This window comes from Propithecus coquereli, unplaced genomic scaffold, assembly GCF_000956105.1.
Source record: "Propithecus coquereli isolate 6110/MARCELLA unplaced genomic scaffold, Pcoq_1.0 Scaffold153, whole genome shotgun sequence".
Lineage (NCBI taxonomy): Eukaryota > Metazoa > Chordata > Mammalia > Primates > Indriidae > Propithecus > Propithecus coquereli.
In genome coordinates this window covers 6640680-6708590 of record NW_012139747.1, presented here as the reverse complement: position 1 = coordinate 6708590, position 67911 = coordinate 6640680, and the positions used below count along the sequence as shown (strand labels likewise).

General features: G+C 53.3%; 3 protein-coding genes and 1 long non-coding RNA gene across 6 annotated transcripts in view; 2 read left to right on the top strand and 2 right to left on the bottom strand.

The window, feature by feature from the left end:
* The window catches only part of MMP9 (matrix metallopeptidase 9), a 6817-nt gene extending 808 nt beyond the window's left edge, over positions 1–6009 (bottom strand). The window contains exons 1-12 of the mRNA XM_012640464.1: positions 5743–6009; positions 4996–5228; positions 4491–4639; positions 4082–4210; positions 3816–3989; positions 3413–3586; positions 2850–3026; positions 2574–2729; positions 1892–2177; positions 1636–1775; positions 1162–1312; positions 966–1069 (exon numbers count right to left, since the gene is read on the bottom strand). Coding sequence (XP_012495918.1) covers positions 966–1069; positions 1162–1312; positions 1636–1775; positions 1892–2177; positions 2574–2729; positions 2850–3026; positions 3413–3586; positions 3816–3989; positions 4082–4210; positions 4491–4639; positions 4996–5228; positions 5743–5880 — 2011 coding nt within the window. The 5' untranslated portion in view covers positions 5881–6009. The remainder of the gene's footprint in view (positions 1–965; positions 1070–1161; positions 1313–1635; positions 1776–1891; positions 2178–2573; positions 2730–2849; positions 3027–3412; positions 3587–3815; positions 3990–4081; positions 4211–4490; positions 4640–4995; positions 5229–5742) is intronic.
* Positions 6010–30044: 24035 nt separating this feature from the next.
* ZNF335 (zinc finger protein 335) lies at positions 30045–48206 on the top strand. Of its 2 annotated transcripts, none has more exons than XM_012640460.1 (28): positions 30045–30117; positions 30750–31000; positions 32269–32509; positions 33360–33437; positions 33696–34001; positions 34105–34245; positions 35030–35176; positions 36470–36722; positions 36817–36994; positions 37916–38028; positions 38951–38969; positions 39095–39211; positions 39294–39370; positions 39448–39608; positions 40745–40977; positions 41981–42074; positions 42196–42290; positions 43556–43815; positions 44829–44940; positions 45029–45403; positions 46280–46422; positions 46502–46656; positions 46759–46862; positions 46957–47034; positions 47288–47371; positions 47462–47527; positions 47610–47691; positions 47775–48206. In XM_012640460.1, exons 2-28 carry the CDS (start codon positions 30800–30802, stop codon positions 47900–47902), a joined length of 4041 nt encoding a protein of 1346 aa, XP_012495914.1. In that variant the 5' UTR covers positions 30045–30117; positions 30750–30799; the 3' UTR covers positions 47903–48206. The 2 variants fall into 2 exon arrangements, with proteins under 2 accessions (XP_012495914.1, XP_012495913.1); XM_012640459.1 differs by having other exon boundaries at positions 30046–30117; positions 42163–42290; positions 47775–48190.
* Positions 48207–49048: 842 nt separating this feature from the next.
* On the bottom strand, positions 49049–60943 carry PCIF1 (PDX1 C-terminal inhibiting factor 1). Of its 2 annotated transcripts, none has more exons than XM_012640463.1 (17): positions 60750–60943; positions 58690–58862; positions 57173–57315; positions 56958–57082; positions 55680–55817; positions 55351–55481; positions 55075–55229; positions 53744–53891; positions 53567–53650; positions 53190–53289; positions 51926–52088; positions 51014–51186; positions 50791–50877; positions 50520–50704; positions 49728–49821; positions 49452–49627; positions 49049–49352 (listed from the first exon to the last, which is right to left on the bottom strand). In XM_012640463.1, the coding sequence occupies exons 3-17, from the start codon at positions 57294–57296 to the stop codon at positions 49121–49123; spliced, it is 2115 nt and encodes a 704-aa protein (XP_012495917.1). In that variant the 5' UTR covers positions 57297–57315; positions 58690–58862; positions 60750–60943; the 3' UTR covers positions 49049–49120. The 2 variants fall into 2 exon arrangements, with proteins under 2 accessions (XP_012495917.1, XP_012495916.1); XM_012640462.1 differs by having other exon boundaries at positions 58567–58862; positions 60750–60876.
* Positions 49483–51928, top strand: LOC105807165. The gene is made up of 3 exons (XR_001137313.1): positions 49483–49544; positions 50243–50370; positions 51869–51928. It is a non-coding gene; the product is annotated as an uncharacterized LOC105807165 (long non-coding RNA).
* Positions 60944–67911: the final 6968 nt, after the last annotated feature.

Here is a 67911-nt window from a genome sequence, read left to right as displayed (position 1 = left end):
CAAGTGAGTGAATAGATAATGAAGGTCAGAGAAAGCCTCTCTGGAAGGGTGGCATTAAACTGAGACCTGAAGGATGAGAGGAAGGCAGCCCAGTGACAATCTGGGGGGAAAGCCTTCCAGACAGAGGGAACAACTGGCGCAAAAGCCCTAAGCCAGGAATGACCTTGATCTGTTCAAAGAGCAGCCAGTGTGGGTGGAGCAGAGTAAATGACAGGAGTAGCACAGGAGATGAGAACATGAAGGGGGGCCAGGGGCAGATAATATTAGTTTCCTTGACCTTGGAACAGGTCTAGGGTCGCTTCCAAGACCATTACCCTCCACTCCTACCCTCTCCCTAATCCCAGGGAATACATTAAATGTATAGAGCAACCATTATGGTTTGGACTGGGGTGTTTGCAAAGGAGATGGCAAAAAAAATGACAGATTCGAAAAAGATTTTGTTGATAGAGTTAACAGACCTCGTCAGCTGGTTGGATGTGAGTGGTGAGAAAGACAAAGCAAGTATACTTCCAGCTATCATCCCCATTTTACACATGGGGAAACTGAGGCTTCAAGAGAAGCAGTGACTTGCCCAAAGACACACAACTAGGAATTGTCTTATCTCTCCCTGTATCCCCAGTGGCAGCACCGTGCCTGGCACATTATGACTAGTGTGCACTTGATGACTAGTGTCTGATAAAGGAATGAGCCTCCGTGCAAACCACCTGTGTCCTGTACTGGAGGGGAAAGAGCTTCCAGCCTCGGAGGCAGGAAATCTGGTTCCTAGTCCTGGCTGCGCCCTTGACTCCCTGTATGACCTAGAAAAGGTCTCTACATCTACAGCGATCGTATCCGTGCTGGGGCATTGCCTCATTTTTCAAGGGCTCTTTCCTTCTCGCTCAGAATTTGACCAATCGCTAGCGCAGGGGAACCTAGCATGGTGTCTCATGAAGGGACCCTCCCCTGCCCACGTCCTCAGCCCTCACCTTGGTACTGGAAGATGTCGTGCGTATTCAAAGGCACCCCGGGGAACATCTGGTCCACCAGCGTGACGCTCCTGCTATCCACCGTCTGCGTCTTTACGTCGAACCTGCAGGAAGGAAGCGAGGAGACAGGTGCTGGGCCTGCGGGCGGGTGGACGGCGCCCGGGCTCCCCCTGCCGGCGGCCGCGGTGGCTCTCACCTCCAGAAGTGCTGCCCGCTGAACAGGAGCACCTTACCCCCGCCGCGCGGGAGGGCCCCGGTGACGTGGGTCACCTCCGAGCCCAGGCCCAGCTTGTCCAGACGCCTCGGGCCCAGCACCGACGCGCCTGTGTACACCCACACTTGGCGCCCTGTGCAGGGGAGAAGGGTCACGTCGGTCTGGGGGAGTGGAGGTGGCACACATTCTCCTTGAATGTGAGGAGGAAGATCCCAGCGAGGCCTTTCCTGGACCAGAGTGCCCGCAGTCTCTGTGCCCAAGGGGCAGAGCCGCTGCGGATGGTTGTGCAAGGGCGTGGCGAGGCGGGGAACTGGAATTCAGCCCCCAATAAAATTGCTAAATTGCATCCGCCAGGGGGCGCCTTTTTCTAATACGCACACGATGGTTTCTAAGTTTTCGTTGGTCTCAACTGGTGGGGACTGAGGGGAAGGCGGAGGGAGACAGGAGTAAACTCACCGGAGAAGAAGAAAATCTTCTTGCTGAGCGGCTCCTCGAAGGCAGAGTCCAGCTTGGCGGGCAGCGCGGGCCACGTGTCGGCAATAAGGAAGGGCCCCTGCAGCCGGCGCCCCCTGCTCTCAGAGAATCGCCAGTACCTCCTGAGGATGGGAGAAGGAAAGACCCGGCGCTGAACTTGAACCGACGGCCAGTGGGCGGGGAGGGACAGGCAGCCCCTCCTCCAAGCGCCCCCATCCACACATCCTTGCCCCCTCACCCATCCTTGAAGAAATGCAGCCGGTTCCCTATTTCCGCGATGGCGTCGAAGATGTTCACGTTGCAGGCATCGTCTGCGGGATCCAAAGACACAGTAGGGGCCGCAGTAGGGCCTGCAGTGGGGGGACCCGTGGGGCCAGCGGAGGGGGGGCCTGTGGGGCCGGATGTGGGGCGCTCTGAGGGGGGGGCGGTGGGGGGTCCGGTGGGGCAGACCGTCGCGGGGGCTGTGGGCTGCGGTTCAGATGTGGTGGTGGCTGGAGGCTGTGGGTCAGGTTCAGGGCGAGGACCTAAAGAGACACAGGATGAGACATTCCCTGTGCCCGCATATCTCTGTGCCGGTAGAACATGCGCTCCCCAAAGCCTGTCGGTGAGCCCCCCTTTAGCACACTCTCTCTTCCTCACTGCAGATGGCGGAGCTTGCTTCCCCAACCACAGGCAGGCCGCTTGTGACTCGAAGTGGCTGGCCTGGCTTTTGAACCCATGTCTGCGTCTCTACAGGCTGGGTTCTTTGTCACCATCTCTAAGCACTGACCAGGCAGCGCGATCGGACGGGGCTCCACGTCCAGACAGACGCTGCGGTCCCAACTCTGTGGCAATCCCCGAACCCCCGCCCCCCTTCTCCGGTACTACGACAGAGCCACGCCCTTCCCTGTCCTCCTTCCGTCCTTGCCCCAGCGCCGCACCATAGAGATGCTGGATGCCTCTCACGTCGTCCGCGTGCAGCGGGGGCTTCTCGGTGAAGCGGTACATGGGGTACATGAGCGCCTCTGGCACTGACGTGTGATCTAAGCCCAGCGCGTGGCCGAACTCGTGCGCCGCCACGAGGAACAGGCTGTATCCTGCAGGGAAAAGGAAGCCCGAGACGTGAGCGCCAGGTCGAGCCACCAGCCATGGCCTCCCCACCACCACCACTGCCGGGGCCGCAGCCCCCAGGCCCGGAGCCTCGGAACACGGCCCACCTTGGTCTGGGCAGAAGCCCCACTTCTTGTCGCTGTCAAAGTTCGAGGTGGTGGCGCACCAGAGGCGCCCATCGCTGCGGCCCTCGCTGGTACAGGTCGAGTACTGCTTGCCCAGGAAGACGAAGGGAAAGACGCACAGCTCCCCGGCCGCGTTGCCCCCGATCACGGTGGAGTCGGCTGAGGAGACCCAGGGCCTTGGCTGAGCCGGGTGTGTGGGTCGCATGAGGAGCCAAGGTGGGCCAAACTAGGAACTGGAGAATCTTTGTGGCCTATTTTAGATGCCTAGGGGGCGCTGTGGAGCACGGCGGAGACGAGGCCAGACTAGTGGGCGGGGCCTGGGACACCAGACCAAGGAAGAGGCAGCGGGCTGAGCATCCTTGGTGGATGGAGTGGGGGCAATCGGAAGTCGGGGGTGGGGGGGTGTGGAGGAGGTGGGCGGAGTCACGGCCATCCTAAGGACCAATGACAGTGGAGAGTCAAACTGATGGGCGGAAGAGCCACGTTTCGGGGACCAATGCGGGATGAGAGGGCGGGGCTTAATCTGGTAGGCGGGGCGCAGATACCTCGGGTCGGGCAGAAGCCGTAGAGCTTGTCCCGGTCGTAGTTGCCGGTGGTGGCGCACCATCGGTAGCCGTCGGAGCGACCGTCCGCGGTGCAGGCAGAGTAGGATTTGCCCTCGAAGATAAACGGAAACTGGCAGGGTTTCCCATCCGCATTGCCATCCTGGGTGTAGAGTCCTGGGAAGACCCACGTTATTACCCCCAGTGCGACCCCTCCTTTAACTCACGGACTGTCTGCAATTCATCCCTCCTCTCCTCACTTCAAGGAAGGGAAAACTGGGCCCAGAGTGAGGGAGAGTGAATTTCAGGCCACACAACTCTAGTGGCACCGCTGGGATTAGAACCCAGGGTTTTGAACCATCAAGGGGGGGGCGCCTCCCACCCCTTGCCGCGCCCCCACACTCACTCTCGCTGGGGCAGAAGCCGAACTTGCGGTCGGTGTCATAGTCAGCAGTGGTACTGCACCAGGGCGTGTCATCCGAGCGGCCGTCAGTGGTGCAGGCGGAGTAGGAGCGGCCCTCGAAGGTGAAGGGGAAGTGGCAGGGGGCGCCATCTGCGTTTCCATAGTAGGTCGGAACCACTACGGGAGGAGGGGGAACAGGGTCAGGGCAGCTAGTGATGGGTGTAAGAAGGGAGGGGAATTGGGGGACCCGGGTCGGCTCAGGATCTCACCAACGCCCTTGCCCAGCGACCACAGCTCAGCATCGTCGAAGTGGGCGTCTCCCTGAATGCCTGGGCCAGGAGGAAAGGCGTGTGCCAGGAGCCCGTCCTTCCCGTCGAAGGGATACCCGTCTCCGTGCTCTGAAGAAGCAGGTGAAAAGGGAGTTAGCCGAGTACTGTTGCGCAGATTGTGCGCTGCTCAAGGGCGCCAACTCAGCGCGCACTGAAATCCCGCCTGCGCGAAGCTCTCCAATCCTTGCGCCCTGGCGCCGTGCCCGACCGGCAGGAGCGGGTAGCTTATGGCTAGCGGCGGCCAGGGCTGCCGGAGCAGGCAAGAAAAAGCCTCCTCCACACTCTCCGTGGTCCTTCCTCCCTCCCCTGACCCAGGACTCCTGGCTTTCCCCTTCGCGCGCGTTCTCACCGTCGACACCAAACTGGATGACGATGTCCGCGTTGCGGCTGTACACGCGAGTGAAGGTGAGCGGTGTTACCGCGCTCCACACCGCGAAGGCGCGGGCAAAGGCGTCGTCGATCACGCTTCGCGGCAAGTCTTCCGAGTAGTTTTGGATCCTGTAGGGGAAAAGAGGAAGGAAAGAGGTCAGAAGCGAGGGGTCGGAGCGGGGCAGCAGGGACACCCCAAGTCTCAGAAACTTCAGCGTACACGATGCTCCCTGCGGTCCACGCTTCCATCTATAAAGCGCTTTCGGGCGCAGTTTTTCTGTTTGGACCTTCTCAACGGCCCTGGCAGGAGGACTTGGATTCTGAAGCCCATTTCCCCGAAGGGCAAAGGGAGGCTCAAGGGTGGAGCCACTACCCCCGGATTCCACATGAAGGAGTGAAACCTGGGGACCTGTTTACTGGCGTGAGCACCAGGACCAGCCTCCTCGCCCCGCCTCGCCGCCCCCACGGGCCGGCAGCCAGCTCACCAGTATGTGATGTCGTGGTGGTGCCACTTGAGGTCGCCCTCGAAGGTTTGGAATCTGCCCACGTCTGGGACTCCGCAGCGCGGGGTACGCATGGCCTCCAGGGTGGTGCTGTCCAGCTCACCGGTTTCAGGCAGGGACAGGTGCTTCTGGAGCAGCAGCAGCGAGGACCTCAAGGACAGCGTTTCCCCGCGCATCTCAGCCACACGAGTGTAACCATAACGGTACAAGTATTCCTGTGGATGGAGGGGCAGAGACATCCTAGAACCCTGACCCCCTTTCTCTGTCCTACTGGGCCAGGACTTCACCTCTCCAGGCGTTCAGGGACTAGCAACAAAGCATTAAACCCAGAACACCGGTGCTGTCTGCCCACCCAAGGATCTCCCTTCCCTTAGACACCCTCAGCTCCTTCCCATCCTTGGACACCTCTGGCCCTACCTTACAGCTCCCCAGGGTTTACCCCCTGTTCACCCTCAGCCCATGCCCACCCCAGGACTCTCCGATGCCTCTCCCACTCATGCCATTTCCCATTTCCCACCTGGGAACCCCCCATTGCCCATTCCTGGCCGTCACTACCCAGTGCCTCCACAGGACCCCAGTGCCTAACCCTGGACACCTCTGGTCTCCAGATATGCCCATCACTGCCAACTCATCCCTAAAGCATCTCCTCTGAGGCCCCATGCCCTCTCTGGGACACTGAATACCTTCTCAGCCAGCCCTGCCCAACTGTAGACTGGGGAGTTTTCCTACCTCTGCCAGCTGCCTGTCAGCGAGATTGCTTCTCAGGTCGCTGGGGAAGACCACAACGGTGGGCTGGCGTTGTCGGGGGGCCGCGGAGCAGCAGCCCAGCACCAGGAGTGCCAGGACCAGGGGCTGCCAGGGACTCATGGTGAGGGTAGCAGTGTCTGGCTACAGCTGCCCTTGTGGGGGCTTTAAGGAGGCGCTAGTAACTGTGACCCCACCCCTCCCTGCCAGGCGGGTGCTGACTCAGGGGATGGCGTGTGCGTGTGTGTGTGTGTGTGTGTGTGTGTGTGTGTTGGGCAGCTCCAGCATGAGAAGGCAAAGAAAGGGCTTACACCACCTTCTCCTCTCCCCACCGCCCCAGTCTCCACTGCCAAGTCAGGCAGGACCCCAGACCCGCAGGAAACCGCAGGCCCTCAAGGGAGGGGTTGGGTTTTGCAAACTGCAGAGCTTGTGGGAACTGTATGAAAGGGAGGGAGAGGGTGAGCGGGAGGACTCCCCCAGCCCTCAATCCCAAAGCCCCAAGTGGTCAGCCAAGGGAAAGGGGTGGAAGACCCCCTGAGACCTCTTTCTGAATCTAGCAACCCCTCCCCACCCCCACACTGCAGGCTCTGTCCTCTTTTCCCCTCCCCCAGCACCTTCCTTGACTCAGCTTCCTCTCCCTGCTCCATCTGGGGGCGGAAGGAGTGGGCTCTGCTAGGCAGGAATTGGGGAATTCCACCAGGGCCACCCCCTGTCTTGGACAGGCTGAATCTTCAGGGTAGTAATGGGGAGAGTCTGTGGCATCTGGGAACCAGCAGACATGGCTTTACCCTCTTCCTTCAGGCCCTCGGCAAATGTCCTACCACTCTGAATTTGTTTCCTCAGCTGTGAAAAAGGGCCCTTTGCCCCTAAATTGATAAGAGGATAAAATGAGATCAAACACATGAAATACTTAGTATCATGGATGATGTCAGTCCTCAATGGACGGCAGTGATTGCTTTTAATTATTGAGCGTAAGATCATGATTCCAAGTTGGAATCAGGAGACCAGGGTCTTGGGCTCCAAGCCTCAGTGTAACCTGGAGTAAATGCCTTCCCCTTTCTGGGCGTTGGATTCTTCAACTGCACATTGGGGTGGGGTGAGGGGGAAAGGATCTCTGGGAGCCCTCTCAGTTCTCCAGCCCTGCTCCATGCAGCGAAAGCCACTGCAGCCCCAGTCATCACACTTAAGCCCTAATTCGCATCCTCCCTCCTTCCCTTCTTCCCAGCCGGCCAGTGTGGGGCAGGGTCTGTATTTACCTTCTTCAAAGCCTTATTTGGGAAAATCAGTGATAACAATTCAACAAGCTGTATTTATTTTATTTTTTGTTTATATTTATTTATTTAGAGGGTCTCACTCTGTCACCCAGGCTGGAGTACAATGGCATGATGATAGCTCACTGCAGTCCTGAACTTCTGGACTCAAGCATCCTCCCATCTCAGCCTCCCATGTAGCTGGGATTACAAGCATGCACCACCACACCTGGCTAATTTTTTTTATTTTTTGTAGAGAGAAGGTCTCACTGTGTTGCCCAGGCTGGTCTCGAACCCCTGGCCTTAAATGATCCTCTTGCCTTGGCCTCCCAAAGTGCTGAGATTACAGGTGTGAGCCACCATGCCTGGCCCAACAAGCTATATTTAAAGAGCCTACTATGTACCAGACACTTTATGTGCTTATCTAATAAATAAGTCTGTGAGACGGAGACAACTGACTTCCTTTACAGAAAAAGTGAAGCTCTAAAGTTCACTAGTTACTGAACATCTGCTTTGGATTCATGCAGTCCTGGATTTCAGTCCCCGCTCTGCCATTTCCCAGCTATGTGACCTTGGGGTAGGTGGATGAGATGGGGCGGTGTGAGGGTTGGGGGGACTTGAAACCTTCTCTAATTTGCTGCTACCTACTGAAGAGAAGAGAGGAGGCCCAGGCCTTTGGGGAATCAGAGGCTCGGACAAGGGACCCAGGAGAGAACTGTATTCTAGACTTGGGAGTGTGGGTCATAGAGCACTGTGATTTTAAAGAGGGAAACAGAGGAAGAGATGCTCCAATCTAGGGGAGACATGGGCTTTACGGGAATCCATGAACTACCCCCAACTTGCCATCGATGATACCAAATATGTCATATCTATGTATATACATCACAAACTTGGAACTTTGGATGTTTGGGGCCATATAATTCTTTGTTTTGAGGGGCTGTCCTCTGTATTGTGCAAGCCCCATCCCTGACCTCTACCCACCAGATGCCAGGAGCACCTCCCCCTGCTGGTTGTGACAACCAGAAATGTTACCAGACATTGCCAAATGTACCCTGGGGGAGTGGGAGGGGCAGACTCCCCCCCAGTTGAGAATCACTGGTATATGTTGACTTTTCTATGTAAAGGATCCAAAGCTTTTATCAGGTATTCAAACCATTGATGATGATCTTCAAACCTTTAAAAAACCATTTTCTCAACAAATATCTGTTGAGTTTTTATGGGCCGGGCATTGTGCTAAGAACTGGGAGTACAGTAGAGACCAAGAGAGCCTGCATCCCAGTCTTTATGGAACTGACAGTCCAACAGGGGAGAGACAGGATGAGTAATTAATTACTAGAGAGACAAGCATCGCTAAAGGGAGGTCTACTTACCTATTCCCATTACCCCTACCATGCAGATGAGGAAACTGAGGCCCAGAGTGCTCACAGAACAAGCCAGGGACAGAGTGGGGGGCAATAAGGAGTGGTGGCTATGAGCCTACACTCTAGAGCCAGACTGCCTAAGTTCAAATCTCAACTCTGCCACTGACTTGCTGTGTGACCTGAGCAATTGACATATCAGTGCCCTGGTTTACCCATCTGTAAAATGGAGGTGATCATAGTGCTTCCTTAAGGGGGTGTTGTAAGAGTTAACAGATATACAGTGCTGGCACAAGATAACAAGTGCTTGCTGCTGCTCTAATTATGACCACCTTCAGGACAGCCAGCTGTTTTTCCCAGCTGGGGAGCAGGGAGAGAGCGCCCAGCCAGGAACCCCAGAGCCTGATTCCTGGAGTCAATCCAAGCAAGAATGCTCATTTTCTTACCCCTCCCAACTTCCTCCTTTACCCCCCTTGCTCCCCACCCCCCAACAAGGGGAACTTGGGAGAGCTTGGCTTTCAACACGGCAATGGCAGGAAGTGGTTCTGGTTACCACATCCCCTTCCCCACTTCCCCCAGCCCCTCCTTCCAATACCACACAGAGTTTAGCCAAGGCCCTGGGAGAGGAGGATATAACCACAGGTGGGCTCCCCCCAACCCTGACCAGATTCATAGCTTGGACTCTAAGCCCCTCACTGCAGTCGTGTAGCGGTTCTATCAGGATGGGGAGGGGGCTGACGCTGGAGCCCTGAGTCACCAGCTGGATGACACAGCCCTGCAGGCCGCTATTATTAATAGTAACTCCAGGCCCCCAGACTGGGGTCAGCCTCACAAGATGAGGAATCTCTCCCTCTATTTGGATGGGGGAACTCCAAGCCTGTTCCTCCCAAACCGGCCGGCCGGAGAGGGGAGGGCCGCAGGCCAGAGAAGCCCTGGCAGGATGTGGAGGAGACACTTGAGTCTGGGATGAAGCAGAAAGGTGTGTGTACTGCAAGACTTGGCCCCGGGCGAGAACATCACTCAAGTACCCACCTCCCACCCACAAAACACACCAACCATCCCTAGCCCCAGGGTGGTGGCAATTCCCATGCTGACTCTTAAGAGTCCCTGTTAATACTAAGTCATTCATCCCACTTACCTGTATTGAGCACCTTTGGTAGGGAAGTCATAGAGCATAAACTTTAGAATCAGACCTCCTGGGTTCAAATTCCGGTTCCTACCACTTAGTGGCTGTGTGACTTTAGGCAGATCATTTTGCCTCTTTCTGCTTCCATTTCCTCATCTATAAGGAGAGAAAAGAACAGTCCTCACTTCAAAAGGTTGTAGTGGGGGTGAAATGAGATTATGCATTGCAAGTTCTTAGCACAGTGCCTGGCACATAGTAGGTACACAGAAAAACACCACCTAGCTATTGTGATTCTGTTACTCCAGGGCTCTCACCTTCCCTTTGCAACTTAGCATTCATGATCCCATTTTACTGGTGAGGAAACTGAGGCTCAGGGGCTTGCCCAAGTCCACACACGTACCGAGGCAGACTGGGGACTCAACCCAGATGTGACACCAGCACCCTGATTTTTCTACCACGGGTTCTGCATGTGTCCCCAGCCACCTAGGTCTGTGAAGATTCTAGTCAACGCATGTGGGGGGCACTAGACTTCATCCAGTGCGGTCATGCGCAGTCACATCTGATCTGCACCGTATGGGGGATCCTCTTAACATCCTATCTGAATCGGAGCTTTCAGAACCCCTTGGTATTCATGGGAGGCAGAAGTCGTGAACCATTTTCAAGGTGATGGCCCAGAGAAGTGCTTTAAGTTGTTCACTGTCACACAGCTAGTGAGTGACAGAGCTCCAGCCTGGACCTTCTGACTCCAAATCCCGTGCTAAGATCAGATCACCGGCTGTGGCAAGAAGGAAGTCAGTGGGGACGAGGTCTAGGGGCAGGGAGGGGTGGCTGCCTAGGAGCCCAGCTGGAGGGGTTAAGCCTGGGACCCAACAGAGGGAGCAGCTGTGAGGTATTTGGCTGGGCTTTGTAGAAAAAAAAGTGGGGGGCGGCGTAAAAAAGGAAAATAAAAGTGAAGTAGCTGGAAGGGGCAGAGAACAGTCAAGTTGAATTTTATTTAAGTTGGGAGATTCCTGTCTACAAGAAGGGCCAGTACTGTGGAAGCAGAGATGCAGGAATAGAGAGGGAGAGGGCGGGTCTGGGACCAGTGCCTGTGGCATTGGACTGCCCACTAGCAGGTAAGAATACGCTTAGGGTCCCAGCAAAGCAGGTGCAGTCCCAAAATACACATTTAAAAGATTGTTTTGGCCGGGCGCGGTGGCTCACACCTGCAATCCTAGCTCTCTGGGAGGCCGAGGCGGGTGGATCGATCAAGGTCAGGAGTTCAAGACCAGCCTGAGCAAGAGTGAGACCCCGTCTCTACTAAAAAATAGAAAGAAATGATCTGGACAACTAAGCATATATAGAAAAAATTAGCCGGGCATGGTGGCGCATGCCTGTAGTCCCAGCTACTCGGGAGGCTGAGGTAGAAGGATTGCTTGAGCCCAGGAGTTTGAGGTTGCTGTGAGCTAGGCTGACGCCACGGCACTCACTCCAGCCCGGGCAACAAAGCGAGACTCTGTCTCAAAAAAAAAAAAAGATTGTTTTGATGTTTGAAAGAAAATCCTCAAAATAGCCAGCATGGGAAAAACCCGTTCTCTGTTGGACTTCCTTATACAGTCACGTCAGGGTTTAGTGTTGTTGTTTTACTTTGGATGACAGATGGGGAAGGCCACCATATTTTCAGTGATCACAACCCCTAAAGGTCTGGATCTGGTCCTGTGCACAATGAGGAGGGGCGGGGGAGAGACCTTAATCCTCACATTCCGTGGTGGCTCAGAGGGGAGAGTACACATAGCACACAGGGCAGCCGGCGACATATTTTGATGCTTTTCCAAGCCCAGGTTGAGCCCCTACTCTTGGCCTGGCATGCTTTCTCATACGTCTTCCAGTTCAGCAGCTCTCAAAGTGAAGTCCCAAGACCAGAGCAACTGTAGCCCCTGGGAACTTGTTAGAAACCTGAATCCTGTCTACGTCCATACCACCCTGAACGCACCTGATCTCATCTGATCTCAGAAGCTAAGCAGGCTCAGGCCTGGTTAGTACTTGGATGGGAGAAACCTGAATCCTCTCACCTGCTCCCCACCCCAGCACTACTGAATCAGCAACTCTAGGGAGGGGCCCGGCAATCTTTGTCTTAACAAGCCAGCCAAGTGATTCTGAGGCTTACTCAAGTCTGACACTTCTGCCTTAGTGCAGCTTCACCCTACACCGAGCGGGAGGGCGTTGGACCCCATTTCCAGATGCGGAAACTGAGGCTCAGAGAAATGAAGCCACTTGTCCGAAGTCACACTGTGAGTACCAAAATCAGGCCTTTCTGACTACAAAGCTGATGCTCCTCACCACAGTAGTATGGCTGGGGGTGATGTTCAAATATTTAACAACTGGGACCTCAGGAGACCTCACAAATCAGAACTGATTTGGTCCAGGGGTCTTGGGGGGTAGGAGGGGGCAAGTGGTGCTGGGACACTAGGGTGCTTCTAAAGTTCAAAGCAGCACCTGTTAGAAATGGATAGGGAACTACCGCAATATTTTTACAACTGACCCTGCTGTATCAGTGCATGGCCGCTGCTCATCAATCCTGACTATAGTCCCCTTCCTGGAAGGAGAGTCTCCCGAAGCTTGCATGGGGTGGTGGGCCTGGAGCTAAATATAGCCCCAAAGAGAGCCTGGGTGTAGCAAGTGTCCTCCCAGAATACTTGTTTAGCAAGGCTTCTCAAACTTGGCTGCACATTGAAATCACCTGGAATGTTTTTTGACTACTGATGCCTGAGTTTCACCCTCTCTCTCCCTTTAGATTCTGACTTAATTGGTCTAGGCGGGTGCAGCCTGAGCGCTGGGGTTTTTTTTTGAAAGCCCCAGCGACTCCAATATGTAGCCAGGGCTAATAAGACTGCTGAACAGGGCCCACTGGAACATGTAGGAGACTCCAGATTAAGAACCCCTGGTTTGCATCAGTGTTTGCCCAGGCTGGGGACTTTTTAAAAAATAAAGATTCTCAAGAGATTCTGATGCAGTAATCAGTGGGGTCTGGAAGTGGCTGTTAGCAAGCTCCCTCCGTTTAGAAATCACTGATGGGGACAGCCCCTGCTGGCTGTGTTGACTGAGAGAAGTTCAGAGATTCCACCCCCTCTCCCCCACCCGCCCCCAACATAGTTGAAGCAATTGAGAACACTTTGCCAGGAAGTATCCAGAACCAATTTCCGCAGCTCTTCCTTCCCCTGTGCTGCAGAGACATTGCTTCAAAGAACAGGCTCTGAAAGAGAGCCCGAGACACCCTCCCCGGAGAGCCATTTCCGACGACTGCGCCGCTGCAGAGCCCCAGGGCTGCAGGCTGGGCTGGGCCTGCTCTGATTGCCTGTTCTTCCCATTAATCCTGCGACACCCTCATTTAGATGCGATCTGCATACATTTGCATATTGAGTTCCTGTGTCCCCCTCCCTTTCCCTCACCCCTGTGGCATGTTAGGGGAAAATAAAACTAATGTATTCACAAAGCCTGCTGAGATGTGTTCGAACCTGAACTTCACGCAGCGCTGGGGCTTTGATACACCTGGAGCCGGGGGCGCTGGGATGAAGGGAAAATGGCACAGGTTCCCAGGATGCAGCGGGGATGCGCTAGAAGCCTCCTAGGGCCTGGAAGCAGCAGTTCCAGCCCAACTCCTGATGAGAGGCAATACCGGAAAAGATGGGGAGTATCTGTAGAGGGGTGGGTGAGATTCCTCCGCAGCCTCAGAGGGGCCTGGCTTGGAGACCACCCATAAGTATCTCCCAGCTCCGGTGGGGGCTCCACGGAGAGGCTGCCCAGGAGACAGCTGGTGCAATGGGAGGGGCTGGATGCTGGAATCTGACAGACCTGGATTTGAACTGTGTGACTTGGGTAAATGACTTTCCCTCCCTGAACCTCAGTTTCCTCATCTTTATAATGGGGGTAAAAAGCTCATTACATGTTGACAGGAGTCATGTCTTTAACCAGGAATGGAATATATTTCCCAGGTCCCTTCTGAGGCTGGGAAGGAATCTGCTAATGGGTGAGTCATTCGGGGGCCAGAGGGGTTTCCAGAAATCTATACCTGCTTGACAAATGGCCTCAAAACTTAATGGTTCTAGGCCGGGCGCGGTGGCTCACGCCTGTAATCCTAGCTCTCTGGGAGGCCGAGGCGGGCGGATTGTTTGAGCTCAGGAGTTCGAAACCAGCCTGAGCAAGAGCGAGACCCCGTCTCTACTAAAAATAGAAAGAAATTAATTGGACAACTAAAAATATACAGAAAAAATTAGCCGGGCATGGTGGCGCATGCCTGTAGTCCCAGCTACTCGGGAGGCTGAGGCAGAAGGATCGCTTGAGCCCAGGAGTTTGAGGTTGCTGTGAGCTAGGATGACGCCACAGCACTCTAGCCGGGGCAACAGAGTGAGACTCTGTCTCAAAAAAAAAAAAAAAAACTTAATGGTTCTAAAACAACAATTTCTTGTGACTGTATCTCACCATTCTGCGGGTCAGGAATGTGGACAGAACACAGCAGGACTGCTCCTCTCTGCTGCATGAGGCTTGGGGCAGAGTCAGCTGGTGGCAGAGGGTAGACTGGAGAGTCCAAGATGGTTTCACTCACAGTGCTGGGTATATTAATTATAGTTTTTAATTTTCTGTATTTTCTGATGCTTTGACATCTTGGGGCTTTGCAGACCCGGGGAGGGACTGTCCCTCCCCGTATTATTACTTCAGTCCTAGAGATAGCAAACAACCTGCCTGTGAGCACCCCCTTGATAGGCAAACCGATCCTGAGTCCGTGACCACCATCGTCCACCTCCTTGTATCAGCTCCTATGGGCAGGACACTGTCTCTGTGTCCTAAGTCATCCCACCCAGGTACTGGACAGCTAGGGACCACCCCTATGGCCCAGAACCCAATGAAATTGATCGAACCAATGCTAACCCTTTGCAGCTTGTCTGCCCTATCTTGCCTTTTCCTTTCTGCCAAAACCACAGCAAAGGCCGTGGCCCAGGCTTTGCCCTCCCTGCCTCTGCCTCCTGACTGAGCTTCCCCATGTGGCCCTGCGTGGCATGGCACGCCACCTCCTCCTGGGAACTGTGAGTAACCAACTGTGTTTTCAATGATAGTCATCTCCTGACCTGTTGGCCTTCCCATGCCTGAATAAAAGCAAAATCCCCCGTACATTCTAAAACACTGGGGTCTTGGCAGGGGCGGCTGGAAGACTGGGCTGTACTGGGCCCTTCTCCCTTTTCCAAGTAACCTCAGGGCCTCTCCATGTGATCTCTCTCATCGGTCTTGTTACAAAGTGGCTCTGGGCTCCCAGAGACCAAGGCAGAAGCTGCCAGTTCTCTTAAAGTCTGGGCCCGGAGCTGGCATGGTGTCACTTCCGCTGTATCCTATGCGCCAAAGCAGTCACAGCCCGGCCTCTGTTCAAGGGAAGAGAAATAGAGCCCAATTCTCCACGGAAGGAGTATCGTGGAGCATGTAGCCACCTTTAATCTTCCAGGGAAGGAGAGGCACCTCCCACTGGAAACCTCCCCCGGGTGGCTAGGATGCAGACAAGTGACTAGGCTTGGGCCAGAGGATGCTCCCTCAGGGCTTCGATTCTCAGGAGACTGCTGCATTGACTCATGAGCTGGAGGTGGCATTGGGAGCCCCACACTCCTGAGAGTCCTCACAGGCAGCCCCTGCAGCACGTTCCTGCCAACCAGTGTCCCTTGGCCCCAGCTCACTTTCCAAATCTGGCTTGGAGCCTTCACATCGCTGCTGTGAGCCTCCAGAAACCTTTGCAATGCAGTCCTTTCAGCTCGAGTTAGGCCGAGCCAGCTTTGATTGTTTAAAACCAAGGGCCCTGATTGACACAGGGCCATTCTCTTCCTTCTCAACCCCCGGGCGCCTGGTTTTGATCCCAAGCACCACCAGCCTTATTTCCTAAAGCCTGCTGGGTAGCACCTCCCGAGGGCCCAGTGTCACTTCCCATGTGACATGGTCCAAACCCCCTTCTCCCAGCCCTGCTCCTCCCTCTGCCGTCCCCCCTACCCCGTTTCTATTCTTGGCACCTCCTCTTCCCAGGCCTTCCCACTTTCCAAATCATCTGTAAGTAATCCTATAGTCCCCTCCCATGCCATCCAAATAATTGACAACCTGGATAATCCTCTTACATCCATCCCTTCTGTGTTTATTAGTTTGCTCCGGCTGCCATAACAAAGTACCACAGAGTGGGTGCCTTAAACAACAGCAGTGTATTTTCTTACAGTTCTGGAGGCTAGAAGGTTTTGACAGGGTTAGTTTCTTCTAAAATCTCCCTCCTTGGTTTGTAGACGGCCATCTCCTCCCTGCCTCTTCACGTGGTCTTCCCTCTGTGCGTCTGTGTCCTAATTTCCTCTTCTTAAGGACACTAGTCATATTGGATTAGGGCCCACTCTAGTGACCTCCTTTTAACTTGATTACCTCTTTAAAAACCCTATCTCCAAATACAGTCACATTCTGAAGTGCTGGGAGTTAGGACTTCGACATGTGAATAGGACAGGTGGGGACACAGTTCAGCCCAGGACACCCTCCACCCTCTGCATTCTCACTGCCCCAGCCTGAGCTTCAGCCCTGGCACCTCTTGTCTGTTCCCGCAACAGCCCAGCGCCCCCCAGCACCCAGGAACCCATGCTCCCGGGTTCCTCTCCTGATCAGCTCTCCCTGACTGTGCTCAGAAAGCTTCTACAGCTCCCTAGTGCCTCCGGAATAAATCTGGACTCCTTAGCCTGGCATCCAAGGCCCTTCAGAAGCTGACCCCAACCTGCTTTTGCAATCATCATTGCAATTAGGGCCAGGAAAAAGGGTGATGTTGTCTAGCCTCTTGCTGTTCAAAGAGCAAATCACCTGCAGCACTGGCACCACCTGGGAGCTTGTTAGAAATGCAGAATCTCAGGCCAGACCTGCTGAATCAGAATCTGCATCACCTGCCCCAGATGATCCATCCACACGCACACTGAAGGCTGAAAGTTTGCAGACACCGCTGGTACCCAGAGTTGGACTCACAAGAGCAAGATTCACCTATTGGACCAGAAACTTGACTTGGCCCAGATGGAACCATCTCATTCATGGGAGTCTGGATTCATGGCAGATGACAATTCTGAACAGACAAATGAACTTGGCTGTTAAGAATACCCAAAAAGACTAAAAATTCCCAACTCACAGGTATAAGCAAATGAAAAGACCGCCCAAGATGGCTCCGGGAGGGGTTCTCTTTTCTCATTTCCATTGGGCAAACATGGATTGAGCCCTGGCTGAGTGCCCAGCTGGGCGTTGGGTGTGTGGAATGAAAGGCCATGTGAGCTTTGCCCTGTAGGAGCCCACAAACCAGGAAGGGCGACTACAAGGAGACGAGTCGAGTAACTGGGGTGGGCACCAAGGGCTCCCAGCCACCCACACTCAACCCTCCATTCCCTGAGCCTCGGTTCTTGGAACACGCCCAGAGCTCTGGCCTCTGAGCTTTGCATTCTCCACGCCCCTGCTTCAAACCCTTCCCACACCTCCCCTCCCCAACCTCCCCCTGCGCCTGGCTAAATCTTATTCATCTCTTAGATTTCAGCTGAGATGTCATTTCTTCCAGGAAAATGCTGCTGACCACCCCAACCTGGGAAGGGGGCCTCTTCCGTGCTCCCATGACCACTCTCAACCCACCACTTCCCTTATTGAGGCATTTTTCATAATTCAGGGTGGATTTCCTGTTTATTTGTCTATCTCTCCCTACAGCCTGAGAACACGGCGAGGGCAGGACCCTTATCTGCTGTGTTCACTGTATCCTCAGGTATTTCTTAAATATAGAAACATAATAGTAATACTAGTTAGCTTTCTTTGCACTCATACTATGTGCCAGGCATTGTCCTAAGTATTTATATGTAATAATTAATTTAATCCTCACAGCTACCCAGTCAGGTGGGTGCTGTAAATTTCCCCCTTTTCCAGATGTAGCAATACAGGCACAGAGAGGTTAAGGAACTTGCCCAAGGTCACACAGCTAGTTAGTGGCAGAGTAGTGATCCAAACCCAGGCACTCTGGCTCCAGCGTGCATAATGGCAGAGAGGGTGATTAATTCCGTGAGGGAGAGGTCAGAGGTCAGGGAAGGCTTTAACATGAACAAGAGCTGAGCCTGATTTGAAGCATGAATAGGAGTCTGCCGAGTGGAAAGGGAGGAGCAGAGTTTTGCAGATTTAGCAACCTCCACTCTGGGCCCCACCTGTCAGTGCAATAGCATTTTCTTGAAGGGCAAACGGAAGGCAACTGATAGTGCCCCAGACACTAACAGAGGGGGCTTGGACAGGGCAAATGCGGGGGTCCAGTTTCAGCCTGAGTCACCCACTGGTGGGGCGCGGCAGGTTACACACATCCTGCAAGGGGTGAGAAGTATACTGTCCTTCCCTCTTGCCCCAAGGTCAGGCTCGCTCCTGAAGCACCACTCCTTGCCCCAGCAAACACACCTTCAGGCAGGTGTGGGCTCAGAGCAGACCTGGAGCCTGTGAGGCAAGTGCGGGTCCTCTCTTCCCTACAAAGCTCCCAGAACCCCACTCAGACTGTCCTTAGCCAGACCCTACAGACTCTGGGAGTCTCTTCTGCCTCAGGGATCCTCCAACTTCTAATGCCCCAGAACCCCTTTAAGAAACTGGATCTGGGCCAGGCACTGTGGGAGGCCAAGGCAGGAGGATTGCTTGAGGCCAGGAGTTCAAGAGCAGCCTGGGCAACATAGTGAGACCCCTGTCTCTGCAAAAAAAAAAAAAAAAAAAAAATTAGCTGAGCATGGTGGCATGCTCCTGCAGTCCTAGCTACTCCGGAAGCTTAGGCAGGAGGATCCTGTGAGCCCAGGAGTTTGAGGTTACGGTGAGCTATGATAGGGCCGCTGCACTCCAGCCTTGGCAATGGAGGGAGACCTAAGGCTTGAAAAAAAAAAAAAAAGAAAAGAAAAGAAACTGGATCTCAAGGGAACCTGAGTACAGAAGACTGATTCACAGGAGGTGCAGTTCTGTTCCCCATCTCCACTGCCCCCATCCCTGACGGGCCCTAGAGGCCTGATCTAGCCCAGCCACCTCATTTTACCACTGGGAAAACGAAGCTCAGAGAAGAAAAAGGACTTGCCAAGAACACAGAGCAAGCCAGGGCAAGACTTTCTGAATCAGACCAGTACTTTCCCCACTAAACAGCACCATCTCTCCTGTCCTCCCCATCAATAAACAGTCCCCTCTGTCCTTCCTCTCAAATGCAACTGGAAAGATTCTCCCCCTAATTCATTCACTCACGTAGCAAACCTTTCCTAGGATCCTTCTGAGTGTCAGGCGCTGAGCCGGGCCCCCAAACTCGACAGGTGGCAAACTGATGTGTAAGACAAACATATCTGCAGACATTGACAATCCGCTCTGACAAAGTCTGGCTTGTTCATCACCATATTCCTGGGCCTAGTACATAGCAGATGCTCAATAAATACGTGTGAGCACTGAGGGAGTAATAAGGTAGGGAAGGTGGACAGAAAAGGTGGAGGGGCGATGATAACTCTAGAGCCCCTCCCTGTCCCTCCAGCACTCAGCATCCCCTCAGGTAGGCAGCTGAGGGCTCAGGAAAAGAGATCTCAGACTCAGGCTCTGCCAGAGCTCCCAGCCTTGTCCTCTGATCCATCCGGACCTAGGCTGTCCCACTCAGTGGCCATGAGACACAAGTGGCTATTTCAATTTAAATTAATTAAAATTAAAATTAAAAATTCAGTTCCGGCTGGGCGCGGTGGCTCACGCCTATAATCCTAGCACTCTGGGAGGCCGAGGCGGGTGGATCACTCAAGGTCAGGAATTCGAGACCAGCCTGAGCAAGAGCGAGACCCCGTCTCTACTAAAAATAGAAAAATTATCTGGACAACTAAAAATATATAGAGAGAGAAAAAATTAGCCGGGCATGGTGGCGCATGCCTATAGTCCCAGCTACCTGGGAGACTGAGGCAATAGGATCGCTTGAGCCCAGGAGCTTGAGGTTGCTGTGAGCTAGGCTGACGCCATGGCACTCTAGCCAGGGCAACAGAGCCAGACTCTGTCTCAAAAAAAAAGAAAAAATTCAGTTCCCCAGTCTCACTTGCCACATTTCAAGTGCTCAGAAGCCACATGTAGCTAGCGGTGACCCTACTGAACGGCATAGGTTATGAAATATTTGCATCGTTGCAGAAAGGTCTTTTGAACGGTGCTGCTAGTCTAGAACAGCAACTCCCAGATCTTGAGCTTCATGAACCAGTATATTTTCAAAAGTATTTGGGAATTGATATAAGGTTGCCAACACTTCACTTTGCCAGGAAATTTTAAGAGGTGTAATAATGACCAAAAGAAAGAAAACATTAACACTAAAAGTATTATAAAATTTTTAATTGGGCCCTAGGTTTTTTAAAAAAATTAGCCCACATTAAGGGATGTTAGTAGAACAATTGGAGAAATTTGAATATAGGTTGTATATTGGATAATTGCACTGTGGTTCTGTAGGAGACTACCCTTATTCTTTGGCATTTTAAGGGTGCAGTGTGAGGATGTCTGCAACTAACTTCCTTGTGGTTCAGAAAAAATATATATATAAACATAAAGAGAAGAAATAAATATGGCAATATGTTAACAACTGGTAAATCAAGGTGAAGGTTATAACAGTGCTCATTGTACAATTCCTACAACTTCTCTGAAGGTTTGAGAATTTTTCAAAACAAAAAGTTGGAAGAAAAATAAGAAGTCAAGATAGGGATCGCTCCACTTCCGGGAAGAGCATGAGGGAGTCTTTGGGGACGTGTGATCAGTTAGTGAAAATTCATCAAACTGTACACTTATGGTTTGTGCACATTTCTCTATGCCTGTTATGCTCTTTTAAAAATGTATTTAAAATAAATAAACTATTACAGAATGACCACCTAGTATCAACATTATCTTAGTTAAAAATCTTAAAATAATAAGTATAGTAAGTATCTAATCACAAAAGATGGGCCCTTAAAGTGAAATTTAACTTTATGATACTCTTTTCCTTCATTGCTAAGAATCCATAAAAATATCTCATCGTAGATAAGCACCATCTGCAGACTGGCTGCATCAGAATCACCTGGGAGCTTTAAAAAATACAGAATCCCAGACAGATCACCAGGACAGAATAGGGAGTCCAGAAATAGACCCAAGTCCATGTGGGAACGTAGTGAATGCTAAAGGTGGCGTTTCAAATCAGTAGGGGGAGGACAGATTATTCAATATAGTGTTGGTTCCGCTGGCTAGCCACTTGGAAAAAAATAAAGCTGTATCTCTGCCTCATTCCAATCACCAAAATAAATTCCAGATGGATGAATTAAGGGGGAAAAAAAAAACCACTCTGAAACGACTACAAAAGAATATGAGATGCTTTCCTTTTATAATCTTGGGGTAGGAACTGCCTTTAACCAACATTTATTGTATACTTACTCTCTACCTAACTTTGTGCTGGGGGCTACAGATGGGGTCAAATGGAGATCCCTGCCCTCCAGAAACTCACATTCTAGTGAGGGTGATCTCCAACCGTGGTTGCCAGGTTCTAAGATTTCTCTGACTATTCATAATAACTTGAAAATTCTTTTTAGAGAAGGGGTCCTCTCACCTCAGCCTTCCGACTAGCTGGGACTACAAGTGCACATCCTTTGCTTTTTAATAATCTTAGAGTGAGGAAAGCATTCCTAGGCACAATACAACATCTCAAAGCCTTTATGAAAAATATCAATAAGTTTGACTATATAAAAACAAGTGACAAAAAATCAAAATAAAACAAATGGCCCTGGTGGGAGGGGGAAATAGAAATAGGTTACTTAATAGATATGAGGTTTTCTTTTGGGGTGATAAAAATATTTTTTTATATGCTTTTCTTTTGTGATTTACAGGTCACTGATGTGCAAGATAAAAATATTTTGGAACTAGATAGAGGTTGTGGTTGCACATCATTATGAACATACTAAATACCACTGAATTGTAAACTTTAAAACGGTTAATTTTATGTTATGTGAATTTTAATTTAAAAATATATGAAGCCAGGTGCAGTGGCTCATGCCTGTAATCCCAACACTTTGGGAGGCGAGATAAGAGGATCACTTGAGCCCAAGAGAGCAAGACGAGCCTGGGCAACATAGCAAGGCCCGTTCTGTATAAAAAATTTAAAAATTAGCCAGGCATGGTGGCATGCACCTGTAGTCCTAGCTATTCAGGAGGCTGAGGCAGGAGGATGGCGTGAGCTATGATAGCACCACTGCACTCCAGCATGGGTGGTAGAGCAAGACCCCATCTCTAAAAAGAAAAAAAGAAAAGGAAGAGAAAAATGAGATGTATCTATATGTAACATATGAAAAACTATCCAAGACACAAGACAAGAAAAATTAAATGGGGGGAGGGTGAAGCAATGTCCATCACAGTTATATGATCCAATGTGGGCATATTCTTAAAACATTTCCGGAGGGTACACAAGGAGCCAATAACCATAGTTACCGCCTTTAAGGAGCGGCACTGAGGTCGAGGGACAGGAAGAGAGATTTATACCTGGATTTTACACCTTTTCATACTTCTTGAATTTTTTAGCCATGAAGTATATTAATTTTCATTACTTTTTAAGATTAATTTTTAAACTATGAAATAGAATAGCTTAGGCATAGGAAAAGTGTAGATAATGATGAAGCACACCCGGGTTCCCACCACCTAGAGTCAGTTGATATGGCAGACACAATTTGAAAAATCCTGTGCACTATTCTATGACCCCACTTCCCTCTTCCCTCCCTAGAAGCGACACCATTCCGAATTTTATGTTCTCAGGCATGCATATTTTTATTTTCATGCATTTAAAAAAGTTCTTATTACTTCTGTTTATATCGATAAACAATATACTGTTTTGCATGTTTTACCCTTTACATAAAAAGAGTTAATCTACGCAATGTAGCTCTTAGACTGCGGCAAGTTCTGCCTTGGACCCTGGAGTAGAGTCCACGGGTCCCCCTGACAGTGGACCATCTACCTACATATGCACCTCCATTTGCATTCTTGCCTTGGATTCCCCCTTCACACGCGATAAATTCCGTGCATTTGGCAACTTACTTTTCCACGCAACATTACATTTTTAAACGTTATCTATAACTCCAGTTTGTCGATTTTCAATCCCATTTATTTCCTTCAAGTTTTAAAAGTGTCAGATCCCTGGCCTGCATCCAGAAGATTCTGGTGGGGGGAGGGGGTAGATGGGGCTTCAGCATCTTTCTCTTTTGGAACATCTGCGTGAGGCAGTCCGGCAGCTCGGCTGGGAAACACGGGGAGGTAAACCCCTCTTGGCGTGCCCCCGGCTCTGCACAGGCTAACACTGCCACCCTGCTGCCCCTCCGCGAGGTCCCCAAGGTCCGCCGGGATGGACATCTGCTCAGGTCTGCGGCCCGGCTTTCCTGGTCCAGGTCTGGGAGACGTGGCGGAGGCGGCGGGCGCCCCCTGCTGGAAGCGAACGCGAGCTGAGCAGACCGGCTCCCTCCATCCCGTTTCTCTCCACAGCCCCCCTCCACCCGCCCGCTCCTCAGCCCGCCTTCGCCCCACCTTTAGGGCTCACTTAAGGCCTACTCCACTTGGACACGAATAATTGCCATCTCTTCTGGCTCCAAAACTCGTTCACACGTAACGTAGCCATTCTAACGGCCCCTATTTCTGGAGGCTTTATTAGGGATGAAGGAGTGGCTGAGTCTGCAGGGCTCAAATCCTGGTCTGTCCACACCGATCGCTGTGTGACCTCTGGCAAGTCATTGGACCTCTGAATAACTCAGTTCCTCATGAATGAAAGGGGGACGGTAATATCACCTCCCTCATAGGATGGCTCTGGAGATTAGAGGCAAAGTGTGAGCTGTTTAAAGCGGTGCCCAGCATGCAGCACGCATTAGCGACCATTAGCTGCCAGACCTAGGGCTAGTAATTTCAATGATAGAGCACTCACTTGTGCCAGATGCTGTTCTACATTTTTTCTGTTGATTGTATCATTTAATATCACAACTCCATGAGGGGAGCGTGCTTATATTCACTCCCACTTTGCAGGGGAGGAAACTGAGGCACAGAAAAAGAACTCATGGTAGTGGAGCAAGATTTGAACTCAAGAAAACCTCCTCTAGAGCCCATACTTTCATCACGACATCTTCACAGTGATCTGGTGAGACAGGTACTATCCCCATTATATAGATGGGGAAACTGAGGCTCGGAGAGGTGAAGTGACTTGCCTCAGATCATACGACTAATCAGTATTGGAGCCATGGCCTGGACGTGACCCAGTCCTGTCTCCCTGCATTGTCTCCTATGATACCATGACAACTCCACAGGCGTGGTGACCCTGCGTGACAAGTGAGGATGCTGAACTGAGGTGGCTGAGTGACTTGCTCAAGGTCACAGAACAAGTAAGTAGGGAGCTTTTTCTGTTGGAGGTGGGGCCCGAGGACATTCTGTTTGGGGCTCAGCACCTCCTCAGTGCCCTGCTGCAGCCCCCGGCCATCTCTTGTCTTCGTGATCACAACTCGTCTTCCCAGGCATCTGAGTTCAGCGCCCCTTGCTTCCAGGCCAGCCCCAGCACAGCTGTCAAAGTCATGGACTCAAGGTGTCACTCAGCCTGGGCCTGACCTAGGCGTTTGCTCCTGGGCCTCTTGCATGGCTTGGGGCTCAGCTTCCATTGCTCTGACCTCGGGAGACAGCTGGTACAGTGGAAGGAATGGAGGGCTGGAGCCACACAGTCCAGAGTTCAAATCCAGCCGTGCTCCTTCATTTCTGCACAACCTTGGGCGAATTTCCTCACCCCCACCCCCAGAACGCCCATTTCATCACCTCTGAAATGGGAGTAATGAGCCATGCTTTGCAGGCTGTTGTGAGAATAAAATGAAATAAAGTGTGTAGGACTGGGTACACAACAGGCGCTCAATAAATGTTAGATCCCTTTGCTAGTCCTTTGCTTCAGACCCTTGTCTCCTGCTGTGCACACCCCCTCGCCACAGGCCCAGAGGTCCCCATTTTCACTTCAAAGATGCTCCCTGGGCCTGTGTAGGCTGTCTCAGCACCAGGGATGGGCTGGTGTTACAGGCTGTACATCCTCTGTGGTGCCTGGGGCAGAGGGGAAGGTCACAGAAGCACTGGACTCATGGGCAGAACAATGTTCTCAAACATAACTCAGTCTTTGTTCAATGGCCCAACAAAGATTGATTGAGCAGCTATTATGTGCCTGTGACTATGCTTGGTAATGCAGCTACAGTAGTGAACAAGAGAGATCTCTATCACTGAGCGCTTACGTATTTAATGTTCAGCCACATATCATGATACAAGGTGCATTGATGGAGTACTCGCACTGTTTCCTGCACAGTTTCATTTAATCCTCACGGATACCACATGAAGTATTACATCATCCCTAATTTATAGGCGAGGAAACAGAGGAGTAGAGAATTAAGTAACTCAGAGTGGAGCTGGGGGTTGACTGCAGACAGTCTGATTCCAGAGCCTATGAGCTTATCTGCGCCGCCACACATTCTCCCTTTTGCTCCTCGAGGTTCCCCGTGAGTGCTATTATCTTCCCAGAAACCGAGACTCACAGGGAATGAGGCCCAAGTTCATACAGCACGTGAAGGTAGGTGCTGGGATATGTCAACCTTCAGTTGGTCTGACTCTAGAGTTCTTTGCCCCATGTTATCCTGCTCAGAGCTGACTCATTCAAAGACCATTTTCTGCCCAGGAGAGAAACAAATCAGACTCAGGTCTGGCTCTGGGAGGCACAGGCCACTGAGGCGGCTGGGGAGTACCGGGCAGCACCACACTGCGGTGCACGTTCTGACAGCGGCAGGTAGGGCATGCGAGAGGAGCTCAGCGGGGGGAGACAGCAATTCTCCTGGGAAGGAGGCTTCCTGAAAGAGGTGATGCGTAGGCTGGACATGGAAAAGAGAAGAGCCTAGAAAGATCACATGGACTTGGGGCAGGGGCATCGCCTGACAATGCATACACAACTTGATCCCTTCCTACGTATGGGATTATTTGGGCCAGTTAATTTTTCTATTGATCTCAAATCCATTCTCTGCCCTTCTCCTGCTCTGCTCTGTATGGCAGAGGCTGATCCCTGCAAACCATGTTTCCTGGGCTCTCTTGCCAGCTGGCCTTTGGCAGTGGGAAGTGGATCAGCCAGTGGGAAGCCCTGGTGAGAGATGAGAGAGTAAGAGGAAGGGAGAAGCCAGTGTCCGTCCCCCCTTCTCCACCTTGGGAAGGGTGGGTTGGGGGATGCTTCAGTAGTTGCAGTGACTTCTCCGTGGTTTTAGCTCCAGCTAGTCTGTCCCACCGTGGTTCCAGCTTCTCTCTGGGTGGCCCCAGTTTCTGGTCTCTAGTAATACCATCTCCTCCCTCTATACATCCAGCCCTGGGGAGGTAGGGGCTTCCAGAAGTTGCTAATCTCAGGTTTGCCTCAATTTCCTCTGGTTGCTATTTCTGCCCATCAAACAACTCTGCATTAAATTCCCTCTTTTGAATTATCTGGCATGGGTGTTTCCCTGGCTAGACCCCTGATATTCTGTGTCTCTGTTTCCTTGTCTATAGAATGAGGGTTCATTCGTTCATTCATTCAACAAATAGCTATCTATTACCTGTGCCTGCAAAACTGTGCTAAAACAAGACAGATTAAAGGAGATGGAAATCCAGGCCCTGCCTACCCCTTATACCTTTGGAATGATCAGATGAGATGTTTGCATACATGTCACCTGCTGCCTGGTATCAGAAATTACCATCATATACAAATAGGCAAACACTATTTGGACTTCAGCCTATTTCCTGACTAGAAGTATGCTGGTCCTACAGACATTTCCCCACTACCCCATTCCCTCCAATCCTGAAAGAGAAAGATTTAGGACAAATAAAAGGAAGTCTTAATTTACACCATAGGGAGTCAACTTAAGGGACCCATTATCCCAAGTGGTGGTACAGTTTTAAGTTACAAATAGGTTTTTAAAAACAGGTTTAGCTAAACCCACAGATGGCAGTGGCCTGGACAGAGAAGGTACAGATGCGCCCCAGAGCACCCACCTGCTGACTGCCTCCTCTCAGCTCCACTGCCCTCCCGGGGCTTCGAGTACAATGGAAGGAGCACTGGACTGGGAGTCAGAAAGCCAGGGTTTGAACCCCAGCTCTGCTGACCATCAAGCACATGACCAAGTCATTTAACTGCTCTTGAGCCTCGATTTCCTCATCTGTAACATGGGAATAACCAGAGTATCTAGTAGCTCTGGTTGTTTTGATTATAGTTTAAAATGCAGGCTGGGGCCAGGTGCAGTGGCTCATGCCTGTAATCCTAGCTCTCTGGGAGGCCGAGGTGGGAGGATCACTCGAGGTCAGGAGTTCAAGACCAGCCTGAGCAAGAGTGAGACCTCAGTCTCTAACAAAAGTAGAAAAATTAGCTGGGTGTAGTGGCACGTGCCTGTAGTCCCAGCTACTTGGGAGGCTGAGGCAGGAGGATTCTTTGAGCCCAGGAGCTGGAGGTTGCTGTGGGGTAGGCTGATGCCACGGCACTCTAGCCTGGGTAACAGAGGAAGACCCTGTCTCAAAACAAAACAAAACAAAACAAAAAATGCAGGCTGGGCACAGTGGCTCATGCCTGTAATCCTAGCACTTTGGGAGGCTAAGGAGGGAGGATCACTTGAGGCCAAGAGTTTGAGACCAGCCTGAGCAATATAGGAGGCCCCTGTCTCTACAAAGGAAAAAAAAATTAAAAATTAACCAGGCATTTACTACTCGAGCCTGCAGTCCCAGCTACTCAGGAGGCTGAGGCAGGAGGATTGCTTGAGCCTGGGAGTTTGAGGTTGCTGTGAGCTATAATGATGCCACTGCACTCTGGCCTGGGCAACAGAGGAAGACTTTAAAAAAAAAATGCAGATAAAGCACTTAATGCAGCACCTGGTACTTGATAAGTGCTCAATTCAATAAATAATTGTTAGTATGATTATTATCTATTGCAGGAGATCTGGCCTGGACACTCAGCCATTATCTATTAGACCAGGAAACTTGCTGTGTGACCTTGAGTAAGTCACTTCCTCTCTTGGCTTCAGTTTCCTCATCTGTAAAATGGGAAAATAGTAACCACTCTGCCTGACTCAGAAAAGATTAAGTATTAGCTGAGAACCAGGTATTTTTATTATTGCATGAAAAATGGTACAACAATCTAAAAGTATGAAGTCTGCAGCCTGGTTGCTTAGTTTTCAATTCCAGCTCCACCCCTTACCTAGGTAGATTCCTTTACTGTCCTGTGCCTCAGTTTTCTCATAGGTAAAATGGAGATAATAACTACCTCATAGGTTGTGAGGATCAAGAAAATTAATGTAGATAAAGCACTGTGAACAGTGACCGTCTCAGAGTATTTTAAGTGTTATGATTGCTAAGCATACTTCACATGGTACCTACATTGCTTTGGGCTTTGGAATTAGACAGACTTGGTTCCATATCCCAGCTCCATCCCCTTGGCCGTGTGACCTTGGACAAGTCACTTCTCTCTGAGCCTCAGCTTCCTCCTTTCTGCAAGGAAGATGATAACCACCCCTGCTTCCTTAAGATACCATGATGCAGCAAAGCACACACAGTGCCTGGCACATTCCCTCCTCTTTCCCTCATGGCTCCTGTCCGCTACAATTTTTTTCCTCAATGGTCCACTTTAATGTCCTTGTGACCCAGAGTCCTTCACTGACTGCTTCCAGAAGTCTCCCTGACAAAGCTGAGGCCACAACTACAGACTGCATGTTCTGCTGGAAAGACCCCTGGATTAGCAGTCGGAAAACCAGAATTTGCTTGTTTGTCTTTGTAATGGAAGGATTCTGATATGCTGTTTCCAAGGAGTCATGAGATCTTGGGCCATGAGCTTTCCTTCTCTGGGCCTTGGGCTTCACTTCTGTTTCATGACGAGGCTGTACCTTCTGTACCATGACATTTTACAGTCTGGTGATGTGGTGGCAAAGACCAAGGTTAGGATTGAGTCTTAGTGGGGATGGGAATGGGTGCTGTGGGGCTACTCCTGAGTACCTTGGCCTTGGGGGACATGACTTGGGCAGAGACAGGACGCATCCTACTGGCATGTGGGGCAGAGTCCCTCTGGACGGCTGAGGAATGGGGTCTACGTTGGGAAGCTGCCTGGGGAGTGCAAAACAAGCCTGCCGTCGTGCCAGTGCTAACCCAGGTCTCCAGGGCTGCTCTGGGGTCCTGGTCCTGCTGGATGGGGAGGAGGGGGCTGAGGGGCCTAACCCACCCAGAGGCCTCCTGCTCTATTCCACCTATCAGAGGGAAACCTAGGAAAGGAAAACTTTACCCAGGAAAGGACCATACTCATACTCAGGTGCACACAACTAACAGCTCAAAGCATCCCTTGTCCTTTCTAGTAAGTGTGTCTATAGGAGTTTTTTGAGATTCTTTTCCCCAAAATTTGTATTTTTCTCTTTTGGGGGTGTGTGTGTGGCTTAAAACAACAGAAATTTATTCTCTCAGAGTTCTAGAGACCAGAATTCCAAAGTCAAGGTGTCCACAGGGCCATACTCCCTCTGAAGGCTCTGGGGTGTATCCTGTCTTGCTGACTCCAACCTTCTGGCAGCTCCAGCCATTCCTTGGCCTATGGCAGCATAACTCCAATCTCTGCCTGCCTGGGTCTTCGCGTGGCTTTCTCTACGTTCGAATTTGTATTTTTCAATTGAGCAAAATAATTTGTGCAACACACAGACTTAGGGACAAAACCAGGGTGCCTAACTCCCTCTCTAGTGCTCTTCCACCGCAAATACTAAAAAAGGCTCAAACAGAAGGTGGCATTTTGGGCGTCCAGGAGGAAAAGCATAACCTTTCGAAACTTTTAAATACACCTACACCATCTACATAGAGGACAGCTGTGTGGGATGTCTTGACCTCCGGCTGTACTCATGTAACAAATACGTATACAAAGGTCAGGGCCAGGCATTAACTCCTCTCTATTTCCCCGACCCTGGCCCTCCGAACTTGCCTCCCGAGTCTCCTTGATGTGATTTTGGACCTGCCCTTCCCATCTCCCGGCCTCAGTTTTCCCATCTGTACAACAAGGATTATAGGCTCCCCTCCCGCCAGGACACATCAAACCTAATGGGGCAGGATTCGATTAGGTTCGAGAAGAGAGTTACGTAATCGGCAATGAGCCAGGAAAAACGACTGATAACATTAACTCCTCTTCCGCCAAACCAAGGCCTCCGGTGCCCGCAGGCTTTTCTGAGCCGTTTCGGGGTGCGTGACTAGGCCACCCGGAGCCACGCCCCAGGAGAGCGGAGCCGGCCTTTGCCGCACCCAGCCCTGCGGCCCAGGGAAGGGACCCAGCAATGACGTCACGTACAACTTCCTATGTAACCCTCCGCCAAGGGAGAAAGTAGTCCCCAACCCATAGTGGATCTCGTCGCCCATACCGGCGACGTATAAAATCCTAGAGTCTTTTCGGACCTGATTATGGTTTTGAGGCCTCGGATCGACCTTCCAGAACACTGGAAATCTGTCTTTCCTCGGGCCAGCGGAGGAAGTAGTTCCGGCCTACAGTAGGCCGATGGGTTCCTCCGCAGCGGGGGATAGAGGATGGCGACCTCGTCGATGCCGGAGTCGGAGAGGAACGTGGCTACGAAAGCCTCAGGTGAGCTTCAGTTAGTCAGACCGCCCCACTGTACCCTGCCGTGGAGTGAGGTCATACTGCGGGGTTACCCGACGGCGAGGTCCCGGGCCGGCGGGGCTGTCCGAACAGGGCCCCGGGGTCCCAGGCCCTTTAGTCGCTTTCGCACTTGCCTGAGCGGAAACCGGGCGCCGCCACAAGATGGCGTCGGGCCTGGAGCACAGGCAGCGCCGGGGACAGCCCCGAGTCGCCAGGCCCCGAGACCGTCGCTGTCAGCCCCCTCCGCAGGGGAACCAGAGGAGGGGGGAGCGAACCACTGACCCAGGGGGCCTGCGGGCTGTACCACCGACCCTGCACCCGGGGGGACTCAGGCACTGAGCCGCACGGGCCCATAGAGCAAACCACTCCACGGGAATCGTGGGAGCGAGGGAAAGGGTCAAGATTACCGGTCATTGACCAGCCTCCCGGGGAAGGGCCTGAGCCTGGGAGGCAAGGCTTCTCCGTCCAGTTTTCCCTGAGCTCCCCTCTCGATACACGAGAAAACCCCGCCCCGTCGGAGACTTAGTCTTTGCATCTGCAAAATGGGCGCAAGGGTGCAGTTGGGTTGGCCGTGTTGGCGGACTGCTTGTTCCAGTCCAGGTCACCTCTTCTCACAGAGTGAAGGCCCTAGACCCTGCACCCCCCTGTCAGGCGGCCCCCTGAGCCTATGGAGGAGAACGAGGTGGAGAGCAGTAGCGACGCGGCCCCTCGGCCTGGCCGGCCGGAGGAGCCCTCGGAGAGCGGCCTGGGTGTGGAGACCTCGGAAGCCGTGTCAGCCGACAGCAGCGACGCGGCGGCCGCCCCAGGGCAGGCAGAGGCTGACGACTCCGGCGTAGGGCAAAGCTCAGACCACGGCAGCCGCTCTCAGGTATGCATCTGGCTGGACAGCGTGGGTAGAGACCGGGACCGCGAGGAGCAGTGCCTGGCAATCAAGAGGAAGCAGCCAGCAAGGCTTGTTTGTAGCTAATATTTGTTTCTGGTTTACTGCGAGCCAGGCACCATGCCAAACCCCTAACATGGATTTTCTCATTTGAGCTCTACACCTTGTAAGCTACATACCACTTTTTTCCACATCTTACAGAAAAGGAAACCGAGGCACAGAGTGCAGACAGAGCCAGGATTCAAATCTAGGCTGTGGTCTTAGCTACTGTACTACCCACTGTCCTCACACAAGGGCAGGTTCAAGTCTTGGCCCTGCCTCCAGTTCACTGGGCGACTTCTTTGAGCTTCACCCTTGCTGTCGGTAAAGTGGAGCAGGAATACCTGGATTGTGAGCTCCTGCCAGACATTCTCTTAGACACACTTTGTAAACCATCTCCTCCTGGCTCTGCCACTTCCTACCTCTGTGATCTTGAGCAGGCTACCCAGCTTCTAGCTCTTAGTTTTCTCATCTGTAAAGTGGGAATGATAAATTTACCTGCCTCATAGAGTTTTCTTGACGATTAAGTGAATTAATAAATGCAAAGCAATTAAAACAGTGCTCAGCACATAGGAAGCACTCAGGAAGTAACCGCCATTATTGTCTGCAAGGTAGTGATCATATTTAAGACATCACTTGATAGAGGTACACAGCAGTGGCCCTTATTTTGGAGTCTGGCCAGGATGGGCCTACTATGTGCCCAGCATGTGATGGACCCTGGAGATACAGCAGGGGACAAGACAGGTTTGGTCCAGGCCCTTGTGGAGCATATAGTTTGGCATGGGGGGCATTGCGATACAGAGTGAACAGAGGTGTGATGGGGGGACACCAGCAGCTGTAGCATTGAGGATGAAGAAGTCCTAACTTGGCCGTGGGGTCAGGATTGCCTTCCTAGAAGAGATACCAGCTAAGCGGTAGTGAGTTAGCCATGGAGTGGTGCTGGGAAGAGTTTCGGAGTGAACAATTTATGCAAAAGCCCAGTGAAAAATGGCTCTCCCTGGCTGTGGCTTGAGGGGTGTGGAGGTCCCTTCCCTGGGACTTTTTCTTGGGGGACTCTGTGACTGAAAAGTGTCTCCCATAGGTCCTCAGTGAGGCTGACAGTGTGGGTGGCTCCACTCACCACACTCTTGGGCCGGACAGTTCTATCTGGTGAGTGTGAGCTGGCAGGCTCCTTCTCTGGCCCCAGAACTCCCTTCCTCCCTGTTTCCTGTCCCCAGGAGGAGGTATCTGAGAGCAGCTCAAGCACGGACCCCCTGCCTCATGGCTACCTCCCCGATTCATCGTCTGTGTCCCATGGGCCAGTGGCAGGGGTGACAGGCGGCCCCCCGGCTCTAGTGCACTCCAGCGCACTCCCAGACCCCAACATGCTGGTGTCTGACTGCACGGCTTCCTCCTCGGACTTGGGCTCGGCCATCGACAAGATCATCGAGTCCACCATCGGCCCTGACCTCATCCAGAGTGAGTCAGGCAGAGAGCCCCACAGGGCTCCCCTGCAGAGTCCAGCAGCCAGCTGCGTGGACTGAGGCACATCACCTTACCACACCGAATGTGTGAAGTGGGAACAGTAACATTGCCTGTCTCACAGTGGTAAATGACATGAGGATTTCAGGAGACAATGCGGTTAAGTTCTTAGCATAGTACCATAAATAACAGAAACAGTTATTGCTTACTTTGTGCTGGGTACTGTTCTCAACTTTACATACAGCAGCTCATTTAATCCTCCTAGTAACCCCAAAAGGTAGATGCTGTTATTATCCTCAAAGTCCAGACAGATCTGAGGTACAGAGGACACAAAACAATTTACCCACTGTCACCAGGATGCAGTGACTGGTGTTGAGCCGTCAGTCTGAGTCCAGAGCACGTGCTCTTAAGTACCACCCTGTACCTACTATTGTCAATGACAAGTCTAGAGGCTGTAGCGCCTCAAAAAGCCCTGGGATAGGCTGGGAAGCCAACCCTAAGAAAGTGGTGTGGGAGTTGTGCCTTGACCTTGAGGAAGTTTGGAGAGGCAGAAGGAGGACTTGCCAGGTTTAGTGGTCAAAGTCCGGCCAGCTGGAGTAGCCCTGGCCTCCTGTGTCCCTATGGGCCAGCTACTGAGCCAGCATGTCACTCACACCAGACCTCCCAACAGCCCTGCCAAGGGAGGCAGCTGAGGCTCAGGGGCGACGCAGCTGGTTTGCAGTCACACGGGTGAGCCAGAACGAGTATGGGCCAGGCCCGCTCACAGGCCCAAGTAGGACCTGTCAGATGGGCCTGTAGCTGGGAACCCCCTGCCCAGGACGTGTGACCTCCCTCCGTGTCTGCCCAGGCTGCATCACTGTGACCAGCGCTGAGGATGGCGGGGCTGAGACCACACGGTACCTAATCCTGCAGGGCCCAGATGACGGTAAGACCCCAGGCGCCAGACCCAGGGAGGCCTGCAGTGGGCAGGGCAGCAGGAGAGGACAGGTTCTGCCACATACCCACTGTGCGATCGTGGCAGGTTATTCACTGCTCTGGGCCTCAGTTTTCCTATTGGCAAGGTGGCCTGTGGTGGGGAATTTGGTTCTGGGCCCCCTGGGCCTGCCTGAGAGGGGTAGCTGTAGCTTGCGGCCAACGCTGCCCTCCACTTCACCTCCCCTCTGATCTCCTCATCCACCATCAGGTGCCCCTATGACATCACCGATGTCCAGTTCCACCCTGGCCCACAGCCTGGCGGCCATTGAGGCCCTGGCTGATGGCCCCACGTCCACATCCACGTGCCTGGAGCCACCAGAGGAGGCACAGGGTGGGCCCAGCTCCCCAGCGCAGCCACCCCCTGCCTCTGATGCTGAGGAACTGGACCTGCAGAGCCTAGAGGCCATGATGGAGGTGGTGGTGGTACAGCAATTCAAATGTAAGATGTGCCAGTACCGGAGCAGCGCCAAGGCCACGCTGCTGCGCCACATGCGGGAGCGGCACTTCCGTCCAGGTGCGTCAGCAGCAGCCTACCCGACCTGGACTGCATGGGTGGGGGTGGGGTGCTGGGAGCTGGACGTGGCAAACTTATCTTATCCTCCGCTCACCCCCAGCAGCAGCAGCAACAGCAGCAGCAGCTGGCAAAAAGGGGCGTCTGCGGAAGTGGGGCGCCTCGACCAAGGCCCAGGAGGAAGAGGGGCCAGAGGAGGAGGATGATGATGACATTGTAGACGCTGGTGCCATTGACGACCTGGAGGGTAGGCCACAATGGTTCTAGGCCTGCCATCCTCACTCCCATCTACAAATATGCACCGAGCTCTTCCCCGCCCACGCGGAGGGCCAGGAAGGAGGAATTGGCACAGACACACCCACGGTGCCTCCAGTGTTAGGGGAGGTCGGGCTCTGGGACCAGGACCTCTGTGCAGTTGTGCAGGCTGCACACTGAAAAAGACCACAAGGGGGCCCTACTACACTTGTCCGACAGAAGTATGATGCGTGCACAAGTACATGTGTATTTTTTTTGGTAGCCATATTTAAAAAAGTAAAAAGAAAAAGGTGAAATTAAGTTTTATTAATTTATTTACCTAATATATCTAAAATATTTTCAACATTCAGTCATAAAAAGTTTTTATTTTCTTCTTATACTATTTGAAATTCATTGTGTATTTTACACTTAATTCTATCTCCGTTTGAACTAGGCGTATTTCAAGTGTTCAACAGCCACATGTGGCTAGTAGCTACTGTTTTGGATAGAGCAGTCATAGAATTTGTAGACTTGAATGTCTCTTCAAACTTCTTTCTGTCAGTGGCTGTAAAGGGTCTTGAGGAAGGGCCGCCTTTTTCTAATTCACATAAAGGTGCCGTGGCGGTAGGTGCTCGGGGAAGGGATGCTCACGGTCTGGAGGGGGCATCCCTGTGGGCTTGAAGGAGGAGTGGGCAGGGGGTAGGGAAGTGGACCTCTTCCCAGAGGAGCTGGGCAAGGGGTGAGGGCTGAAAGGGCAGGTTCCAGCCACTGTCCACCTTCTCTTACTGTCCCCACAGAGGACAGCGACTATAATCCGGCTGAGGACGAGCCCCGGGGCCGGCAGCTACGGCTCCAGCGCCCCACCCCCAGTACCCCAAGACCCCGAAGGAGGCCTGGCCGGCCTAGGAAGTTGCCTCGCCTGGAGACCTCAGACTTCCCAGATGGTGAGACTTGGTCATGGGAGGGGCCCATGTGGGTGGGTCAGGGGTGGCCTCACCCGCTGTGTGCTATGGAACTCTGGGGACCAAGTGTGCCCTGCAGAGCTACAGTCTGAAACTGGGGTGACCCGCAGTCCTCCTTGGAAAGGAGAGCCCTCCCAGACCAAAGCTTAGGAAACCCTAACTCAAGAAATGATATCTCAGCTTTATGAAAATACCTTTCATTGGTAAATTGTCACAGTAAAAGAAATTTGAGTCTTATAACTGAACCAATAAGATGTGTTTTAAATATTACTGAAGCGAGGACAGAGGAATGAATCTGAGGCCTGAGGCTCTATCAGTGGAGCCCTGGCTTAGAGCATCACAGGCTGGGACAGAAAGGCCCAGTCGTGAGTCTGAGTGCCAGCTCTGCCACCCACAGTCTCTGCGACTTGGAGCAGATCACTTTGCCTCCTGAATCTCCTGTTTTCTTCCTCGTGAATGGAGGTGACGGCAGCGCCTGCCTTTTAGGATTGCTTTAAGGGTTAAACATACACGGAAAAGTACATGGTAGCTGTTTGTGTACATGCAATTTGGAGGGGTTGTTATATTCTCCAGTCTTTTTCTCAAAGTAACTTTTTACTGAGGTATATACGTGGACAATCACACGTATCCTGCACAGGTCAAGGAGTTTTCACGTGGCGAATGCATCTGTATAACCAGCACCCATCAAGAAACAGGGTGTTACCAGTGTTGTCTGCATCCTTGTTAATTTTTAAAGTGCAGTATTATATATTTAAATACTGTGGATTTTTTTAAAAGAGGTAACACATTTAGATTGTTCAGACTTCAAAAGGTTTACAACTATGTAAGCGAAGTCTTCTCCCCCTCCTCAATCCTCTGACCACCCAGTCTCCCTAAGAAACACCAATGTCCGAGACCCACTGTTGCTCCCAAGCCTTAGACTGTTCCTCTGAGGACAGTAAGGATTGTGGCCTCCATGTGACAGATGGGGCAAATGAGACTCAGGGAGGGGATGGCTTTGTCTGAGGATGCACAGCAAGCCACTGACAGCTATGTGTGGAACCCAGGGCTCTTGACGGGGAGGTCCCCAGCTCTTGCTGTTGGCACCAGACAGCACCGGTCAGCTGTAGGAGGGGGTGTGGTATCCACGCTGCCCTCTGACCAGTGGCTGTTTGTGTCTGTCCTGCAACCTGATGGGCCCACCAGCGGTCTGTGGCTGGCTGGCCTCTGGCCCACCTGTCCACGTCTGTCCTAATGCGTCTCTGGCTGATTTGTGACCTAGCATGTGTGTGGCAGGTGTGGAAGGAGAGCCTCTAGTGAGTTCGCAGAGTGGACGGAGCCCTCTGGAGCCACAGGATCCCGAAGCTCCTAGCTCCTCAGGCCCAGGACAGCTAGTGGCCCTGGGCAAGGCTAGCAGGGCCACCGTGGAACCTGGTGTGAGCCAGTCAGATGCAGAGAATGCAGCACCCTCCTGCCAGGACGAGCCTGACGCCCCGCCCCGCCGCCGCGGTCGACCCTCTAGGCACTTCTTGGGCAAGAAATACCGCAAGTACGTGGAGCATGCATGGGGCAGGCGGTCGGGCCACTGGTGGCCCCTTGGGGCCCGCAACCCAGCCAGATGTCTCCCGATACTCTCCTGGCAGGTACTATTACAAGTCGCCCAAACCACTCCTGAGGCCCTTCCTATGCCGCATCTGCGGCTCTCGCTTCCTGTCCCACGAGGACCTGCGCTTCCACGTGAGCTCCCACGAGGCCGGCGACCCCCAGCTCTTCAAGTGCCTGCAGTGCAGCTATCGTTCCCGCCGCTGGTCCTCGCTCAAGGTGCGGCAGCCCAGCGGCCTAGGTCACCGGGGAGGATGAGGAAGGCGGGCAAAGCCAACCGGTGGTGCTGAGGGAGGATGGAGTTACTGGAGCATCCGCGGTCACCCCTGCTCCGCAGGGCATGTGTCTGGCCCGCTAGCATACTGAAGAATGCTTAGCTCGCCAGGCCCTGCAGGAGTATGCAGAGGGGTCTGTGAAGGGCGGCCATGCGCGATGGCCCTGCACGTTGTGGACATCATAGATCTGCTGTTCACCACCGCAGACTGCCCGATGGCTGTAAAACTCTGCTTTCATCTGATGCAGTATGTCAGAAAGTTTTCCAGCAGATGGCAGTAATGTGTCTCAAGAACGGGGCTCCTTTTTCTCCTTAACCCAGAGGTGCTGTGGGGTCCCGCAGCAGCTCTGAGCATGTCTCTTATCCAGTACTTGAGTAATTTCATCCTGCTGCAGCCCAATGAGGTTGTAGGTATTGATGGTCTCATTTCACTGACCCAAGAAACTGCAGCTTGGCCTGGCTAATGTGCAAGTTGGTGGTTGTGGGAGGGGGTCAGAGCCCTGTGCTTTGTGCACAGTGCTCTGGGTTCTCTGGGTTCCACAGGGAGGATGCCCCTTAGCACAGTGAGGGGGTGTAGGCTGTGGAGCCAGCTCCAAGCTCTGCCATCCGCAAGGTCCCTTCACCCTGAGCCTCAGTTTCCTTCTTTGTCAAATGGTGAGCCCAGCAGAGAGCCTGGCAGAGTGAGTCCCCTTGCTGGGGAGAGTTCCCATCCTTCATAGGCCTCAACCCTTGCCCCAGGGTCTGCCGTCCACTCCTTCGTCCTGTGAGCCTGCTCCTGCAGCAACCCTAAGGCTGTGGGCACAGGCAGGGGACGGGCAGCAGGGGAAGCCAAGCCCCAGCCTACTCTCCTTTTGCCTTTCTCCCAGGAGCACATGTTCAACCACGTGGGCAGCAAGCCCTACAAGTGTGATGAGTGCAGCTACACCAGTGTCTACCGGAAGGACGTCATCCGGCACGCGGCCGTACACAGCCGGGACCGGTCAGTGGGTGGGTGGGATGGGGCAGGGAAGGCCGGTGGAGTGGGAAAGTGCAGGCCCGGAATAACCATGATCTCTTCTTCCTGAGCACCTGCTCTGGGCCAGCCCCCTTCACTGCACTTCGCAGACATGATCAGAAAAGCAAGGTGATTCATCCCAGACCACATGGCTCAGAACAGGCAGTAGCAAGGCTTCGAGATCCCCAATTCATTCTCTTCCCTGCTGTGAACTTTAGTTCTCATCTGTAAAGTAGGGGCAGTTGAGGAGACTGAAGGAAATTGTGTACCTAAAGGGGCTCAGTAAATGACCCAAAGATCTTCCGCACTCCAGGTCCATCTGCTCTTCTCAGCTGGTGCTGAGAGAGCAGACTTAGGACAAAGAGAAAGAAAAATCCTTAGGGGCCTCAGCATTGCTCACTGTATTATGCTTCGATCTGTAGCTTCAGGAAGGAGTTAGCTTTGTGGGGGGTGGTGTGTGAGCAGAGGTTGGATTCAGAGATCCTCTAGGACAATGACTCAAACTGTGTGTGTGGAAAATCCAACTCTCCAAGATGCTTATAGGGTTTTTTTCTTTTCTTATTTTTTTAAAAAAAGAAGTTCTGTGGTCCAGTAAGATTAGGGTTACCAGGTTGAATACCTGTTCAACAGCTGTTTTTCCTGCAGGAGTTCTTAGAGCTTTCAGTATGTAAATACATTTTGTGATTGAGAGAAAGAAAGAATGCACCGTTTCCCAAAAGTAGTCGAGTGCAGAATGTTACGGCATGCCTCTTAGCATTTTCCCCAGTTGACTCCAGCTGTTCTAAGAGAGAGGGCCTTAGGTGGGGAGGAGGGGTGCTCAGGGCTGAGACTGGGCCTGGTCAGCGTGCGAGGGTCTGGGGTGGGCTTGGGGAAGCTGTGGTCTAATTCCTGGGCCTTTTTTCCCCAGGAAGAAGAGGCCAGATCCGGTGAGTCTGGGGCGCTGGCCTGGGAAGGGAGCCTGCCTGGGGCTGCCTACGGGGGTGGGGCAGGAGGAGAGGACTCACCTTCCCTCCCTCTTCTCATTCCATCCGGCCCTTCTGTACCTTCCCAGACCCCAAAGCTGAGCTCTTTCCCCTGCCCTGTGTGTGGCCGTGTGTACCCCATGCAGAAGAGACTCACACAGCACATGAAGACGCACAGCACTGAGAAGCCCCACATGTGTGACAAGGTGGATGGGGTCGAGAGCCAGGCTGGGGGTGGGGATGAGGGCCCTGGGCGAGCACCGTCTAACTGCACCCCACCCCTCACAGTGTGGAAAGTCCTTTAAGAAGCGCTACACCTTCAAAATGCACCTGCTCACGCACATCCAGGCTGTTGCCAACCGCAGGTACATCCCTAGGAGGCCTCTGGGTGTGGGAGCACCCCCTGCCCATCGCTGAGCTTCCGCCTTCTGCCTGCCTCCAGGTTCAAGTGTGAGTTCTGCGAGTTCGTTTGTGAGGACAAGAAGGCACTGCTGAACCACCAGCTGTCCCACGTCAGCGATAAGCCCTTCAAATGCAGCTTTTGTCCCTACCGCACCTTCCGAGAGGACTTCCTGCTGTCCCACGTGGCTGTCAAGCACACAGGTCAGGCTCGGCACACCCAGCCCCACCCCACCGCCCTTCAACTCCCTGCACTCCCGCATTGGAGGCTCAGCTCTTGTCCCCGTCCTTCCCCCTCAGCAGCCCCAGCCATGGGAACAGCCCAAGTCCTTCATATGTAAAGAGAACTTCCCGTGTGTGTGTGTGTGTGTGTGTGTGTGTGTGTGTGTGTGTGTGTGGGTGGGTGTGTTCACTCTGACTGGAGCTCAAATTTCTGCTCAGCTGGCTACTCTCTGGATGGCTCTAGGCCAGTCGCTTGCCCTCTCTGAGCCTTCCATAGTTGTGAAATGGGGAAATCAGAAGTGCCTGCCATATGGTCGTTATGAAAGTGAGTTCCATTTGTTCTCTAAGCCCCGTGTGTGCTGGGCGCTGGGGTTCATCTGCCCTTGGCAGGTGGAGCAGCGGCAGCAGCGTGTGCTTGGCCCACAGAAGCTGCACAGCAAAAGCTGGTTCTCTGTCCTCCTTGGTGCCTCGCCCTCTGATAGGCACACTAGGGGAGAGCAGAGAAAGGGACCCAGGGGTTCCGTTAGCTGTATCCCTGTCTACCTGGGGGAGATGATTCGCATGAGGAGCGTGTAGTCACGTCACCTTGAAAATAGGCACTTGGCTGGGTGCAGTGGCTCACGCCTGTAATCTCAGTATTTTGGGAGTCCAAGCCAGGAGGATTGCTTGAGCCCAGGAGTTCAAGACCAGCCGGGGCAACATAGCGAAACCTCATCTCTATAAAGAATTTAAAAATTAGCCAGACGTGGTGGCACTTGCCTGTGGTCCCAGCTACTCAGGAGGGAGAGGCGGGAGGATCACTTGTGCCAGGAGTTTGAGGCTGCAGTGAGCTATGATCTCATGACTGCACCCAGCCAGGGTGACAGAGTGAGACCTTGTCTCTAAAAAACAATAATAAAAACCTAAAAAGAAAATAGGCACTCGCAGGAAGGTTGTGGGTGCAGAGGGTAGCTCTGATCCATTTCTGTCCTGGCCCACCAGAGTAGACAGCGGCACGTGTTTCCCTAAGCATAGGAATGAATTGTTGGAAGCGAGTCAGTCGGAGTGGTCCTTGGGGTCAGGGGAGGCTTCCTGGAGGGGGTGGGTAGACGCCAGCATCCCCTGACGTGTGTCTGCAGGGGCCAAGCCCTTTGCCTGTGAGTACTGCCACTTCAGCACACGGCACAAGAAGAATCTACGCCTGCACGTACGGTGCCGACATGCAAGCAGCTTCGAGGAATGGGGGCGGCGCCACCCCGAGGAGCCCCCCTCCCGCCGCCGCCCTTTCTTCTCTCTGCAGCAGATCGAGGAGCTGAAGCAGCAGCACAGTTCGGGCCCTGAGCTACCTCCCAGCTCTCCAGGACCTCCCGAGGTAGGGTCAGCCGAGCAGGTAGCAGACAGATGGGGTTGAGGGCGTGGGCCAGGATGGCAGTGTGATACTTCCTCTCCCAGCCCCAGCATCCTCATTTGCACATTGAGGTCCAACAAAATGATCCGTGCATCGCTAGGCTGTGGGAGCGAGTACCTGAGTCACAGATATGCCAGCCCTGATAGAGTAGGGGTGGCTTTCCAGTGCTGGTAATAGAGAATGGAAACACCAGTGGCTTAATTGTGATAGTGGTTTATTATTTTTGCCTACAGAAGAATTCCAGAGGTCAGCGGTCCAGGGCAAGTTTCATAATCATCCAGGTGTGGCAGTTCCATAATCATCAGGGACCAAGTTCTCTCAATATTTTTGTCTAGCCATCCTGGGCACATGACTTCCATATTTATAGATGTCTCATGGTCTGCTATAGCTGCAGGAGCACCAGCCTTCCTAGCCACATCCCACGCAGGAAGCAGGAGGAAGGGGTGGGGCAAGGGCAGAAAGGATACGTGCCATCTGTCCATCTAGATTCCTTGTGAACTTGCTTATCCACATAGCCACACTTTATCTAGCTGCAAGGGAGACTGAAAAATGTAGTCTTGTGGCTGGGTACGTTGCTTCCCTAATGAAAATCAGAGTTCTGTTAGCAAGAAAGAATGGGAGGATGGATTCAGGATAGGTGGCTAGCTGTCTCTGTCACGCGAGCTGACTCGTCAGTCCCAGAAAGACGGACCACGGTGTGCTGGTAGAACTGAGCCTCTGGAGTCAGGTAGTCTTGGGTTCAAGTCCTAGCCCTGCTACTTACTAGGAGTGGGATCTTAGGCCAGCCACTTCGCCTCTCTGAGCCTCAGTTGGTTCATCTGTAGCATCAAGCTGGTATATCTTGAAAAGTGAAACAAAGATGAAACAAACCAACAGATGTAAGATGCCCGACACATCAGAGGTGCTTGGGAAACGGCCCTCGAATCTAGGCCAACCTGTCTCAGGCCTGGCCACGTCCCTACCCCAGATACCTCCAGAGGCAGCACCTTTCCAGTCACCTGAGACCCCCCCGCTGCTCTGTTCTGACACCCTGGGCGGCACCACCATCATCTACCAGCAAGGTGAGCTCTGAGCAAGGGGGCAGGGGCAGGGGCACACAGGTGGGGGCTGGAAGATGGGGGGCGGCAGTGTTGGATGCCAGTTTTCCAGCCCTTTGTCAGGCTCAGATCCCACCCTACCCAGGAGCTGAGGAATCAGCTGCGATGGCCACACAGACAGCCTTGGATCTGCTGCTGAACATGAGTGCTCAGCGGGCCCTGGGGGGCACAGCCTTGCAGGTGAGCTGCGTGGGCACCTCCTCCCCCACCCCTTCTACCTTAGGTGCACAGCTCTGCACCGGACCCTGGGAATAGAGGAGAGCAATGAATCAGAGTCGCCCTGCTCTCAGCGAGCTCCCTGTTAGCAGGAAAAGAGAGAGCCACTGAAATGCAGTGGGCAAACGCAGAGGGAGACCGGCTGTGCCAGGGAGACCCCAGGAGGCCAGGGATGCTGTATGCACTGCTCCCCGTGGCTTCGGGGGCCCTGTCCTTGTTCAGTTTTCCTCCCAGCTCTATGGCACCCTGTGCCTGTGGGTGCTCCCACAGGGGTCTGAACTAGCTTCCCATCTAGCAGAGTGCCCTCACTGCATGACACCTCTGACAGCCTGAAGACACCCAAGGATAAATCTATCTTAGTCCTCTCTCTTGAGCCCCAGTGGCTTTGGCACATGCACCGCAAGCCTGACACGTCCTCTGCCCGAGTTCATCCCCTTTACTTCTCCTGTCCCCACCCAAGTGCCTGGGGTCACCTTCACACCTCCCTGTACATCCAGCCTGTCTCCAAGGCACAGGGAAGTTAGTTTGTCTCGCCTGTGTCCCAGCCTCTTGAAAAGATGGAGAGTGCGTGTTTGAGAATATAAATTCCAAAAACTTGGAGCAGTAACATGCTGCAAGGGGCCAGGGACAGAGAAAACTCCACAAAGGAGCAGGGCTGGCATCTGGAAATCTTCATATGATTTAGTTCATGGCTATGGGGAGGTATATAGAAGTTTTACATTTTTATTTTTTATTTTTGAGACAGTCTCGCTCTGTTGTCCAGGCTAGAGCGCAGTGGCATTAGCCTAGCTCACAGCAACCTCAAACTCCTGTGCTCAAGCGATCCTCCTGCCTCAGCCTCCCAAGTAGCTGGGACTACAGGCATGTGCCACCATGCCCGGCTAATTTTTTCTATCTTAGTAGAGACTGGGTCTCACTCTTGCTTAGGCTGGTCTCAAACTCCTGACCTTAAGTGATCCTCCCACCTTGGCCAGCCAGGGTGCTGGGATTACAGGTGTGAGTCACTGTGCCCGGCCTGCCCTATTCTTACGGGTCTATTTCCAGTTGCTGAGTGGGATCTGGAAAGCCAGAGTGTGTTTTAGAAAAAGCTAGGATTGTGCGCCTGGGTGGTGGTGGCACTGGGTCTGGCCGTTGTGGGTGAGCTCCGAGGCACTGAGATGGAGAAGGGTCTTGCACACCAGCTCCTCTGCCACAGACCCTGCCCATTGTGCCCACTGGTGCCGTTGCAGGTGGCCGTGGTGAAGTCGGAGGATGTGGAAGCAGGGTTAGCATCCCCTGGTGGGCAGCCCTCCCCCGAAGACGCCACACCACAGGTGGTAACCCTCCACGTGGCAGAGCCCGGGGGCAGTGTGGCAGCTGAAAGCCAGCTAGGCACCCCTGAACTACCACAGATCACCCTGGCACCAGGTCCATTTGGTGGGGCTGGCTACAGTGTCATCACAGCACCTCCTATGGAGGAGGGGACATCAGCTCCTGGCACACCTTACAGGTGAGACATGCTGCCTGCAAGGCCTGTTCAGCCCCGTATAGGTGTGCCGCGGCAGTCAGATTTGAGCCCTAACCACCCAAACCTAGTTGGCAGGAGGCAAAAATCCTGATACGTATCAAGTGACTGGGTGGTGGTAGAGTCTGTCCTCAGGAGGTCAGGAGCCACTATTTTTGGGCCACTTAAATATTCCAGGCACTTGAGCTCCTGATCTCACCCAAACCATTCCCATGAGATCCACATTTCCCTCATTTTACAAATGAGGAAACAGGCTAGGGAGGTTAAGTAACTGGCCTAAGGTCAGACCTGCAGTAGGGGAGGATTTGAACTGTGGTCCCTTTGGTTCCCACGCCCAAGTGCTCTTTGTCTCAGATGCTCCCAAGTGTTTTCTGGCTCTAACATTTGGAGCAAGCCCAGGCTTCTTTGCTGGCATTTGGGACCTGGCACCTGCATTTGGCTTCCCTCTAATGAGCCACTTTTGGGCAGGAGGAATATTTATGTTTGGCGAACCTTAGGCCATCTGAAGGAGCCCTGAATCCAAGTCCCAAATTGTTCAGCTGGGACGGGAGTCAGGATCCCTGGGTCCATTCCCTTGGCTAACACCTGGGCAGGTAGATCTCTCAGCATCTGCCCTCTGCTCTTGGGCAGCAGGTCCTTGTTAGCCCTGCCCAGGGACCAGGCTCATGGTGGGGGCTCCACCTCCTTTGCTACTTGTTAGCCTGGCCTTCTCCTGCCCCACTTGGCCAGACTTGGGCTGGACCACTGAGGCCCTTTATCTCGCCGTCCGCCCAGCCCCAATGCCATGCTTACCAAGGAGGCAGGATGCTGTGCCGGGCACTTGGTAACCATTTATAGGAGAGCCAGTGGAGGGTCAGCTGACAGGGCAGAGCAAGGGTCATCCCTGGGTCCTTCCTGCTGGAGTCCGTCTGTGGTGGCAGGCACCCCTCAGTTGATGCGTGTTGTCCAGGGAGTGGCCTCCTGTGGCTCTCCATCCTGCCCCTTCTCTGTGCTCACAGCGAGGAGCCCCCAGGGGAGGCAGCCCAGGCTGTGGTTGTGAGCGACACCCTCAAGGAAGCTGGCACCCACTACATAATGGCTGCCGACGGGACCCAGCTGCACCACATCGAGGTGAGGCTGGGGGTAGCCACCACTGCCCTGTCCCCCGGCTCCCTCCCCACCCCACGCCAGCACCTCATGCTCCCTGGGCTCTCCACAGCTGACTGCAGATGGCTCCATCTCCTTCCCGAATCCGGATGCTCTGGCCTCTGGAGCCAAGTGGCCCCTGTTGCCGTGTGGAGGGCTGCCCAGAGATGGCCCTGAGCCCCCATCTCCAGCCAAGACCCACCAGGTGGGGGACCCCCAGAGCTCTGCCTCCCCACCTCCTGCAGGCAGCAAAGCCCTGGGCCTGGTCGTGCCCTCCTCACCACCGTCTGCAGCCACTGCAGCATCAAAGAAGTTTTCCTGCAAGATCTGTGCTGAGGCCTTCCCTGGCCGAGCAGAGATGGAGAGTCACAAACGGGCCCACGCCGGGCCCAGTGCCTTCAAGTGCCCTGACTGCCCCTTCAGTGCTCGCCAGTGGCCTGAAGTCCGGGTAGGTGTCCCCCACCCCCTTGCCTCTGCTGTCATTCATTGGACCACTCATTTGTATTACAAACCTCTACCAAGCACCCCCTGAAGCCAGGTCCTCTGCTCCCCTCTAGGGTCAGAGATGACTCAGCAAGGTCCCAGCTCTCAGGGAGCTTGGTCTGGTGGGGAGGCAAACCAGATGTCACGTGACTAATGCAGACAGTGTCCCCAACGTGAACCAAGTGCGCAGGGCAGGGAGCACAGACATGGAGAGCAAGTCATTTGGACATGGGGTGCTGGGGAAGATGTCACAGAGGAGGGATGGCTGAGCTGGGCCTGCAGCAGCAAAGACACAGAGGTGTGACGGGGTGAGGCGTGGCTGGGACAACTAGAGCCATCTAGAACTGAGGGCAGAGGGTCAAGGTGGGTGGGGAGCTGGTGTGGAGAAGGCGAGTGAGGCAGGTGCTGGGGCAGGTCCACAGAACATCCCCGTTTGCCCGAGATTTCCAGTTTTCAGACGTGGCCATCCTCCCAGAGCAGCACCCTCCCCGAGGGGAGACAGGCTCCTATTAGGCAGGACTAAGCCCCAGAATATGGAGCTGGATGGGACCTTCAGAGGTCCCCTCATCTGACTCTTCTAAGTTACACATGGATAAACTGAGTCTGTGAGCTGGGATAGAGTTTTCCCAGGGTCCTTATGGTGGAGCCTGTGGCTTTTCATGCTTACAGCACAACATTGCGGCACCAGACCTTGACCCGGTTTGTGCTGTTTACCCAGCTCCTCATTAGTGCACAGGGTTTGGGTTTTCCTGGGCCTGCTTCACCTCGTTCCCTGGCCAGCTGTCTGCAGGGACCGGGGAATGTTCCCATCTGTCCTGACCCAGCTGGTGGCCCCCTGCAGGCCCACATGGCACAGCACTCCAGCCTGCGTCCCCACCAGTGCAGCCAGTGCAGCTTCGCCTCCAAGAACAAGAAGGACCTGCGGCGGCACGTGCTGACCCACACCAAGGAAAAGCCTTTCGCGTGCCACCTCTGCGGGCAGCGGTGAGGCTGGGTGCTGGTGGGCAGGGGCCACCGGGCACGCGTGGTGGAGCCGCCCCGAGCCTTCTTCCGTCCCCCTCAGTTTCAACCGTAACGGGCACCTCAAGTTCCACATCCAGCGGCTGCACAGTCCTGATGGGAGGAAGTCAGGGACCCCTACAGCCCGGGCCCCAACCCGGACTCCCACCCAGACCATTATCCTGAACAGTGATGACGAGACACTGGCCACACTACACAGTGAGCTGCCCCTGGGGCCACGGGGTGGGCACCAGGGTGGATCCAGAGGCACCTCTGGGCCAGAGTATGAGCCCTGAGTGAGCATCCTCCCTCTCTGCCCAGCTGCGCTCCAGTCCAGTCACGGAGTCCTGGGCCCAGAGCGGCTACAGCAGACACTGGGCCAGGAACACATCATCGTGGCCCAGGAACAGACAGTGACCAATCAGGTAAGAGCCAGAACTGGGGGCCCCTGCTGGCAGGTTATGGGCAGGGGTGGGGGCAGACAGAGAACCAAGGCTAGAGCTGGTTTGGCCCTGGCAGGAGGAAGCCACCTACATCCAAGAGATCACCACAGCAGATGGCCAGACAGTACAGCACCTGGTGACCTCTGACAACCAGGTGAGCTGCTGCTGACCCCTCCTCAGCCATGACTTTCTGCCCTCCCTTGCTCCCCACCAAGGCCCCTCTTGGGGAGGAACAGTACCTTCAAACCATCCCTCCCAGGGTCTGTGCTTGCCAGCGACAACTGCCATTATTGGTGGTGGGTGTCTCTGGTCCACTCTACCTGCTTAGCTGAGCCCCGGGTGTGGTGGGGGTGGGGGTGGGGGTGGGGGGGGGGCTCAGCACCTGCCTATACCCCACCCTTCTTCAGGTACAGTACATCATCTCCCAGGACAGTGTCCAGCACCTGCTCCCCCAGGAATATGTCGTGGTCCCTGAGGGCCATCACATCCAGGTAGGCGAGGCCTGGAGGTAGGGTGGGGCCTGGGGGAGGGCTGCATAGCCTGCTCCCAGGAAGGATCACGGGTTGGCTTCCTCTCTCCAGGTTCAGGAGGGCCAGATCACACACATCCAGTATGAACAAGGAGCCCCATTCCTTCAGGAATCCCAGGTAGGGCCAGGGGAGACTGGGTAGAGCTGGGGCATGGGCAGGGCTCTTCCAGGCCCACATCGCATCAGCTTCTCCCCTCCAGATCCAGTATGTGCCTGTGTCCCCAGGCCAGCAGATTGTCACGCAGGCTCAACTGGAGGCTGCAGCACACTCAGCTGTCACAGGTATGGGGCTGCACCCTGAGGACCACGGGGGCCAGGCCCAGCTCTCAGGCCTCAGGCTCACCATGCTTTCCCCTCCCCGGCAGCAGTGGCTGACGCTGCCATGGCCCAAGCCCAGGGCCTGTTTGGCACAGAGGAGGCAGTGCCTGAACACATTCAGCAGCTGCAGCACCAGGGCATCGAGTACGACGTCATCACCCTGAACGATGACTGAGCCCCAAGGGGCCAACGCAGATCGTGGATATTGGGGCCAGCCCTCCTGGGGGTGGGGGGACCCACCAGGACTCACCTCCCTCTTCCATTTAGGGGCTCCAGATACTGGGCAGCCAGCATCCTGTCACTCCAAGGGAGCCAGACCTGTGCTGCTGGGGTTGGGAGGCAGCCATGGGCCCCAGCCAGGACATGCTGGGTGCCCCAGCCTGCAGGCAGGCTTTGGGAGAGAAATTTATTTTTGTTTGGATGGACCCACTGGCCTCTCAGTCTCAATAAAGGGACCAGAGTCTGGCCTTAGCCAGCTTGCTTTGTCCACTTGCTGCTGCAGCCTGAACCAGGCCAGGACCTGGGAAGCAGAAGGGAGGAGGAGCCTGTTCGCAGCCCCTGCAGGTGGGCTGTGAGACGGAGGCTGCCTGGCTCCGAGGAGCGTCCTGCCCTGCTTCTGTAAGTACAGCGGTCCGGCAGCAGGGCAGACCCTTGGTGCAGATGCCTGGAAGAAAGAGGCGGCTGAGCTGGGGAGAGCCCACCACGTACCTTCAGACCCTGATCCCTGCCGGCCTCAGGGAATAGGTGCTCCATGCCTGCAGGCGCTACACGGAGACCCTTGTGGCTCTCAGGCTGCTCTTCTCCTGAGCCTCAGCTATGAAACCACACTCCCTGTGGTGGCTTTGGGCACGGGGCATGGCTGCCAGTCCTGTTCCCCAGAGGCCTCTGTGCAGGCCCAGCTGTGGGAGTCTTGAGCTAGGTGATGCAGGGCCCTGGACTCCTCAGACCTGCTGTCACAGGCACAGGCCACAGGGACCCAGCTCGGGGGACCGTGGGATGGGGTGTGAAGGCCCAGGAGTCATGAGAAGGAGAGCCTGGATGTAGAGGGGTGTGGTCCCAGAAGTAGCCCCAGGTTCCTCAGCCTTCTCTGCCCTCAAGACCCTCACACATTCTTGGAGGGGTTTCTGTATTTCCTTTTACAAATGGAACAAGGTGGGGCTGGGAAGGCGTGGGGCCTATTTACAGGGGACTTGGAGTGAGTTTGAGGTGGGGAGTTGGGGGATAAAGGCAGGGAGGGGGAGCCCTAGCAGAGCCATCATCTTCCTATGTCAGTGGCAGCTGGGGTCCTGCTGCCACCCAGGAGGAGGGCCCTGGGGTCCACTCAGTTCCCACAGGCCCAAGTCCCAGCAGTCCGTACCAGCACCCCTGGGGCTCCTCCTCCCCGCAGGATGTGTTAAGTGGGGTGAGACTCGCGGCTAGGGCCCTGCTCACGGCCAGAGTCCCGGTCCTTGGCCTCCGAGGAGGATGATGAGGAAGAGCCAGAGCCATGGCTGCGGCCCGACTGCCGGTACGCGGCGCTCAGCTCCTGCAGCCGCTCAGGCGTCGGCCCCCACTTGGCAAAGCCAGGGTCGTTCTGCAGGAAGAGCACGGCTGTGTTGTGGACAGCCTTGTAGTGCATTTCCTCCCTGCGGGCAAAGGCAGCTGCTCAGGGTGGGGCTTGGCCTGGCCTGACCAGCCCCGCCTGGTCATCCCGGCTCTCCTTCCCCTGCCCTCCCGGCACCCACTTCTTGCAGATGTGCTGGGAGCCACTGCGGTACTCGTGCTCGAAGGCAGGCAGGACCAGCTGGTGGCGTTTGAAGCGGCTCTGCTCCATGCGGGTGAGCGCTGGTGTGGGGGGTTCCCGCCACTCAGGGATGAACACAATGAAAGACAGGGGCTCCGGTGAGCCCTCGAGCAGTTTCTGTGGGAGAGAGCACAGGGTGACATTAAGGGCTGCCCCAAGGTGGCTGGCCATCCTGCCTGTCCCCCCACCTCCACCCCAGCAGCACCAGCACACCCACCTCGAAGTGAGAGACCATAGCATCCATGAGCTCCTCGCAGAATGGAGGGTTGGCCTCAAAGGAACCACTCAGTGGGGCGAAGTCTAGGCAGGGCCTGGGGACAGGGGTGAGCATTTAAAGTCCCCTCAGGACTGAGTCCCTCAACCAGAAACTGGTGCCACCCCTACCCCACGCAGCCATGCTAGAGATAGCCCTGGTCTGGCCAGAGGCCAGTGTCCACCCTTAATTTACCCTAGCACAAGGTCTAACCATCTCCACTGAATGAATGAGGACAGACAGGCTCAGGCTTGTATGCCTACGCCCACCACGCTGGAGGACCTGGAGTTCAAATCCAGTTCTGAGCCCACTGCCACACCCAGGAAGTCCCCAGGGTGCTGAGCTTTGGATCTCTTGATTGCTTGGCCATTTCTTCCTCCTGGAGACAGCACTGTCTTTCCTCTGTGCTCCCCTTCTGCATCCCCTCTCCTGGTTATAAGGTCTTTGAGGTCTGTGTCACCACTTCTCATTCCTCTCAGGGCCTGGAACCACGTGTTCCTATTCCAACCCTGAGCTGAGGAACCCACAGGCCAGGTTAGGACGTGTCACATGCCTGCCCACAGGGCCAGGAAAGCTGAGGCTCCCAGAGATTAAAGTCACACAGCTGGTAAGTGGTGGAGGCAGGGGCTACACTCAGGACTGCCTGACTCCAAAGCCCTAAAGCATCAGGAAGCTGCTGGCCGGGGTGGGACCTGCGCTCTTGGGGACAGCTTCCCAGGCCTGGGCGGTGGGGACCCAGCAGCCCCTGGCTCTCACCCTCGGGAACCAAAGTAGCCGTCTGTGTCGGGGAAGGCAGAACAGTACTGGCGGAAGTAGCAGTTGAGGGGTGAGGCGAAGCACTCGAAGCTGACGCCGAAGAGCCGGTGGAGGGCCTCAAAGACGTGCACAGGCAGGGATCCCTGCAGGCCAGTCCCCTCATAGAGGCCTACGCCGAACATCATCTGCAGAAGGGCCACGGTCAGCACCTGGGGCTCGGCCTCCCAGCTCCTTCCAGGGGAGCCCTCCCCCGGCTGTCCCAGGCCTGTACCTGGTACCGTCGGAGAAGGCACCAGACCCGGGGCAGGAACCTCTCAAAGGCAGAGTCATCAATGCAGCTGTAGCGGTAAAGGAGCCACTGTGGGACAGAAAGTGGTGGGCTTCAGAAGGGGTCCCTCGTGCCCTTGTCACTGGTCTCCTGCTGCAACTCTGGTCAAAAAAGACCCCAGGCCCTAACTCATGCCATCAGCTTGGGCCCTCACCCCTGCTCTTACCAGCTTGCTGAAGTAGTTGCGGCTGACCTTGACCATCTCTCCCTTATACCGGATGCAGACCACGTTGTTCTCCACGTGCATCTCCACGCTAGGCATGGGGGGTGCAGACACAGCCAGCCGCACTGGGTAGCAGTACACCAGGCGGGGCTCCACCTCGGGGGCTTCCACCTCCTCTGTGGGTAAAGAGAACAGTAGGGGGCTGCCCTGTCCCCACTCTGCTCAGTCTCACCGTGGGCAGCCTCGGTGCCTACTGTGTGCCGCGTGCTTTACACACTTGCTTCATACTAATGGGGAGAAAGTCTCATTCCATGGTTCAGTAAATTGTGGTTCAGTTTCAGTAAAAAGGGAACAAAAAGCCATTCAAAACAAAAAACCACCAGGCAGTTGGCAGGGCCAGAAACCAATGGTCTGTGTCAACACGCTCCGTACTGAAGCAGGCCCTAGTTGGCCGCACTTGGGGCCTGGCAGGCAGGTAGGCTCAGGTCTGGTGGGTCTTGCTGCCAGGTAGAAGTATGAGCGCTGCATCCCCTTCGTCGTAATAGTCATGATACCTTATTGGGGGATCTTTTGGGGCCAGATGGTTTACTTGAGTTACCCATGAATACTCTCGCAATGCTGTGGCCAGGTGTGAGGCCTCGGTCTGGGGCAACCGAGGCTTGTAGAGGATGGATGTAAACCCAGGTCCACCTCACGACCTACCCCTGGCCCATCTTTCTCCACCAACTTTTGGCTCCCCTTTCTCATCACTTCTCCATTTGCCAGAGGAGGGCTGAAACCCCCACGCCAGAGTACAGCAGGTTCTGCCCCAAACCTGTCTCTGGCGTGAGGCTCAGCCTCACTTGTTCCTTCCATCAGGGCGTCAGGGATACAGAGTTGACAGCATCGCAGCTGGCTCCCCACCACCTTGCCTACCTGGGATGTTGTTTTCCTTGAGGATGGCAAGGTGCTTCTCTCGGATCCGTTTGACGTACTCCAGGGAGATGTGGTAGATCTTGCTGCAGATGCCTTCCACGGAGTCCTTGGCTGCAGCTGAGACGTGGGGACCACACTGCCTCCGAAGGTGCTCCAGGCGATCCTGGAGGAGACACTTCTGATCAGGGCACCAGTGGAGGCCTGAGGGCCTCAGCTGGGCTGGCAGTAACTGTAGGGGTGTTGGATTCCAGCAGTCCTTGTTTTGAGACCAGCTCTGCTACTTACTAGCTGTGTCACTTGGACAAATCCCTTGGCTTCCCTGAATCTTATATCACAATGTCAAGGGAGCACAAAATACCTAACAGGGCAGTTTGAATATTAAATGTGATCATTCCCCTTAGGGCTTACCAAGCCCCTGCCATACAGTAAGTGTCCAATAAACGCCAAAAGCTTTTTGGGGGGTTACACTGTGCTACTTCCCATAATTACTGGAGAAACAGACAAACCACAAACCAGCACGGTCCCAGCTTATAGCATTTGCAGTCTATCGGGGAAAGAGATGATTACAAAACGGGGTGCTTGGTTGTTGCAGCTTTGAAATTTGAGCTTTTAGCTACTTGCAAGGATGACTGTAGGCATTTGCAATTTTGCTGAATCACACGTGTAAAACTGAAGAGTGAAATGAGTCACTCTGGCTAGTGAGCACACCTACCTTCGTCACTCTCTACGTGTCAAGTACACAGTTACTATCGTGAAGTGCGAAACCTTGTCTCTTGTGAAAAATGGTCCTGAAAAGAAAGCCCATTGCTAGTGCTGGTGGAGAGGTTTAAGAAGTGATAGGATGTGGCCAGAAAACAGAATTGCTTTGGACACATTAAGAGTAGGGAACTGAATCTGACGGTAGCTCTTAACTATGATATGAACACATACACACAAAAGAAGTTTGTCAATCTCTCTCCAAAAATCTACTCAAGGGAGAAGCTGAACATTCATTAAGTTGAAAAGGCAGTTACTTGTAGTGTGTGGCCAAGCATAGGATTCCATTAAGAATGTTAATGGGAACATTCTTTGGGAGAAAGCCAGGAGCCTAAAGAAACATCTCCATAGTCAAGAGTTTAGGGACTGAGGAGTGTCAAAGGTCTGTACTACACAAGGATAGGCAGCTGGGGGAGGCCCTGCACAGCACGGACAGGCAGAGTAGGCTTCCTGGAGGAAGTGGCCACAGAGCCCTAAAACTGGCCTCTTCAGCCTGGGGCCCACTCACCATGTAGTCCTCCTTGGAGGCTGAGTGGTCCTTCCGGAGCCAGCTGAAGGTGTCTTCCACATTCCACTTGACCACCTTCCTGCTGTCGGGCGATGCACTCCTGCCAGTCAAGGGCGGGAGAAGGGTGGCTCAGCTCTGCACAGGGCCAGCTGTTAAGGTGCCTGTTCCACCCTCCTCACTCCTCCTGTCCCACTTTCACTGGCTTCTCAGGCACCAATCCCTAGGCTTACATTGCAGCCCTTGTTCTGCCTTTGGGAGCTGGCCCCACTTCTGCAACCAAGAGCAATGACGAGCCCTGCGTGAGAGCGGCTGGATGGCCTACAACCTCCCGGTATGATCCAGACCCATCTTGCTTGGGGCAGGAAATGGAGCCAAACCTGGACTCGATGAGCCGCCTGGCAGCCTCTGCATATTTAAAGAGCAGGCGCTTGGCTTCCTCCCGGAACTTGATTCGGGATAACCTAGGTTAGAGAGCAGGCAGAGTTAGCAATCCTATACATCACTGGGCACGTTAATCAAAGGGCCCAGCGTCATCCCCACCTGTGGGGCTGTACCTGATAGGAATGTCATTCATGATTTCACGAAACATGGAAGGTGACACAACTGGTTCACAGTTGCTCGGCAACAGAGGGTCAGAGCCTTTGTCCACCACCTTGCGTTCCAGCATCCAGCGGTTGAAAGATTCCCGAGGCGGCTCAATGCCTGTAGGACAGGAGAGGTACTGAAAGCCTGGATTCAATCGACAGGTTCCACTCGGGGCCTGGCACACAGGAGGCACCACATTGGGCAGTAGGCAAGACAGAGTCCCTGTTACTTTAGAAGCTTACGTTGTAGGCCAAATTTCCCAAAGAATATTCTGAGAATCACTAGTTTGTTTTTTTTTTTCCTTTATGAGATAGAGTCTTACTCTGTCATCCAGGCTGGAGTGCAGTGGCGTCATCATAGCAACTGCAAACGCCTGAGCTCAGGTGATCCTGCCTCAGTCTCCTGAGTAGCTGGGACCATAGGTGTGTGCCACCATGCCCGACTGATTTTTCTATTTTTAGTAGAGTCAGGGTCTCACTGTTGCTCAAGCTGGTCTTGAACTCCTGACGGCAAGCGATCCTCCTGCCTCAGCCTCCCAAGTAGCTGGGACTACAGATGCATGCCACAACACCTGGCTAATTTTTCTATTTTTTGTAGAGCTGGGGGTCTTGCTGTGTTACCCAGACTGGTCTCAAACTCCTGGCCTCAAGCAATCCTCCCACCTTGGCCTCCCAAAGTGCTAGGATTACAGGCACAAGCCACCATGCCTGACTCAAAATCCAAAACTTTTTGAGTGCCAACATGACACCACAAGTGGAAAATGCCACACTTGACCTCATGTGATGGGTCATAGTTAAAACGTAGTCAAAACTGTTTCTTGCAAAATTATTTTCAGGCTATGCATGTAGGTTGTATATGAAACATAAATGAGTTTCGTGTTTAGACTTGGGTCTCATCCCCAATATATTTCATTTTGAACATGCAAATATTCCAAAATTCAAAAAAAAAAAAAACCCAAATCTGAAACAATTCTGGTCCCAAGCATTTCAGATAAGGGATACTCAGCCTGTATATAGTAAGGCATTGAGCAGTGCTTGGCAAATACTAGCACTGCAGAAGTGTTCATGATGATCTCTGTTACTGACTCCAGTCATCCTCTATGCAGGCACAGTCACTGTCCCCACCTTACGGACGAGGACACTAAAGTGCAGAGGGGTTAAGTGATGAGCCCAAGATTCCAACAGCTCTGCGCTCCCCACAGCACACTGGGCTCCACTGTGCCACCCCCAGCCTGTCTGGCTGAGCTGGCTCTCGCGAGAGGTGGATGGGAACGAAGGAGGCTGCGGCCCGAGGCAGTTACCCTCTCGCTGCTGACACAGCTCGCGGTAGTGCTGCCGAAGCTTCAGGATGAGCTGAGAGCGGAGCAGCTCCACTTCGGGATGAGGGGGCAGCACCTCCGAGGGCCCCCGGTGCTTGATGACAGCATTGGTCTGGATGTCCAGGTCCCAGTAGACCCTTGGGGCGGAGACAGGAGCAATGAGGATGCCATGCCTGCCACCACCATACCCCATCCCACAGTCCTGGGTAGGCTGGCTGTCAGCAACGGGTACCCCCGAGCCAATCAGCAGGGACTCACTCAGTGGGTCGGAGGAGAGCTGCCTGCTGTTTATCTTCAGGGGATGTACCCCAAATCTTCAGTGTTGGGGTTCCTGGGACGCTGGGGGAGCTGGGCACTGACTGGCCCGTGGGTGTCACAGGAATTTCGATCTAGAGCAAAAGAGTCGCAAAGGCATCAGCTCAGGAGATTCAGCAAACAGGCTCCACTGAACGCTGCGTACACCTGGTGAGCTGCGTCCTGCGCCCCCCTCCTGGCCAGCCTGCCGACGCCCGTCCCCTGCAGGTAGCCTGCTGGCTGCCTGAGCTGGCCACTCACCAGCCAGTTGCTGATAGCCAACAGACACTCACCTTGGGCTTCTTCACACCATTGCCGCTTGGCTGCTCTTCCGAGAGCTGCCGCTTTCTGGGCTTGTTCTCAGGCGGGGGGGTTTCCACCAAGCTCGAGTCTTGGGGCAGTGGGGTCGCATTCAGCCCCAAAGGGTCCGACTGGTGGAGGGAGACCAGCAGAGTTGCAACCGGGGCCGGTGGCTTAGGAGCCCCAGTACTTTACAATCCTCATGCCCTCCTGCCCCTGCTCCTACTCTTCAAAGAGCAGAGGAGCTGGGATGCAGGGAGAGAACGCCGGGCTCCACTCCTGCCTGCTACTTGCAGCTGTGTGACCTGGGCAAGTTACTTCCCTTCCAATGCCCTCACCTTCAGAATGGCCATGCGGAGCCCTGCGTTACCACTGAGAAGGTTATTAAATGAATCAGTGAGTGTATTTTAACATGGCATCTAGCATGAGATCAGTGCTCAAAACATGGTAATGTATTTTCCTTAGGAACAGAATGAAAGGAATAAAGGAAAAACTCAAGAAATGCCTATTTTTAATAAAGCAAGACCCTGTGTGGAGGGAACTCCTTTGGTGACACCAGAGTATGTGTGTGTTTGGCAATGTAGCCCTGAAGTCATGTCGATGTGCGAGTGCTCTGCCTAACTGCTAACTGTGAGGTCTTGGGCCAATCAGTTCCCCTCTCTGAACCTCACGTCTTCGCTTGCAAAATGAAGTTGCCAACTGGCTTGATTGTGCCCCATAAAGGCTGCCCTGAGAGGGACGAAAAAGCCCATGTTCCCACCAAACAGCGCATACCTGTACGCACTGCTGTTTCAGATCCTAGAATACTCTCCTCCTCCCCTCTTGCCGCTCTCACTTAGCTAACCTCCTCACCTTAAACACATTCTCAGAGCTTTTCCTGTCCCGTCCCCTTCCCCAGACCAGGTCAGGACCCTGATGCACTCTAACACTATTCTTGATACAAGTACCACAATTGTAATCCGACCGTCCCTCTCTAGTAGAAGTGGGCGCTCTTCGCGGGCAGGGCGCACATCTATCTCGTTTGTACCTGCGCTGCTGTGCAGCGCCCAACTCTATAGCAGAAACTCAATATCCTACGCTATTCTAATCATCTGTCAGTCTCCCCTATTTGAGTGTAGGTTGTATCAGGGTAGGGATTGTGTCTGTCTTGTTTGTCATTGTATCTGCAGGTGCCAGAACAGGGCTAGGCCATAACAGCTGCTCAGGGTACATTTGGGGAAGGCCAGGTGCCAGAGGCTGCTCTGAGACCCCCACCCCAGGCTGGCACTCACAATCACATCATGCTGGCCCAGCACGGGCATCTCCCACAGGGACTGGTTGGTGAATCGGTTGAAGTAGTAGGGGCGGTTCTCCCTCCGGCTCCAGCACTTCTCCCAGCCCGCATGCACCAGTTCCTCTGCAAACAGGCAGGGGACCCAGCCAGAGTTAGGGCTGCTCCCAGGGTACCCTTCCTACCCCGCCACCCACCACTGCTCCCCGTCAGTACCTGGGAGGTCCTGCACCAGGCGGATTGGCTTTGGAGAACAGGGCTGGCTCTGATTGGAAGTGCCCGGGGAGTGACTCAGCAGGGACGCTTCCTCCCGGGGGCTGCCGTGATTCTCATTGGCCATCTCAGCACCCACACGGGACCTGTCACACACAGGAGGGAAGACTGTCAGCTCCACCCCTCCACCCACCAATTATTATCCACTGAGGGCCCCAGTGACCACTCCTAGACATGGAGAAATCCAATCCTGTCCTGGAGGGCTGGCGTGGTGCCACAGGAATCCTGGGATCTAAGCTGCAGTTCCCTCAACTATAAAATGGGTACGCTCCTTCTGCTCCTGCCTGAAATACCCATCCCCCAATTCTCTGCCTGGCCTGCTGCTGGGTTCAAATCTTCCAGGAAGCCTTTCTTGACTCTCCCTTCTCCGGGCTAAGTGGTCAGAGTCCCTGCTCAGGGCCACGAACACCTCCAGCATAGCACTCAGATGCCTTGGTCTATCAACTGGGTTTGTTTCCCTATTAGACTGTCAGAACTTCCAGGAATAGGAATGGGGTCCAATTCAGCTCTCTCCAGAGCTCAGCTATTAATTCTGCAAACATTTACAAAGTACCAAGAGTGGCAAACAATCAGAACAAGGTCTGCCCTTGAGAAGCTAGTCCTACAAGAAGGAAGAGTGAGAACTCCTCTTGGGAGATGGGATTTTACTGCTCCCATCCAGTCAAATCTAAACGGAACAAAGCACAGTTGGGGAAGGGGCATGGAACTGAACCAGTCGCCTCATTTTACACTGTGGGACAGGAAGCAATCTGTCACTAAAAGAATCAGTGCAACCAAGAAGGACTAATTCAGTCCTTTATAACCCCCAGGTGAAAATTTACTTGCAGCAAGGAGGCCAGTTCCTTCAGATTTGTATTCCCTACTTGCCCCACCAAAGCACACTCAGCACAAGCCTCAGTGGCCAAAGTGGTTCCTGGCCTGGAGCTGTCAGACTCTTAAGGGACCAACGATGATCGGACTGGTGATTCTAAAGCTATTTTCAGTACGTCACAACACCCAAAAGAAATCAAACCTTTACCCCCAATGAGACCACAAAGGGAAGTTTAAACATCCATTATGTTTGCATGCTGAAATTTTATCAACTCATTGTGGTCACAATGTTTATCTCATACTGATCAGAAGCTCTGATTGGTTGTTAACGACATCATAGGAATCCCTGGGACATTGATTTTATTGTACATTCAATCATTCAATCATAGATGTCTTTGTTAATTTGCAAAGGGAAAAATGAATGGTTACTCCATCGGTACAGTTTGGCAGAGAAAAATGCAGGGGGCAACAGGACATATACACAACAAAATAGGGCTTCGATAACAAAAAGGCTTAGAACCACTAACCAAGGGACGAAAAAGCCAGAGCTGCCTTGGTTCTCCTTGGTTCTCTGGGGAGGAGGAATTCCTGGTGCCTTGGGGGCCAGGCCCATAGGTTTCAAGGTTGAATGAGATCCCCCTTTCTCTCACCCTCTGGGGTCTGCAACGCTAGCATGAGAGGGTTTTCTTCTCCAGCTGGATGGACCCCCACGTCACAGGGTCCCACAGAGGCAGAGGGGAGGCCTGCAGGAAGGCTCAGCACGGTGGGTGGGCTGGTCAGCAGTGGAGTGGACGGGGGCACAGGGGATTCCTTGCATCAGCCGCTGGAGAGCAAATATAAGAAAAGAGTATCACAGACCTGTGAAATGCTGCAGGGCACGGACCACAGCAAGAGGGGCAAGGACACAGAACAAGCTGGGAGCTCCCAGGGCAGGACACACTGGAGGGCAGGGGTCCTGGAGATTCAGGGGATGAAACTGTTACTTCTCAAGCTTCCAAACCAATAGGTTCGCCTTCATGGACTTGTGATCTGCATGGTTGCACAGGGCCCCAACTTTGGGAAAGCCCAGAGCTGGGTTTAATGCTCCGCTGTCACCGTCTTAAAACTTTTAATAATTTTCCAACGAGGGACCCACATTGTCATTTTGTACCCTGGGTCCTGCCAACTAAAGTGCGCTTAGACCAGAAAAAAGTGAATATACATCTCATGAATCTGGGGCACAATCCTAAACCACCCATGGGTAAGTGAAAGACACACGTCTTTGAATAATGCCTTGAAAAAAATAAAAACATGCAAATACATTATGTAACGTATCTTGTCTTTATTGAAAACTTATTTTTCCCAAGAAATATCCTGTCATATTGATGCACCAGGTAGGTGAACTCTGCAGAACAGGCAGAACGAGCACAGCTTAGTGAGAGGCCAAACAGGGACACTGCAGTATTTCCAAACGGAAACGGGCTGTGCAGCAAAATTATCTGGGGGTTTGTAGGAAAAAAACAATTCACACTCCTGTACCTCACTCCACATATTAGGAGCCAGAAATGGAGGGGGAGTACACAAGAATTTGTATTCTCTAAACGCACCCCAAGAATGACTGGGAGATGGGATGGCTAATTTTTTCACCTCACACCATTTGAAAAATTTACCAATTTTTTTTACACTTAAGAAAAATTTAGCTTTTTGCCTTTCCTTTTGCTTGCCCTGCTGTGACAATGGGTCCGGTGGTCACCTGTGGCATATGTACCATGCTCTGTAAACCTATATCCTGCTCTTGCCCTATAATCCTCTCTCTCACGCCTCAATAAACCTCATTTTTGTGCTTGCCTAAAAAAAATAAATAAATAAAAAATAAAAAAAAAAAAGAACAAAAGAAAAGAAAACAAAAATTTAATTCTCTATGTGATCTGGGTGCAGCAGCTCTGTGGCCTTAGAACCCGGATTCCGGGCCCTTCTCCCGCTTTCTGGCTTAAAACGGGAACCACTCGGCCTCTGTGAGCACGGTCTAGCTAGCATATTGTACGCTCTCAGTAAGACACAGCTCCTCCTGTTAAGATAACGTTTCTATTTACCCTGTGGCTTCCCGACCCCCACGCACACCGTCCTCTGAGAACCCGGCTTAAGGATAAACAACTCTATCTGCGCACCCAGAGGAACCCACCAGAAGGAAAAGAGTCCGACTCCGGGATTGGAGAAAGAAGGGGCGGGAGCATCCCACTAATGTACCAATCAGAATTCTCCGGCCCACTAGGGAGGAGTGAACGGGTTTGCAAAGTGTGCAGGCGCAGGGGCGCGCGCAGGAGGGGGCGAGCCCGGCGCGCGTGCACCTTCCCCTCCCCCAACCGCAGCGGGGGCGGGCTGTTTGGCGCGCGCGCGCCGGCCCATCTCCCGGGCTCCGCCCCCCGCCCCGCCGCGCGCTCCCGCCCCCGGGCTGAGGCGACTCAGAGTCGGAGCCTGACACAAAGGCGGTGGCGGCGGCAGCAGCGGAGGGGCCCTAGAGGCCGCTCCGCCCGCGCTCTCCGGGCCCACCTCCCTCACCTCGGCCACCGGCCCGGCTGCCCACCCGCAGGTCTAAGATGGCGGCGGCGACAGAGACAGGGCAAGCGGCAGCCCCGAGCGGAAAGCGCCGGAGGGGCCACTGCCGTCCGGCTTCGGATCCCCAGGCCCTGGCGCGACTCGCGGCGGGACCATGGCTTCCTGGGACTCTTACCTGCCCGGAGCGGAGTCGAGGGGACGGGGCTACACGTTCTGCTCGACCGCCCGTTTTGCCGCCTCCGCCTCGCCCTCCCCAGCGCCGCTGCCGCCATCTTGTGTCCCGGGCAGGGACTCCGCGCTGCGCATGCGCTGGTACCGCCTCTGAGGGACCTCGCCACGGCCGCGCCGCCATCTTGAGTGTGGCAGGGTCGGCTGGTTCATCAGACCCCACTTGTTTTCGGCCCCCTCCCCTTCCTCCCGTCCTTCCTTGCTGCTCCATGCAGCTCTGTAGAGAGGGAGACAGCTTTGTCCGCCTTTGGGGGTAAGCCGACGAAAGAATGAACTCACGAGCGCGCCTCCGCCTCAGTTTCCCCCGCCAGCACACCCGCTGCAGCCGGAGGATCTGGGTGGGCGGTGCGCCCGCAGCGTTGGACTGAGTGTGCGCACTAGGGGGCGCGGGGCAGGTTTGAAACCTGTTGGGGGCTCGGGCTGGGGCTAAGGCTGCTCCGCCGTCTCGGGCCGGAGTCCTGGTGACGTAGGCGCTGGACGTAGCGGGGAGCTGGGTCCTAGCCCCTGGGCGCTCTGCCACGTCTAGCTAGTCTCTTACCTTCTCTGGGCCTTTGTTCTGTGTCGTGCTAGAATGTTTTCCAACCTTGCCCCGTGTCCAGGGTACATGCAAATCGAACCTTTTCTCATAATGAGCCTGCCCAAGTCGTAAGCGCTCGAGTAGAAGAAACTTAAAACTACCGTCGGGGGGTGGCATGTAATAAAGATAGCTTTTGGCAAAGTTGGGAAATTCTAAACGAAGTGCTTCGAAGAAGCTTTCCAACACTGACATATCTGTGGCCGTTAGTTGCAGTTCAAAGCCTCACTGAGACCTCAAGCCGGCTGCAAAGGTTAACCTAGGAGACCGGCGATTGCTCGGTGCTGCTTGCCCGGTTCCCTGCAGGATTCTTTGGTAGGGACCTGCAGGCGTCTCAGTATAGTAGCTCCACCCACCTTTGGCCTTCCAAGTTAGCAGCCCTCCCAGTGCTAGCTTGAGAAGAGGGCAAGCTTGCCACCTGCTGTTAGTCTGGTGTCTGTGGAGCCAGAGATTTCAGATGCCCTAGCTGTGCGGCTTCTGATGTCCGTGGTCCTGGATGCATGTGGCTTGGGGGCGGGAGCGGGGTGTCAAGAAAAACCGAGGCAGTGGTATGAACAGTAACGAAGAACTAAGATTCTCTAGTTTCTCATCTAGTCTAGTTTTTTTTTTTTTTTTTTGAGACAGGAGTCTCGTTCTGATGCCCGGGCTAGAATGCTGTGGCGTCAGCCTAGCTCACAGCGACCTCCAACTCCTGGGCTCAAGCGATTCTCCTGCCTCAGCCTCGCCAAGTAGCTGGGACTACACGGGCCACTACCCCCAGTTAATTTTTTCTATTTTTAGTAGAGACGGGGTCTCACTCACTCTTGCTCAGACTGGTCTCAAATTCCTGAGCTCAAGCGATCCTCCCCCCTCGGCCTCCCAAAGTGCTAGGATTAAAGGCGTGAGCCACTGCACCCGGCCTAGTCTAGTTTCAAATCCCTGCTCCTCCACCCTAGATACGTGGCCTTGAAGGCATTAACCTCTTTAGTTTCCTCAGTGGAAGATAATAAGTCCGCCTACCTCATAAAGATTTGGTGAGAATTAACTGGGCTGATGCATGCAAAGTACTCCACAAGGTACCTGGCACTTCGTAAGTGCTTAATAAATGTTAGCTCTTAGCACCTGTCAGTGTTGTGAGGGTTGCTCCAAGTAGAGATGAGCCCTCCAGAAATAAGCCAGCTCTGTGTAGGCACACTAGGCGCAGCAGTTCCTTCCCTCACAGAGCTTACGGTTCAGATGGGAGGCTTGACAGGAGACACGATGCTGGGGCCCTGTCTCGGACCTGCATACGGGGACCACATGTCCTTCACTTGGGACAGTCTTGGTTTATGACTGCTGTCCTGGCATAGTTATTAATATTGCCTCCTTTCTCAAAAGTGCCCTGGTTTGCTTATTTCCTAGGCTAGGAGTACTAGCTCTTCCCTGTCAGTGGACAGGCAGGTGAAGCATCTCAGCTTGGAATAAGCTTTTCTGTTAAATAAAACGAGGCTTAAAGAGGATCTTGACTTTCTACCCATTCTTCCTTTATACTCAGATTCCTAGGCTGACTGATTTATGTTATTAATAACTACAATTTGGCCCAGGCGCGGTGGCTCACGCCTGTAATCCTAGCACCCTGGGAGGCCGAGGCAGGAGGATCGTTTGAGCGCAGGAGTTCAAGACCAGCCTGAGCAAGAGCGAGACCCGGTCTCTACTAAAAATAGAAAGAAATTAATTGGACAACTAAAAATATACAGAAAAAATTAGCCGGGCATGGTGGCGCATGCCTGTAGGCCAGTCTCCATACTGGCCTGTAGTCCCAGCTACTCAGGAGGCTGAGGCAGGAGGAGCGCTTGAGCCCAGGAGTTTGAGGTTGCTGTGAGCTAGGATGACGCCACGGCACTCTAGCCTGGGCAACACAGTAAGACTCTGTCTCAAAAAAAAAAAAAAAAAGAAAAAATTAACCAGGTGTGGTGGCGTGTGCCTGTGGTCCCAGCTACTCAGGAGGCTGAGGCAGGAGGATCGCTTGAGCCCAAGAGTTGGAGGTTGCTGTGAGCTAGGCTGACACCATGGCACTCTACTTAGGGCAACAGAGTGAGAGAGACTCTGTCTCAAAAAAAAGCAAAACTGGGATTTCAAGCCCAGGGTTCCCAATACCAAAACCCAAAGCTGGTTCCATTAAACCACACTGGCTTCCCTCTTGTGTGGAGAAGGGAATCTGGATTCAGGGGAAGTGACTTGTGTGAGTTGACACAGGGGTCCTGGACATTTCCACTTCAGCATCACACAGGTTCTCTACCACAGAGTGCTGCCCACTGCTCCGCACCTTCTCATGTGCCGTCCCATGCTTGTGTCTCCCGATATGCGCCTCATACCCTCCCTGCTCGCCTTCCACATGTCAAAACCAGCCACTCTTCTCCACCCTCATTTCTGCTACCCCGTACTTTTAAACCTTTTTATTGTTAAGAGTAGCACAGATACAGAAAAGTGCACAAGACATAAATGTAAAGCCTAATGATTTATCCCAAAGTGATAAAGGTTAGCATCACTCAAGCCCGAAGTACTGAATAGTCAAGCAGAAGCCCACTGCGGGGAAGTTGCTGTTCTGAGTACTTTTGTGATAATCACATCCTTGCTTTTATAGTTGTGCTACCAGAGAATACATCCCTAAACACTATGGTTTAGTTTTGCCTCTTCCTTGAACTTGATATAAATAAAATGATATGGAATTGTTTTGTGTCTGGCTTCTTTTGCAAAACTCATCCATGTTGTTGCATGTGGCTATAGTAAGTTTATTTCATTGTTGTCGTCTGTCTTTCACTGTACATGTATCTACTCTATTGTTGAGGGGTAATCGAAGCCTCCCACCCACCCTCTCAGTCTCCATACTGGCCTTTGGGTCCTCCAGGCTTGCTTCTCTTCTAGCCCATAATTCTCCCCACAGCCACAGGGATCTCTTTAAGTCTGGCCATATTGCAAATCTCATCAAGTCACCCTGGGCTTAAAACCCTTGAATGCCTCCCAATTGACTGCAGGATAAAGTCCCAAACCCTTAGTTTGACTTGCAAGACCATAATTATAATGAGCTACTATGGCAGAGCATTTACCATGGACTGTGCCAAGCACGTTACATACATTCATTTTATTCATGATCTCGACCTTAAAACCATCTCTTCTTGATCTGGTCTCAGTCACCTTGAACTTAAAATTTCCCTAAATGTGCCAGGTTCTCTCCTTACCCTAGGCCTTTGCATATGCTCTTTGCGCTCACTCTTCCTCCCCTCTTTGCCTAATTCAGCCTTCAAGTCTTAGCCTAGATGTCACCTCCACCAGGCAGCCTTCCCTGAACTCCCATCCACCCAGGCCAGGTCAGGTTCCCTCTTCTGTATTCCCACAGTGGCCTGCTCTCATGGCATATGTCCATTTTCTTCATCCACTAGGCTGTGGGCTGCTTGTTCACCATACCCCAGCACTGTGCCTGACCCTCTGCAAATATTTGCTGACCATGGGCAGACCTCACTAGGTTCAAGTCTGGGTGACTTTCGCAGGTATCCTTGTTTCTATTCCAGGCTCTGGTTTCTGTGGCGGGAACACCAAGGCAGCGCCCATTAGGACACCAAGGAAAGCATGAGGTGCCCGCTCTGGCAGAGTCTCTGCCAGCAGCCTGGAGTCCTTTACTCCCAAGATAGGGATGAGCAGTTGAGCAAAGCTCCTGAGGCTTTCAAGTACTCCAGCAACTTTTCTGGACTAAGAAGTCTTAGATGGCAGGTCTGGGCGGGGAGAGGTGATTGGCATAAGCTGGGCTCCTCCAGCTGGGACCAAGGCTGGCTTCACAGGTTTCAAAAGGCCCGTGCTTGCTTCAATGTTCTGCTGTCACTGTCTTAAAAATCTTAATTTTTGAACAAAGTTCCCACATTTTCATTTTGCACTGAGCCCTGAAAATTATGCATCCATTCCTGGCTGGGTGGTAGCTGCCAGGGCCTCTGAAGGACCCGGCTTCCACTCGGGCTTCAAGCCCAGCCTCCACATTAAAGCAGAGACATAAACACACTGGCTCGGATTGCCACATCTCTTAACCCCCTTATTCTCTGCCACTGCAGCAAGAAGCCGCTGAGAGGGAACCACACGTCTCCTGCTCTGAGGTCCTGGCAGGTGGGGAAGGGAAACCCCAGTAGGATCCCTCTGTGAGTTGCTCCTACCCAGACTGGGCTTCGGCTGCTCATAGACACTGTTCTGCAGTTTTAATTCCGCTAAAGCAGTTTCCAAGGCAAGTGGGCCTGGCCCCAGGAAAGCTGTGGAAGGGACACTTTCATCCCAAGCTGTGGTTCCCGCAGGGAGTGGCTCCCTGGCCACTCTGGAGCAGATGAGAGAAGCTATTTAGGCCTAGAATAGATGAGAGGAATGGGGTGTCTCCTTCGGTCATCCTGGCCCTGTTAGTGTCTGATGTGGTGTACTGTTCCCTCTACTTCTTCACTCGGCTTGGCTTGGTGTGCGCTGAGTCCTGTCCTAGGGCCCTGAGAGCAAGCGATACACGAGACAGGCTGTCTGTCTTCAGGGAGCAGTGGGGGAGGCAGACACATAAACAAACCCTCTGCCTCAGGGAGATAAGCGCTCAATCCGGATGGCCCGTGGGTGGACACACAAAGGAGAAAACTTCAGAGGAGATGAACTGAATCTTGCTGGAAGAAAAGGATTTCTTGTAGGCAGGGAAAGAGGAAGGGTACAGCCTATGCCAAGGCCTGGTGGTATGGAAAGGTATAGTGTGTTTGGAGAACTGGTCAACTTGGGCACTGCAGGGGGCTGGGGAGGTGCAGGTCTTACCAGGGCCTTGGAGTCCAGGTTCGGTCCCTGTTTGAGGTTAGCGCTCAGCATCCCCAGGTGGTGTTTGGTCATAGCAGGATAGGGGTGTAGGGGCACCTGCGGTGGTCCCCTCCGCCTCCCACTCATTCCCTATGATGCCTATTTTTCTGCTTTGGGCAGAGTAGCCAAGAGTCAGGATGTTTACTCCCATAGGAGCTGAGTCTGCAGAATTAATTCCAGACTTCTCCAAAAAAGAAGCTGGGGTGACAGCTGGCAGCTTCCTGAAAACCTAAGATCAGAGGAAACTCTGACTTAGAGAAGAGGGAGAGGAGGACACCCAACTGAGTCTGGGTCCTGGGACACTTCTAACCCAGAGATCTCCACCCTAGCTAGCAAAAACTTTTTTAACAGCTTAGGGTAAAATTTACATACTATGAGATTCATCTATTTTAAATATACAATTCGTGATTTTTAGTAAATTTACAGAGTTGCACAACCATTACCACAATTCAGTTTTAGAACATTTCTATCACCCCAAAAACTGTTTGTTCACAGTCAATCTCTGTTCGCACCCCCAGCCCCCACTAAACACTGATCTGCTTTGCATCTCACAGATCTGCCTTTTATGGACATTTCATATAAATATAATCACACGAAATGTAGTATTTTATAGCTTGGTTGTTTCACTTTGCATTGTGTTTTTAAGATTCATGCACGTCGAAGCATGTATTGGCAGCTCATTCTTTTTTATTGCTGAGTAGCATGGCATTGTACAGCTATTCCACATTTTGTTTATTTGTTTACCAATTGATAGACACTTAGATTGTTTCCACTTTTTTGCTATTATGAATAATGCTACTATGAACATTCATGTATAAATGTTTGTATGAACATACATTTTCCTTTTTGTTGGGTAGATGCTTAGGAGTGGAATTGCTGTATAGTAAATGTATGTTCAACTTTTTAAGAAACTGCCAAACTGTTTTCCAAAGCAGCTATATCCTTTTTACATTCCCACCTACAAAGTATGAGGGTGCTAGTTTCTCTATGTCCTTGTTAATACTTGTTGTTGTCAGTCTTTATTTTATCCTGCTGCAGAACTGTTAAAAAACACCCACCGATGCCTGGGCTCCATCCCAAACCAATCAAATCAGAATCTTGGGGTTTGGGACCCAGGCATAGGCATTCAAAACAAAACCTCCCTACTTTCAAAGCTGCTAATGTGCAGAAAAGTTGGGACCTGGTGATCTAATTTCAGGTCTGAAGTTCTGTCCTGCAGGACACTGAGAAGGAGCTCAAGCTGGCCAGTAGCCTCTCCGACACCAGGAAACACATGGGTTTGGAGTGGGAGACAAGACACCCCCCAAGAAGGCACATGCCAGTCCCAGAGCAGACCAGCCTTGCTGGAAGACGAGGTGAAGGGGCCTGGGAGGGGGTGAGATCATGGAGTTCCAGTTTCTGCACAGCCAGCTGAGGTCCCACGACCTCAGGGATCGCTCAAGCCTCGGAAGAGATTAGGAAAGTGTGACATTCCTGGCTGCAGACCAGCTCCAGATAACCCAGGACAAATGCAAGGAGATGGGTGGTACCAGCAGGAAGCACAGTTTAGAGGCTCAGAGGGGATTATGGCCACACAGTCTGCCATAAAAGCTCCTCCTTGTGAAGGGTCTGTGGATGATAATAACCACCCACTCCGGAATTCAACAAATGTTTATCGAACACTCTCTATGTGCCAGACCCAGAGCTGGGCACTGAATATACAGCCATGAATAAGAGT

Bases quoted from the DNA above. Each gene is read 5' to 3' on its own strand.
- ZNF335 (XM_012640459.1), top strand. From the start codon at position 30,800: ATGGAGGAGAACGAGGTGGAGAGCAGTAGCGACGCGGCCCCTCGGCCT. The intron at 43,816-44,828 runs GTGAGACATGCT...CTGTGCTCACAG, and splicing joins GCTCCTGGCACACCTTACAG to CGAGGAGCCCCCAGGGGAGG. The intron at 47,528-47,609 runs GTAGGGCCAGGG...TCTCCCCTCCAG, and splicing joins CATTCCTTCAGGAATCCCAG to ATCCAGTATGTGCCTGTGTC.
- PCIF1 (XM_012640462.1), bottom strand. From the start codon at position 58,652: ATGGGCCTGGCCCCCAAGGCACCAGGAATTCCTCCTCCCCAGAGAACC. The intron at 55,230-55,350 runs GTGAGTCCCTGC...CTCCGCCCCAAG, and splicing joins GCTCTCCTCCGACCCACTGA to GGTCTACTGGGACCTGGACA. The intron at 53,892-55,074 runs GTAACTGCCTCG...CCTGTCCTACAG, and splicing joins GCTGTGTCAGCAGCGAGAGG to GCATTGAGCCGCCTCGGGAA.